Source organism: Oncorhynchus keta, chromosome 19 (assembly GCF_023373465.1).
Source record: "Oncorhynchus keta strain PuntledgeMale-10-30-2019 chromosome 19, Oket_V2, whole genome shotgun sequence".
NCBI lineage: Eukaryota > Metazoa > Chordata > Actinopteri > Salmoniformes > Salmonidae > Oncorhynchus > Oncorhynchus keta.
The window spans coordinates 65,431,509-65,502,143 of NC_068439.1; the positions used below are offsets into that span (position 1 = coordinate 65,431,509).

General features: G+C 43.5%; 2 protein-coding genes across 2 annotated transcripts; both read left to right on the forward strand.

Annotated features, from left to right (window-relative positions):
- The first annotated feature begins 3,833 nt into the window (after positions 1-3,833).
- On the forward strand, positions 3,834-7,462 carry LOC118398708 (hairy/enhancer-of-split related with YRPW motif protein 2). Its single transcript, XM_035794332.2, has 5 exons — positions 3,834-4,104; positions 4,502-4,580; positions 4,897-4,980; positions 5,111-5,192; positions 5,686-7,462. The coding sequence occupies exons 1-5, from the start codon at positions 4,022-4,024 to the stop codon at positions 6,363-6,365; spliced, it is 1,008 nt and encodes a 335-aa protein (XP_035650225.1). The 5' UTR covers positions 3,834-4,021; the 3' UTR covers positions 6,366-7,462.
- Positions 7,463-47,992: 40,530 nt separating this feature from the next.
- LOC118397815 (solute carrier family 35 member D3-like) lies at positions 47,993-50,944 on the forward strand. The gene is made up of 2 exons (XM_035792691.2): positions 47,993-49,012; positions 49,529-50,944. Exons 1-2 carry the CDS (start codon positions 48,577-48,579, stop codon positions 50,392-50,394), a joined length of 1,302 nt encoding a protein of 433 aa, XP_035648584.1. The 5' UTR covers positions 47,993-48,576; the 3' UTR covers positions 50,395-50,944.
- Positions 50,945-70,635: the final 19,691 nt, after the last annotated feature.

The following is a 70,635-nucleotide window of genomic DNA, read 5'->3' on the forward strand; positions in this document are numbered from 1 at the left end:
AGGAGGTGGGAGGGAGTAGAGATCATCCTCTCAGACCCAGGAAGTGGGGGAGTAGAGACCAGCCTCTCAGACCCAGGAGGTGGGGGGGAGTAGAGATCATCCTCTCAGACCCAGGAAGTGGGGGGAGTAGAGACCAGCCTCTCAGACCCAGGAAGTGGGGGAGGTGGAGTAGAGACCAGCCTCTCAGACCCAGGAAGTGGGGGGAGTAGAGACCAGCCTCTCAGACCCAGGAGGTTGGGGGAGTAGAGACCAGCCTCTCAGACCCAGGAGGTGGGGGGAGTAGAGACCAGCCTGTCAGACCCAGGATGTGGGGGAGGTGGAGTAGAGACCAGCCTCTCAGACCCAGGAAGTGGGGGGAGTAGAGACCAGCCTCTCAGACCCAGGAGGTGGGGGGAGTAGAGACCAGCCTCTCAGACCCAGGAAGTGGGGGAGGTGGAGTAGAGACCAGCCTCTCAGACCCAGGAAGTGGGGGGAGTAGAGACCAGCCTCTCAGACCCAGGAGGTGGGGGGAGTAGAGACCAGCCTCTCAGACCCAGGAGGTGGGGGGAGTAGAGACCAGCCTCTCAGACCCAGGAAGTGGGGGGAGTAGAAACCAGCCTCTCAGACCCAGGAGGTGGGGGGAGTAGAGACCAGCCTCTCAGACCCAGAAAGTGGGGGGAGTAGAGACCAGCCTCTCAGACCCAGGAGGTGGGGGGGAGTAGAGACCAGTCTCTTAGACCCAGGAGGTGGGGGGAGTAGAGACCAGCCTCTCAGACCCAGTAAGTGGGGGAGTAGAGACCAGCCTCTCAGACCCAGGATGTGGGGGAGTAGAGACCAGCCTCTCAGACCCAGGAAGTGGGGGAGTAGAGACCAGCCTCTCAGACCCAGGAAGTGGGGGAGGGGGAGTAGAGACCAGCCTCTCAGACCCAGGAGGTGGGGGGGAGTAGAGACCAGCCTCTCAGACGCAGGAGGTGGGAGGGAGTAGAGATCATCCTCTCAGACCCAGGAAGTGGGGGATTAGAGACCAGCCTCTTAGACCCAGGAGGTGGGGGGGAGTAGAGACCAGCCTCTCAGACCCAGGAAGGGGGGAGTAGAGACCAGCCTCTCAGACCCAGGAAGTGGGGGAGTAGAGACCAGCCTCTCAGACCCAGGAGGTGGGGGGGAGTAGAGACCAGCCTCTCAGACCCAGGAGGTGGGGGGGAGTAAAGACCAGCGTCTTAGTTATTTATGAACTGTTTTCACAAACAGGATTTTTTTTTAAATACCACCTCGCTGTTGAAACAAAGTTGTGAAAAAGAAATGAACGTGTGAAAGGTCAGAAGTTGCCCTGGCCCATTATGGAAGCAGTGCATTTCTAAGCTTTTATATCATGTTAGTTCAATTGGGCAAACAACAAACACAAACAATGTGAAGAATCAGGTTACGAGCAGTGGTGTCGGCAATGGGGTCGACGCTTGGCTAGCGGTAACCTCCCTGTCATACCAGCCCAGCCTGTGTTCCTGGCTGCCTCTCACACGGCGATTGGGTTTCACTGCAGTGCGGTGAGCTGTGGGAACGAGTCATCACACTGGCAAGCTGCCTGGGAGACTGTGCTACCCTCCACCAGGGGTAAGGCACATGACAGAGGGGGGGTGCACCAAACAATGCACTATCTTCACTGTTTTACCCAGGAAACGAACTACAGCTGGAGCCTCCAACTGGCAGGGGACCCAGTTCATATGTGCCCCTCTCTCTCTCTGTGTGTGTGTGTGTGTGTGTGTGTGTGTGTGTGTGTGTGTGTGTGTGTGTGTGTGTGTGTGTGTGTGTGTGTGTGTGTGTGTGTGTGTGTGTGTGTGTGTGTGTGTGTGTGTGTGTGTGTGTGTGTGTGTTCCTCTTAATTGCCTTGTGGTGAGCCACTCCTCTCACAGGAACTGCAATGTGTTTAAAACCAGAAGCAGCATTTGACTTTGGTTTAATATTTCCTTTCTTTTGGATCCTCAGTTATAATTACCTTTTTTCTGTGTTTTTATTTGATCTTTTTCCCAATTTCTTTACTTCAGTTCCAAACAGCACTCCCTATTTATTGCAAATCTGCTTTGGGTCCAAGGCTGTGTTTGCACAAGCAGCCTAATTCTGATCTTTTTTCCACTAATTGTTGTTTTGACCAATCAAATCCGATCTTTTCACCTCAGATCTTTTTCAGAGCTGACCGGATTGCTAATTAGTGAAAAAAATCAGAGACGCAGATCAGAGACGCAGCCATAGTGGCATATCTCTAAGCATATTATTCAGATGTGTGAAAATATATTTTACCAAGGCTCACGTCAGATGTTCTTGGCACCTCCATGTCTCCATCTACTCTTTTTATAGTCCTTTATGTTTAGTAGACATTCTCAGTTCAAGACCAGGTGTAGACTCTTGACATTCTCCATGCAAGTACATGTCATACAGTACACACTACACACTCCTTCCCCTCCCTGGGGGCAGATTAGGATGGCTTGTGGTCAGGATGTTCAGTTCCATCATTTTCAATTTTCCTTAGATTATGTAACTTCTCTTAAACACACCATCCCTTTGACAGCCATTTCATAATAGGCTAATGTGATAAAATATGAAAATGTATTTCTTCAGGTTATTCTGGCAAACTATTCCAACTATTCAACACATAATTCAAAAGTATATCACTAAATATCTGCATACTGCACTCTAAACTCCTCTGTAAACTGGTCATCTCTGTATACCCGCGTTTTGTGCTTCTACCATGTTGTGCCGCTGCCATGTTGTGTTGCTACCCTATTGTTGTCATGTTGTGTTGCTACCCTATTGTTGTCATGTTGTGTTGCTACCCTATTGTTGTCATGTTGTGTTGCTACCCTATTGTTGTCATGTTGTGTTGCTACCCTATTGTTGTCATGTTGTGTTGCTACCCTTTTGTTGTCATGTTGTGTTGCTACCCTATTGTTGTCATGTTGTGTTGCTACCCTATTGTTGTCATGTTGTGTTGCTACCCTATTGTTGTCATGTTGTGTTGCTACCCTATTGTTGTCATGTTGTGTTGCTACCCTTTTGTTGTCATGTTGTGTTGCTACCCTATTGTTGTCATGTTGTGTTGCGACCATGCTGTGTTGTCATGTGTTGCTACCATGCTATGTTGTTGTCATAGGTCTCCCTTTATGTAGTGTTGTGGTGTCTCTTTTGTCATCATGTGTGTTTTGTCCTATATTTTTAATCCCCGCCGGACGCCTTTTGCCTTTTGGTAGGCCTTCATTGTAAATAAGAAATTGTTCTTAACCGACTTGCCTAGTTAAATAAAGGTTAAATAAATAAAATACAAATATCAGACGGTGAATGATGTTGAATAAAGTTCTGGGGGGAAATAAAAATGTAGTAATAGTATATAATATGTCCTTGTCCCTATGTCCACTGCTGCTGGAAATACTCACTTGTCAAAAAAAACGGAAAAAAAGTTGTCCTAGCTGTGTAAAAATTATTTGGAGACATGGACATTTGCAGGAAGGGTTGCACAGAGGGATGCTTTTCTCACTAAAGGTGAATGATTTTAGCAACATAAAGTCTATATATTTATCAAGAATTATATATTTTAGATTTTGCTTTCTTTTTTCAAGTTCAGGTAACGGTTTGGCTACTATAATTGACTATTATCTGCCACACATATATGTTTTGTCATGGTTGAAGCAGTGTTATATGTCCTGTGTATGTTCTGTCACATTCCGAGTTCGTGTAAACAGTTCCTCACGCTTTTCGCGGCTCGCGGGTGTCTTAAACAGTACTAAAACGGTGCAGTCAATTATCTAGCGAACCCTGGTCCAGCGTTGGAGCACAAACCTCTCTCTCCTCATTGCTCAGTGGCTCGGGGCGTGTTTTTTCTGATGTGGGTGTTCCCAAGCAGGACGTTGGCAGCTACGCTCCCCTGCATCTGTGAGGTGAGGCTCCAACGGCTCGTTGGGAAAGCTGTACAAAGGGAATTGTACACGCACCAGTCAAGTCTACCTGGACGCGCACCCATCCACGGAACGTTAGTAGAGACAGCGAGTGTATCACCATGAAGAGGCCTTGTGAGGATAGTACTTCTGACAGCGACATGGATGAAACTATTGATGTCGGCAGTGAGAATAATTATTCTGGGTGAGTTCTTAAAGATGGAGATGTGGGGTAAATGTTGGGTAGATACAGAATCTCCCGCGTGTACACCAGGCAAAACGGATGAAACTTTTAACTTGAGTAAAGCTTGTCAAATTTGCATGCCAAAAAAGTTTCACTCTGGTGTAAACTTTTAGGTGACAAGTGCAAATCATCACCTTTATGGGTGATTCATGCACGATGCAGGAACATTTTGGAGAATTCTCTTTAAGGTATTATACATAGAGTGTTAGTGCAGGCTACATTAGTGTTATCAAAATATACATTGATGCATAAATTACACAATGTAAACGGTGTGGTTTTGGATACTTGCTCATCCATAACAAAAATAACACATTATGTTGAGTAAAATGAACTTATATCTTATGTTTGTCCCATGCAGGCACAGCAATGGATCATTTATTAGATGTGGCTCCCCAACAACAACAACCCAAGTTATGGCAAGAAAAAAACGAAGAGGGGTAATTATTTATTTAGTAGTTTATTATCATCACTATTATTATGTATAACTTATTATTTAATAATGAAGATTCGTTTATAGTTTATTAATTCGACTATTTTAAAAACGAACATACACACGTAAATCATCGCGGATAACACACACTAAAGTCGGGCATTACATTGTTGTCCTCTTGTTCCATTGTAGTTATCTTTATTGTGTATTACTTATTATTTAAACATGTATTTAATTATTGTTGCGTTATTGTTAAAAATATTATTATTAGGCCTTGTATTGTTATATTTCAAAGTATGCAATAAAATATTTGTCTATTGTAGATCATCGAGAAGCGAAGGAGGGATCGAATCAATAATAGTTTATCAGAGTTACGTCGACTTGTCCCAACTGCATTTGAAAAACAAGTGGGTTGAAATTAAATGGAACTTCCTCAAAAGTTTCATTTTCATCAAAACAGTTATGACATTTTGTGGATATTTTTTCATTGAAAGTTAGGAGAGTTCTAAGACTCATACATCCTGTTGCTCCTTGCAGGGTTCAGCCAAATTAGAGAAGGCAGAAATATTGCAGATGACAGTGGATCACCTAAAGATGCTGCAGGCCACTGGCGGTAAAGGTAAGGAGTTAATTGGCTGCTTCTCTCTGCCTTACTGTGTAGTGAAATCTGAGTGAGCGGTCCCCTTTGACAAGTGGAAATCAATGCTAATGGTAGGTTTGAACTCGTGGAAAAGTTCTGATGGGACTAAAGGAGCACTTGGCCCTTGGATTGTGTTTGCTTTCATAAATCTGTGGTAGGGGAGAAGGCTGCATTCACAGGTTGCCCTGTCAGGGGTTTGTTTGGGGTTTTCGGCAAGTGTAAAAACAGGTGAGACAAAACAAACATATAAACATCCCAGCACAATCCCAGACTGTTAAGGTTATGCCTGGAAGCACAGATGGAGCCCTAATGGTCAGCCTCGGAGACCAGCATGTATCCATCCCTCTCCATTTAGTAATCACTCCCATCAGTAGCTGGTGGCTACATTACAGATCAGTAGAGAGACCGGCAGTATTTATAGGTGTTTGTCATTCATAATTTCAATATCCCTCCTTTGTGTCTGTCTCTATAGGGTATTTTGATGCCCACTCCCTGGCCATGGACTTCATGAGTGTGGGCTTCAGGGAGTGTCTGACGGAGGTGGCCAGATACCTGAGCTCTGTGGAGGGATTAGACAGTAGCGACCCCCTGCGTGTGCGCCTGGTCTCCCACCTCAGCACCTGCGCCTCCCAGAGGGAGGCGGCTGCCATGACCTCATCTATGGCACACCACCAGCAGGCGCTCCACCCTCACCACTGGGCCGCCGCCTTCCACCCCTTCCCCACCACCTTCCTCCAGCAGAATGGACTGCCCTCCTCAGACAGTGCCGCCAGCAGACTGTCTGTGGAGGTGCCCCAGCGTGGCTCGGCCCTCCTAACGGCAACCTTCTCCCATACCGATTCCTCTCACAGGGCGCCCTCTAATGGCAGCGTCGCGCCCTGCGTCCCCCCGCTCTCCACCTCCCTCCTGTCGCTCTCGGCTACTGTTCACGCTGCGGCCGCTGCTGCTGCTGCGGCCCAGACTTTTCCCCTGTCATTCCCTGGAGGATTCCCCATCTTCACACCTCACAGTGTGAGCAGCACATCGTCTATGGTAGCTTCAGCTGTGAGCCCCTCCATATCCACCACATCCACCTCACAGCAAAGCAGAGACAGAGAGAGCAGCAGCAGCAAACCATACAGACCTTGGGGAACAGAAGTAGGAGCCTTTTAAGTGTTTGACTTTTCAAAGGTCTCATGGTGACTAGAGGACTTCCAAACTTTGAAGATAAAGGAACAAGACTGTTTTATTAACTATAGCTTGGATTTTTTGGTGTTCATGGACTTTTATTCAACCAGTTTATTTAATTTCTGATTGTGTGCAGATTCAGAGCAAATGCAAGTTATCTTATGGGAGCGAGAGCGACGATAATGAAATTCACTTAAAATGTACTAATGATTTATTTTTATTGAATAACAACACTCAAATTGGACCTATCTAGCTTCTGTCTTTTTCTCAATTTTCAGTGTCAGTTTGTTTTCATAATTTTCTTAACACTATCACTAGACCATTTGCTTCCCCAAAATTGGCTATATAATTCATATTATTATGACTATTATTTTCTGAATATGTGAAATAGAAACAAAATTCCTTAAAATATCCAGCAGAAGTTTTGTTTTGCTCTGACCTCTGACCTCAACTCAGTTGATTCTCTTGGTGGGGAAATAATGTGACAAACACTCACAAAGCACCCACTGGACTCAGACATCAGTTCAATGTCTACTTTTGATGTACATTTGGTTGAGTTGTCAACCAAAAATGTTACCATGTCATTGGATGTAGGTTAAAAGTTGGGTGAAAAATATACAAAATTCCCTTACGTAGATTACTTTTTCAAATCTAATCAGTTCTCCACTTTGATTCAACGTCATGACAGTGGGCAGTGTCTTTAGGAGTTGTTCTAATCAGTCAGATGAAGAACCAAAGGGTTTGGAGATAATCAGTCAATGAATGAATCGAAGCAGAGTGTTTCTAATCTCATCCATTCATTTTGTAAATATGAGATGAACTACAAGCTATATTGAAGATAGAAGAATACATATTTGATGGTGCACTTCAATTTGCTGCTGGAAAGAAGTGACAGGCGCTTGCTTTTTCCTTTAGAAAGTACAAAAACAACATATCAAATAGCCTAGTACTTCCAACTGCAGTTCAATGATACAACTGTAACTTGTTTGGCTTTTTTCTTTTGTAACAGTTGCCTATGCAAACAAGCCCTCTAGGCCTACTCTACAGATGTCACTGATTAAAAACGTTTTTATATAAATATATTTGGCCACTCAGAGAATATTCTTCTTTGTTTTCACCACAGCAGATCAATGGAGCCAGAGTATGTGCCAATGCTCTAACGCCATAATAAAATAAATCGTTTTTTGAAGACCACAAAGTATATGTTTAATCTATTTTGGTGAGGGAAAATATTCATCCTTCCTGTTATGTGTTATTGAGAGGATGGGTAAAACAAAACTCCTTAAGAGAGACACACATAATAACAATTGCATAACTGGCACTGTCTGTACACAGAGTTGTAAATCAGTCACCAACATTTCTACAGCCTTTCGAGACAACAACTCACCCTATTCTGTAATTATATCTACTGTAGGGACCTATAGACGTTTAAAAATATATAAATTTCCATGTGTCTGTTGTGACAATTTTGGACTGCACCTCTAGACAATTGTATGCTATAATGTTATTGGTTAGCCTATTGTTATGCAAGATGGTATTCAAAGGGGAAAAAGGGAATATGTACAGAGTCTGGTTCAGTTATTTTCTCCCTTGGAGAAAGAATATGTCAACGCGATTGCAGGGTATCAGCATCCCTGACGAACCGTTGGTTTGGAACTGGTCCCACAGGACACAGAGATCAGTTTAACATCTCATTTTGATTTACATTTGGTTGAGTTTTCAACTAACGTGAATTCAACGTGAAATCAACAACAAAAAAATGTGAAAATAAGACGAAATGCCCTTAAATTGATGACTTTTGCAAATCTAATCAGATTTCCACATTGATTCAACGTCATCAACACGTAGATTGTTTTGTGTTGAAATGACGTGGATTTTTTTTATTCAAACAGTTTTTGCCCAATGAGGTATAAAGGAAAAACAACTTTGGTCACTCCTCCCAAGATGGGTATTTACTGGCCTAGTGCACTCTCTTTATCACGTATCTGTTAGAAAGATTTACGTTAGTAAATCACTGTCAAACCATTCAATTCCTTAAGGGAAAAAGTATCAGCATTTCTGTCTACTGCCCACCGACAATCATGGGAACTGCGCTCGGTTATAAATCGGAGGGTTATCTGTTTTGATCTGGACTGGTTCTCACGCCGGGGTGAGCGCATTGAGGTGGCTGTCATAAATCACATGATCCACAGAAACATGAAATGGCCAATGCTGTGGGATGGCCTTACCCTTTGATCAGTTCTACTACATTGCACATACGAGTCATTGGACGAAGGCGTATTCTGATCCCCAACGCTCAAAGCGGTACGGTATTGGAAGCATAAGGACCTTATCTTTCAAAAAACTAAAGATTAAATTGATACATACCTTGGTAGGGTTAGGGTTCCCACATGGTCATATCTCCATGTTACAGCGCTTATTTACATGAAACAGACAGAAGACAAGATGCGACCACCTGTGCTAATTAGCCACTTAGCATGCTCAGAACACATTTGTGTAAGCGTAACTCGGGAAGTGTAGTTTTATTAGATGGAGGTGCCCATTGCTGTGTGTATCTGGAAAAACTGCTACTGTAAGTGTCTATTTTTAATTTGTAGGATTCTTTCTCACTGATGAAAGGTAAGGGCCATGTTTCGAAAGTCGTATCGCAAGCGATGATTCTAAACGTTAAAAGAGCGGTGGGATTGTAGTTCATATGAGGCAGTCATGGGCGAAGCTAATGGCTTGCGAAATGTATGGAGAAGGCCACCTAGAGTTTGAGAGCTAGGATGGCCTGTGCTGGTCTGTACACCTTGTAGTGTACATCATCGTTTATAATTGTTAAATCTAATGTTTATCGATTCCATATATTTTTTTATGGAACTGAGTCTACTATAAAGTTTCGAGATGCATCATCTCTTGGTTATCAATGTGCCTTTTTTGGCATGTACCCTAATATTTTTTCAATTTTATTACGTGCCAAATTTTTTATTCACATTGACAACAACGGATTTGATGTTCTTACATTAAGACTGATTCATTATCATCAATGAAGCTTCGTCAAGAAGGCCAAAATACCTAACTTTTTAACTTATACTTTTACTTATAATTGCCAAACTCAACAAGTTGATCTAAATCTTTAAATTATTTTAAACATTTGTGATCATGTTGCAACAAAGTGTTTATTTCTACTTCTTATAGGTTATAGGATAAGTTTCAGTAGGTTGTCCCACCATCTAAAGTTAGGCCTACCTAACGAAAAACTATATAAATAGTGCAGTAGCGGATTTAGGTACAGGCGACATGGACACCTACACCACCCGATGTCACAGGAAGGCCATAAAGATCATCAAGGACAACAACCACCCGAGCCACTGCCTGTTCACCCCGCTATCATCCAGAAGGCGAGGTCAGTACAGGTGCATCAAAGCAGGGACCGAGAGACTGAAAAACAGCTTCCATCACAAGGCCATCGGACTGTTAAACAGCCTCCACTAACATTGAGTGGCTGCTGCCAACATACTGACTCAACTCCAGCCACTTTAATAATGGAAAAATTGCCCTCATAAAAAAATGTGGAATGGTGACATTTGTGCGATCAGTTTTCTATAGCTCATTTGCACGTCACGTCAATGATATCATGTCACCGTGTGGGACTGTGGGTCAATTAACCTTGTTGGAGCGGGAACCCTGATTCTAGTTTGTGAGCTAGGCAGGCTACTTGATATTTATTAGTCTTTATTTTGTATATATTTTATATAGTTTTAAATGTAATGATTATTTATTTGTGTTCCAGATGTCTGAATAAAAATTAGTTAGTGCAGGGGGTTCACCCAGGGAGCCATACAAGCTAAAAATCAAATCAAATGTTATTTTTCACATACACATGGTTAGCAGATGTTGTGTAGCGAAATGCTTGTGCTTCTGGTTCCGACAATGCAGTAATAACCAACAAGTAATCTAACCTAACAATTTCACAACAACTACCTTATACACACAAGTGTAAAGGAATGAAGAATATGTACATAAAAATATATGAATGAGTTATGGTACAGAACGGCATAGGCCAGATGCAGTATATGGTATCGGGTACAGTATATACATATGAGATGAGTAATGTAGGGGATGTAAACATTATATGAAGTGGCATTGTTTAAAGTGGCTAGTGATACATTTTTCATGAATTTTGACATTATTAAAGTGGCTGGAGTTGAGTCAGTATGTTGGCAGCAGCCTCTCAATGTTAGTGGTGGCTGTTTAACAGTCTGATGGCCTTGTGATAGAAGCTGTTTTTCAGTCTCTCGGTCCCAGATGCACCTGTACTGAACTCGCCTTCTGGATGATAGCGGGGTGAACAGGCAGTGGCTCGAGTGGTTGTTGTCCTTGATGATCTTTATGGCCTTCCTGTGACATCGGGGAGTGTAGGTGTCCTGCAGGGCAGGTAGTTTGCCCCTGGTGATGCGTTGTGCAGACCTCACTACCCTCTGGAGAGCCTTACATTTCTGGGCGGAGCATTTGGACGTACCAGGCGGTGATACAGCCCAACAGGATGCTCTCGATTGTGCATCTGTAAAAGTTTGTGGGTGCTTTTGGTGACAAGCCAAATTTCTTCAGAGGCGCTGCTGCGCCTTCTTCACCACGCTGTCTGTGTGGGTGGACCAATTCAGTCTGTCCATGATGTGTACGCAGAGGAACTTAAAACTTACTACCCTCTCCACTACTGTCCGGTCGATTTGGATAGGGGGGTGCTACCTCTGCTGTTTCCTGAAGTCGACGATGATCTCGTTTTGTTGACGTTGAGTGTGAGGTTATTTTCCTGACACCACACTCCGAGGGCCCTCACCTTCTCCCTGTAGGCCGTCTCGTCGTTATTGGTAATCAAGCCTACCACTGTAATGTCGTCTGCATACTTGATGATTGAGTTGGAGGAGTGCATGGCCACGCAGTTGTGGGTGAACAGGGAGTACAGGAGAGGGCTCAGAACGCACCCTTGTGGGACCCCAGTGTTGAGGATCAGCGGGGTTGAGATGTTATTACCTACCCTCACCACCTGGGGGCGGCCCGTCAGGAAGTCCAGTACCCAGTTGCACAGGGCGGGGTCGAGACCCAGTGTTTCGAGCTTGATGACGAGTTTGGAGGGTACTATTCTCACATAGGTATTCCTCTTGTCCAGATGGGTTAGGGCAGTGTGGTTGCGATTGCGTCGTCTGTGGACCTATTGGGGCGGTAAGCAAATAGGAGTGGGTCTAGGGTGGAGGTGATATGGTCCTTGACTAGTCTCTCAAAGCACTTCATGATGACGGAAGTGAGTGCTACGGGGCGGTAGTCGTTTAGCTCAGTTACCTTAGCTTTCTTGGGAACAGGAACAGTGGTGGCCCTCTTGTAGCATGTGGGAACAGCAGAATGAGATAAGGGTTGATTGAATATGTCCGTAAACATACCAGCCAGCTGGTCTGCGCATGTTCTGAGGACGCGGCAGGGGATGCCGTTTGGGCCTGCAGCCATGCGAGGGTTAACACGTTTAAATGTTTTACCCACGTCGGCTGCAGTGAAGGAGAGTCCACAGGTTTATTTTGACTTTGTGGCTATGGTAACTAGTGGAAACCATGTCGCTGGGTGTCTGCTTCATAAAACAGAGAACCACTTGGTTGTTGTAAAACGCACACAGTTTTTTGAGAACACAATGTAACAAGGCTTTATTTATCAGCAAAGTAAATATATTTTGCTTATCAATCTTTAAACATGTCTCTCTGGGTTTTATGACGTTGTGGCTGTGGTAACTAGTGATGACCGTGACATAGTTAGTAGGCCTACTCACCAAACTACTCGAAAAGGTTAGGAATAGATTTCCTGCTCGACATGTCTATGCAGTGGAGATATCACCGTTTATCCCGACATGAGTGGTGTGTGAATAAACTGTGTATTTAATAAATCAGTCTCATGACGATTTATTAAAGTTGATAATCAACTTGTGCTAAAACTAATTTAAACCATAGATTACTACTAGCTAGTTAACTGGTAATCTCAACTCAATGACCCAATTGTTGCATGTAAAGGACCTACTCAGGGACCCTAATGCTAGTAGGCTACCAGAGGTCAATAGAGAGTCACATAACCGTCAGGGTATCCAGTAACCATTGAAAATGACACAAGTCATTCCACGTATGTCTTTGGAGAAGGTGTCTTCTGTATGAGTTTTGTTAAAGCCCCGGTGCTTGGTCTTAAAATTAACAGGCATCACTTGCGAGCATTAAGGACCTTTCATAAAGACCAAAAGGTTAAATTGATGTACACCTTTTATAGTGTTAGGGTTCCCACATGGCCATGTTACAGTGCTTGTTTACGGAAGACGAGATGCCCACTCCATCTTCCTTCTCCACCTGTGCTAATTAGCTATTTGTGTCTCCGAACACCTGTGTGTTGTAAACGTGTTGTCACTGAAAAATACCGTTGGTTGCAACTGTTAAAATTGGTTAAATCCGTTTTACAGTAAGTGTGTATTATGCTTAATAAAATAAAATAAATAACATAAAATAATATATGTACATTGTCATATTGATATCCACAAAGCAAATCTCCTCATATATATATTTACAACTGTTGATAATACACAGCAGTTCATTCATGGTCGCACTATTGGAGCTGTAGCAACCAGATTTTGGTGTTTTTTTTTTATGTATTAAAATGTTCCAGCAGTTTATAATTCTAATAAAATGTGTGAAATATTTTTTGGGTGATATGAAAGTAGAGGGATTTATGTTTCTAGAACCATAATGCAATTGAGAATCGATTCACGTTTAGATTGAGTATTTGGCTGTTTTGGTTTCCAGAGGCAATTCGCCTTTAAACAGAACATGTAAGGTCCTTGGACTATAAAGGGTTAACATTAGGCTACTTTAGTCCATTATTGGGCTAGGTAGCCAGCAGATTCCGACCCTACCGTTATGTTTGTTTACACTGAGCTCCATGGTGTCTGAATGTAATCATGTTTAGATTAAGGCACCGTGGAGCCGTGCGAGATACCTCAATGCAGGGATGGGATGTGCCACTCTACTCCAAATTTTACCAAACTGATACATCGAGAAGATTTAAATACTGCTAATTTTTACAGAAAACTGCCATTTTCATCCTCATGCTAATTAGCATTAGCTACCACTGCCATTTTGGAATGGCAGTGTCAGCCAATCAGCTCATTTGATGTTTAACACAAAGTGCCATTTATTTATTGTTTCATGATAGCCCTATGCTAATGAGTGGAGTGGTGTTCCAACAGTGGGATCCCAGCTGTGGCGGCCAGTCGCTCTGCACCCTCCAGGGTCATGGAGGGGTCATCTACAGCAGACTGTGGTCTCCACACCGAGTACAGTTATACTTCACTTGGTCATTCATGCTTCAGATATTAAATGAGTTAAAGTAGCATTTAAATTCTCTAGCTTGATCAGGTAAAGATGAATTGTAATGCCTCATCATCACCTCATGGTGTCAATAAAACTCTAGTTCTGATACACAGATCCTTGCTCTCTGCCTCGGGAAGCTTAGTGTACAGCTGCTGCTAATCAGTAGACATGTAGCCTTTCACAGTAAGTATTTTCATATTCTTCAATTCTGAATTCTAGTGTAGAGAATATAGTAACTTATGCTTCTAAAAAGGTTAAGTCCTAAACTCATTATTAAACAGAGTTGGGGAAATCGGCTTTTAGTTTATTTTCACCCAAAGTTCCCTGCCACTAGATGTACTGGTGCCTCTCAGGTAGTTAAAGTTGTTGATTGGGGACCACTTTGCAGAGGAATGTGATTGTTTCTCTTGATTGTGTCTTGTAAATTGTGTATATTCAGGGCTCCCTTGTAAAAGAGACCTTGGTCTCAATGGGACTGAAATAAAAAGGACTTACCTGCATTTATCGTGAGCGCTTATCTCGATCAGTTATCTGGACCATGTGACCTGCAGTGTTCTGGTTCTCTGTTTGCAGACAGCTGCCACACTGTGATCTTATCTAACATGAGGCGTTTTGCTTACAGTGTCCTCCCTCTCCCTCCCACAATCAATTCCCAGTCGCAGCACACTGGGGCCTGGTGCTAACATGGTTTGTCACCGCCGATAAGTCTTGGGCCCTGGATGCTACATTGAGGCCTGATGGGTATCAGAGCCTCTCTGTGGAGACCATATCAGAATTAACCAGGCTGGGTTTGCTCTGACATAACTGTATTTTATCTGGCTGTCTTATGATCGCCTACAGTCTGTGTGCCGGTGTTTAGACAGTGTTCAGCCAGGGAGTCATAAGTGAAGATGTGAAGACATGGTACTCTCCCAGCGGGCAAAAATTGGCATGTGGTTTCATAACCAAGACAGATTTTTTTCGGGTGTAAATCATGTGTCCTAGTTAAGGGCACATCCAATTTTTTTAAGTGTTCAAATGTTGTCCAAAAGATGCTCAGTGGGTTCATGTGTCAATGGTTACACATTTCACAGTTTCGCACACAGAAACACAACACAGAAAACGTTAAACCAGTGTGTTTATCGGTTTATGAATCTACTCTTGTTAATTAAAGGTTTAGACTTTTTTGAAGATGTATCAGAAAAATATGTAGGGTTATCAGGAAATGCTATAGGCCTATTACCAGTCAGATACCTGTCAAAGATCAGGAATAACAATGATTTGATAGAGGGGAAAGTTACCTTTTGTAAGAGCTGGGGAAATTATGTTGTTGAAATGATGAAGTGTGAACTGAAATCACATAATCACAACTGTTCTGGTATTCAGTGATCACCTCCACCGGTTTGATATCAAAATCTAATACATCTGGTACATCTGGTAATTTATCTGGTAATTTATTTGCAAATTATGGTGGAAAATAAGTATTTGGTCACCTACAAACAAGCAAGATTTCTGGCTCTCACAGACCTGTAACTTCTTCTTTAAGAGGCTCCTCTGTCCTCCACTCGTTACCTGTATTAATGGCACCTGTTTGAACTTGTTATCAGTATAAAAGACACCTGTCCACAACCTCAAACAGTCACACTCCAAACTCCACTATGGCCAAGACCAAAGAGCTGTCAAAGGACACCAGAAACAACATTGTAGACCTGCACCAGGCTGGGAAGACTGAATCTGCAATAGGTAAGCAGCTTTGTTTGAAGAAATCAACTGTGGGAGCAATTATTAGGAAATGGAAGACATACAAGACCACTGAAAATCTCCCTCGATCTGGGGCTCCACGCAAGATCTCACCCTGTGGGGTCAAAATGATCATAAGAACGGTGAGCAAAAATCCCAGAACCACACGGGGGTACCTAGTGAATGACCTGCAGAGAGCTTGGACCAAAGTAACAAAGCCTACCATCAGTAACACACTACGCCGCCAGGGACTCAAATACTGCAGTGCCAGACGTGTCCCCCTGCTTAAGCCAGTACATGTCCAGGCCGTCTGAAGTTTGCTAGAGAGCATTTGGATGATCCAGAAGAAGATTGGGAGAATGTCATATGGTCAGATGAAACCAAAATATTTTGGTAAAAACTCAACTCGTCGTGTTTGGAGGACAAAGAATGCTGAGTTGCATCCAAAGAACACCATACCTACTGTGAAGCATGGGGGTGGAAACAACATGCTTTGGGGCTGTTTTTCTGCAAAGGGACCAGGACGACTGATCCGTGTAAAGGAAAGAATGAATGGGGCCATGTATCGTGAGATTTTGAGTGAAAACCTCCTTCCATCAGCAAGGGCATTGAAGATGAAACGTGGCTGGGTCTTTCAGCATGACAATGATCCCAAACACACCACCCATGCAACGAAGGAGTAGCTTCGTAAGAAGCATTTCAAGGTCCTGGAGTGGCCTAGCCAGTCTCCAGATCCCAACCCCATAGAAAATCTTTGGAGGGAGTTGAAAGTCCATGTTGCCCAGCAACGGCCCCAAAACATCTACATGCTCTAGAGGAGATCTGCATGGAGGAATGGGCCAACATACCAGCTACAGTCTGTGAAAACCTTGTGAAGACTTACAGAAAACGTTTGACCTCTGTCATTGCCAACAAAGGGTATATATCAAAGTATTGAGATAAACTTTTGTTATTGACCAAATACTTATTTTCCACCAATAATTTGCAAATAAATTCATAAAAATGTGATTTTCTGGATATTTTTTCTAATTTTGTCTGTCATAGTTGAAGTGTACCTATGATGAAAATTACAGGCCTCTCTCATCTTTCTAAGTGGGAGAACTTGCACAATTGGTGGCTAACTAAATACTTTTTTGCCCCACTGTATACTTCACATGATCCCCCAATGGTCTGCCATGAGAGGGGTACTGTAGTTTTTCATAAGTTCAATTGCAATGACAATGGTTTAGTGTGTGATAAAAATATGACATAGCTTCAGGGGCTAGCCGGTGACGTGCACATCCACACATACACCCCCCCCCCCCCCACCCCCAATACCCCCCACCACACACACACACACAGACAGAGACCTAGGGAGGCTATATTATCCCTCACTCTCTGCATCTCACTCAGTGAGGCAGCCTACCCCGAGAGACATTAGCTATGATAACACAGCAAAGTGTTGAGGGAGGGTCACCATTTTCCTATTAAAACCATGACACTGACGACCTGTTAAAACCATGACACTGAAGACCTATTAAAACCATGGCACCGAAGGCCTATTAAAACCATGGCACTGAAGCACTATTAAAACCAATGCACTGAAGCCCTATTAAAACCAATGCACTGAAGCCTTATTAAAACCATGGCACTGAAGGCCTATTAAAACAATGCACTGAAGCCCTATTAAAACCAATGCACTGAATGCCTATTAAAACCAATGCACTGAAGGCCTATTAAAACCATGGCACTGAAGGCCTATTAAAACCATGGCACTAAATGCCTATTAAAACCATGGCACTGAATGCCTATTAAAACCAATGCACTGAAGGCCTATGAAAACCATGGCGCTGAAGGGGTCACCTTTTTGTGCACTCACCAGTTTGCATCCCTGCCACACACTCATAAGCCAAAAACAGCAGTTAGACACATGCCCCAGAATGGCGCATTGACAAAGCTGCCTTGTAGCCTTCCACAGTCAGTCCAAACTCAGTGAAGGGAACTCTATATTGGTTATGTTTTTGGGGGATATATTTGTGCCATATAAAATGGATGATTGCACCTTTGTAACGGCCATTGGTGGTGGAAGAAGGTGAGGACCAAAGCACAATGTTGTATGTGTTCATGATGTTAATATTTAATTAATCAAACTGAACACTGAAATAGAGAACAACAAAGTGAACAAACAAAACAGTTCTGTCTGGTGCAGAATACAAACGCTCAACAGAAAATAATCACCCACAAATCAAGGGTGAAAACAGGCTGCCTAAGTATGGTTCTCAATCAGGGACAATGATTGACAGCTGCCTCTGATTGAGAACCTGTCACGATCGTTGAATGGAGGAGACCAAAGCCCAGCGTGGTGTGAATGCATAGTTTAATGGATGACGAAAAAACACGAAGTACACTGAACGAACTAACAAAACAACAAATGAACATGACTGCTAATGAACACTGTGCTAACATGCAACATAACATAGACAATAACCCACGAAATACCCAAAGAAGATGGCTGCCTAAATATGGTTCCCAATCAGAGACAACGATAAACACCTGTCTCTAATTGAGAACCAATCTAGGCAACCATAGACCTACATAAACACCTAGATGGTAAACAACCCCATAATCCTACAAAACCCCTAGACAGTACAAAAACCCTAGATGAGACAAAAACACACATACCACCCTCGTCACACCCTGACCTAACCAAAATGTATAAAGAAAACAAAGAATACTCAGGTCAGGGCGTGACAGTACCCCCCCACCACCACAAAGGTGCAGACTCCGGATGCAAAAACCTAATCTAAAGGGGAGGGTCCGGGTGGGCCTCTTACACGGTGGCGGCTCGGGTGCGGGACGTAGACCCCACTCTACCATAGTCATTGCCCTCTTCAAGGGCCTCTTCAGAGGGACGACCCTCGCCTCCGACCTAGGGTCGAAGACCTTAATTAAAGACCCCACTGGACTGAGGGGCAGCTCCGGACTGAGGGGCGGCTCCGAACAGACGGGCGGCACAGAACAGAGGGGCGGCTCCGGACTGAGGGGCGGCTCCTGGCTGGCTAACGGCTCTGGCGGCTCCTGGCTGGCTGATGGCTCTGGCGGCTCCTGGCTCAGGACAAACTGGAGACTCTGGCAGCTCAGGACAGACGGGAAACTCTAGCGGCTCAGGACAGACGGGAACTCTGGCGGCTCAGGACAGACGGGAGACTCTAGAGGCTCAGGACAGACGAGGCGCACTGTAGGCCTGGTGCGTGGTGCCGGCACTGGTGGTACTGGGCCGAGGACACGCACCTCAGGGCGAGTGCGGGGAGGAGGAACGGGGAGCACTGGGCTCTGGAGGCGCACAGGAAGCCCGGGCTTCCACCGGAGGGCTGGTGCGTGGAGATGGCACCGGATAGACCAGACCAAGAAGGCCCCCCGGTCGAACCTGGGACACCATGCGTAAGGCTGGTGCCATATATGCCTAGCAGTTAGAGTGTTGTGCCAGTTGCCGAAAGGTGGTTAGAAGCTGACATGATGAAAAATCTGTCTGTGCCCTTGAGCAAGGCACTTAACCCTAATTGCTCCTGTAAATTGCTATGCTAAATTACAAATATACATTTCAAACATGTTATTTAATCATTAGATTTTGGACTAGATTAAATTCATTTGAATTTAATTTATTTAACTTGACAAGTAAATTCTTATTGACAATGATGGCCTACCCTGGCCAAACCTGGACGACGTTGGGACAATTGTGCACTGCCCTATGGGACTCCCAATCACAGCTGGTTGTGATACAGCCTGGAATTGAACCAAGGTCTATAGTGACACCTCTAGTACTGAGATGCAGTGCCTTAGGCCACTGCACCACTCTGGAGCCCCACCAAGATGGGCTCCCCCCTCAAAATAGAAATGTCAGCCTTAATTGTGCATTATTGTAGCTTGCAGTAGTGTAGTATTGTATAGGGTGAAATGTTGTTAAGTTGGCATTGGTCTGTGAAGCTGACACTGCAGGTTTCCATTGATACATGTAATAGACACTGAACTCCCTGCCGAGGTCATTCACTGCAGACTGCAGAGGGAGTGGCCTAAAAGCCCATTGTTAGAATCTCACTAGGAAGCCCCTTCCAGCTGGGGTCTGAGCCAGGATTTCCGTTAGTCTGCTTTTGGACATAAATGTGAATAAATAGAAAAGCCGATAAATACAATTGGCACCAGCCAATTGTCTGGGAGAAGAAAACAAATTCCATTGCAAAATAATGCTTTTTAGATGTAAAGGTCTATACATTTGACTGGCAATGTTTATTGGTCCATGGGTTCATTTGCATAATTCAGTGGAATTAAATTGGTGTGTGTGTATATTCGTTATGCATCTTATTTATCACACTCGTACAACATAAAGATCCAGAGCATCTGAGCAGACAATCTGTCACACAGCGCTTTTATAAACCCAGTCATTGCGCAACAATTCTAAATGCGATTGTGTGTTGAAAATAGTTTGGCCATAATTAAAAATAGCTACTATGTTTTTATTTCTTAACTGGTAATTGAAGGGTGCTTCCCATTTGCCATTCAAATGCATTAGCAATAGAAAGCAGGCTTCATCGTCGAGTCACTAACCATTTTGCAATGAGCTGGAGGTACTATGCATTTTGAAAATGCATAGCTACTTAATTGTTTGTGTCACGCCTTGGTCATTGTATTTTGTGTTTTCGTAATATATTTGGTCAGGCCAGGGTGTGACATGGGTTTATATATTGTATTTTCGTATTGGGGTTTGTAGTATTTGGGATTGCGGCTGAGTAGGGGTGTTGTATAGGCTTGGCTGCCTGAGGCGGTTCTCAATCAGAGTCAGGTGATTCTCGTTGTCTCTGATTGGGAACCATATTTAGGTAGCCTGGGTTTCACTGTGTATTTCGTGGGTGATTGTTCCTGTCTCTGTGTAGTTTCACCAGATAGGCTGTAATTAGGTTTCACATTCCGTTTGTTGTTTTGTATTTTGTATCGTTATTTCATGTGTCACTTTTTCTATTAAAGTCATGAGTAACCACTACGCTGCATTTCGGTTCGACTCTCTTTCGACAAACGAAGAACGCCGTTACAGAATCACCCACCACACACGGACCGAGTGGCGTGGAAACAGACAGCGACAGCTGGAGCAGCAAAAGGAGGATGAATTATTCGGAGAATGGACATGGCAAGACGTGTTGGATGGTAAAGGTTGTTACACTTGGGAGGAGATACTGGCCGGAAGAGATCGCCTCCCATGGGAACAGGTGGAGGCACGAAGGAGAGCAGAGGCAGCTGGAGATAGGAGCCGACGATACGAGGGAACACGGTTGGCAAGGAAGCCCGAAAAGCAGCCCAAAAAAATTATTGGGGGGGGGCTTAAAGAGAGTATGGCTATACCAGGTAGGAGACCTGCGCAAACTCCCTGTGCTTACCGGGGGGCTAGAGAGACCGGGCAGGCACCGTGTTATGCTATGGAGCACATGGTGTTTCCAGTGCGGGTGTATAGCCCGGTGCGGCACATACCAGCCCTTCGTATTGGCCGGGCTAGAGTGGGCATCGAGCCAGGTAAGGTTGGGCAGGCTCGGTGCTCAAGAACTCCAGTGCGCCTGCACGGTCCGGTCTATCCAGAGCCAACTCTCCTTGTTTATTGTGAGGAGCCAAGGAGGAGACCAGAACCAGAGCCGGTGTTAGAGGTGAGCGAAGCAGAGACTGTGAAGGAGTTAATGGGGAAAGTGGAGGAGAGAGTAATGAGGGAGTTGCTAGCATGGTGCTATAGGTACGATATTCGTCCGATGGAGCGTGTCGGGGATTTAATGGCACCTGGGTCAGCGCTCCATACTCGTCCTGAGGTGCGTGTTAGTAGGCTGGTGAAAAATGTGCCAGCCTCACGCACCAGGCCTCCTGTGTACCTACCTAGCCTTGCACTTCCTGTGCCAGTCCTGCTCTCAGGCTCTCCAGTACACCTTCACGGTCCAGTCCATCCTGTGCCACCTTCACACACCAGTCCTCCGGTAGCAGCTCCCCGCACCAGGCTTCCTGTGCATGTCCTCGATCCTGTAGCACCACTTCCAGCACCACGCACCAGGCCGTCAGTGCGCCTCGCCTATTCAGCACAGCCAGAGCCTTCCTTCCCTCCTGCGCTGTCGGAGTCTCCTGTCTGTTCAGCGCTATCAGAGCCTTCCTTCCCTCCTGCGCAGTCGGAGTCTCCCGCCTGTTCAACGCTTTCAGAGCCTTCCTCCTCTACAGCGCTGACGGAGCCTCCTGCCTGTTCGGAGCAGCCTGAGCTGCCAGTCTGCAGGCAGCTGTCAGTCTGCAAGGTGCTGTCAGTCTGCATGAAGCAGCCAGAGCTGTCAGTCTGCAAAGATCTGCCAGTCTGCAAGGAGCTGCCAGTCTGCAGGGTGCTGTCAGCCTGCATGGAGCAGTCAGAGCTGTCAGTCTGCAAGGAGCTGTCAGTCTGCAAGGAGCTGCCAGTCTGCAGGGTGCTGTCAGCCTGCATGGAGCAGTCAGAGCTGTCAGTCTGCATGAAGCAGCCAGAGCTGCCAGTCTGCAAGGAGCTGCCAGTCTGCAAGGAGCTGCCAGTCTGCAAGGAGCTGTCAGTCTGCAAGGAGCTGCCAGTCTGCAGGGTGCTGTCAGCCTGCATGGAGCAGTCAGAGCTGTCAGTCAACCAGTCTCTTCCAGATCTGCCAGTCAACCAGTCTCTTTCAGATCTGCCAGTCAACCAGTCTCTTCCAGATCTGCTAGTCAACCAGAATCTTCCAGATCCGCCAGCCAGCCAGGATCTACCGGAGCCTACTACCTACCTGAGCTTCATCTCAGTACTGGGCTTCCTCTCAGTACTGGGCTTCCTCTCAGTACTGGGCTTCCCCTCAGTTCCGGGCTGCCCCTCAGTTCCGGGCTGCCCCTCAGTCTCGAGCTGCCCCTCAGTCTCGAGCTGCCCCTCAGTCCCGAGCTGCCCCTCAGTGCCGAGCTGCCCCTCAGTCCCGAGCTGCCCCTCAGTCCCGAGCTGCCCCTAAGTCACGAGCTGCTCCTCAGTTCAGTGGGGTTCTGGGTGAGGACTATTAGGCCATGGTCGGCGGCGAGGGTGGATTATCCCAGGACGCGAAGGGGAGGAACTAAGACATTAATGGAGTGGGTTCCACGTCCCGAGCCGGAACCGCCACCATGGACAGACGCCCACCCGGACCCTCCCTATGGTTTTGAGGTGCGTCCGGGAGTCCGCACCTTGGGGGGGGGGGGTTCTGTCACGCCTTGGTCATTGTATTGTGTGTTTTCGTAATATATTTGGTCAGGCCAGGGTGTGACATGGGTTTATATATTGTATTTTCGTATTGGGGTTTGTAGTATTTGGGATTGCGGCTGAGTAGGGGTGTTGTATAGGCTTGGCTGCCTGAGGCGGTTCTCAATCAGAGTCAGGTGATTCTCGTTGTCTCTGATTGGGAACCATATTTAGGTAGCCTGGGTTTCACTGTGTATTTCGTGGGTGATTGTTCCTGTCTCTGTGTAGTTTCACCAGATAGGCTGTAATTAGGTTTCACGTTCCGTTTGTTGTTTTGTATTTTGTATCGTTATTTCATGTGTCACTTTTTCTATTAAAGTCATGAGTAACCACTACGCTGCATTTCGGTCCGACTCTCTTTCGACAAACGAAGAACGCGTTACAGTTTGAAACCTGATCATTTTACTACATATTATGATGCATGTTTTACTTGGCTTCAAAGTAGACTAGGCATATCCTTGGGAGAAATTATTTTATAAACACTTCCATATGCCATTGAAACCAGTAGCCTATTTCTCTCATGTGCTGTTGGTTTTCTACTTTCTTTCATTGTCCGGTAGCCAAATGCACATTCATGGGTAGCCTACTCCCTTGTGTGCTTTTCTGCACTAATAATGTTAAGAAATAATAGTTTATACACATTTTAAGCTAAACATTCTGATCTGTTGCATCAGATTCACAGCTTACAGACGGTAGGCAATTAAGGTCACAGTTATGAAAACTTAAGACACTAAAGAGGCCTTTCTACTGACTCTGACAAACACCAAAAGAAAGATGCTCAGGGTCCCTGCTCATCTGCGTGAACGTGCCTTAGGCTTGCTGCAAGTAGGCATGAGGACTGCAGATGTGGCCAGGGCAATAAATTGCAATGTCCGTACTGTGAGACGCCTAAGTCAGCGCTACAGGGAGACAGGACGGACAGCTGATCGTCCTCGCAGTGGCAGGCCACGTGTAACAACACCTGCACAGGATCGGTAGATCCTAACATCACACCTGCGAGATAGGTACAGGATGGCAACAACAACTGCCCGAGTTACACCAGGAACGCACAATCCCACCATCAGCGCTTAGACTGTCCGCATAAGGCTGAGAGAGGCTGGGCTGAGGGCTTGTAAGCCTGTTGTAGTGCTCTTCACTGACGATTCGTGGTTTTGTCTCATCAGGGTGATGGTCGGATTCGCGTTTATCGTCGAAGGAATGAGCGTTACACCGAGGTCTGTACTCTGGAGCGGGATCGATTTGGAGGTCGAGGGTCCGTCCTGGTCTGGGGCGGTGTGTCACAGAATCATCGGACTGAGCTTATTGTCATTGCAGGCAATCTCAACGCTGTGCATTATAGGGAAGACATCCTCCTCCTTCATGTGGTACCCTTCCTGCAGGCTCATCCTGACATGACCCTCCAGCATAACAATGCCACCAGCCATACTTCTCATACTGCTCAGTCCTGCAAGACAGGAATGTCAGTGTTCTACCATGGCCAGCGAAGAGCTCGGATCTCAATCCCATTGAGCACGTCTGGGACCTGTTGGATCGGAGGGTGAGGGCTAGGGCCATTCGCTCCAGAAATGTCCTGGAACTTGACTTGGTGGAAGAGTGGGTAACATGTTCAGCAAGAACTGCTAGATCTGGTGCAGTCCATGAGGAGGAGATGTACTGCAGTACTTAATGCAGATGGTGGCCACAACAGATACTGACTTTTGACCCCCCCTTTGTTCAGGGACACATTATTCAATTTATGTTAGTTTTACATGTCTGTGGAACTTGTTCAGTTTATGTCTCAGTTGTTCATCTTGTTATGTTCATACAAATATTTAGATGTTAAGTTTGCTGAAAATAAACGGTGGACAGTGAGAGGACGTTTCTTTTTTTGCTGAGTTTATGTCCACCCTGTTACGGACATGCACTTAACTGTCTTTAATCCCTTTTATTGGACTATTTCAATAATATTTACATTTTCATTCAGCTATTGTGTCCCCTTGTCAACCTTGTCCATTTGTTCTGGTCAAATTATAAATAAATAACAGATTTTGTATAAATGTGTGGTTTTATACAGAACTTCTGTCAAGGCACAAGGCGAGACCCAAATGCAGACACAGAAGGCCGATAGTTGGAGTCTTACAATGTTTATTAATCCAAAGGGGTAGGCAAGAGAATGGTCGTGGACAGGCAAAAAGGTCAAAACCAGATCCAGAGTCCAGGAGGTACAAGAGTGGCAGAAAGGCTCGTGGTCAAGGCAGGTAGAATCGTCAGGCAGGCGGGTACAACGTCCAGAAACAGGCAAGGGTCAAAACCAGGAGGACTAGAAAAAGGAGAATGCGAGAATGCAAAAAGCAGGAGAAGGGGAAACCACTGGTTGACTTGGAAACATACAAGACAAACTGCCACAGAAAGACAGGAAACACAGGGATAAATACACTGGGGGAAATAAGCGACACCTGGAGGAGGTGGAGACAATACCAGGAACATGTGAAACAGATCAGGGCGTGACAACTTCATCTAATTTACATCTTATCTTTCCAAATTGAGACATGTATTAATGATTTTTTATCCAAGTTTATAATTGTGTGATGTTGGTCATGTCTTACTCTTTAAAATACATTACACAAATGATTGATATTTGACAATGGAACTGAGTACCAACAAATGTCTTCCTTTGGACTTGGCCAGAAGAATTTGTTGATGCCATTCCGGTGTATGCACTTCACCTTAATGTGATGTTCCTCTACTCCACGATGATGCCAGGGTATCTTTCATGGTCATAATTGACAACACACCAGTCCCCTACATGATTAAGTTCAATGGTGCCAGGTCACCATGTGGTGTCAGCCTTGTCATGAGACACAAGGAGCTGGTTAGATGCTGCAGTGTCACCCAGAGTTGCCTCTTTGAGCTGAAAACAAGGACTGTCCTACATGCCACTATCCTTCTTTCACTGACAAGTAATGTCCCTGTATTTTATCTGGCCTGGTTAGACTCTGATAACCTGATGAATCTTCATTGTTCCTTTAATGGCATCTAAGGCAGGCATCTGAGGTGACAAGAGATATCATATGATAAGATAGAAAGAGTAACAAACACCTTATACATTTCAATACTCAACCAGCTACTGAACAGCTACTGTTCATCTATCACTCCAGTATCTAATTGCTAAATTGTAAATATTTTGCCACTATGGCCTATTTATTGCCTTACCTCCCTAATCATACTACATTTGCACACAGGCTTTTCTATTGTGTTATTGACTGTACGTTTGTTTACTCCATGTGTAACTTGTTTGTGTCTCACTGCTTTTCTTTATCTTGGCCAGGTCGCAGTTGTAAATGACAACTTGTTCTCAACTGGCCTACCTGGTTAAATAAAGGTTAAATAAAAAATAAAACCATGTGTATGGGGAGGAAGGAGGGTTACCTCTGCAGACTGCAGCAACGCACTAGCCTTGGCCCTGAGTATTCTTTTTTAATCTTTCCATTTCTTCCTTTCTGCAGGCTGCACTCTGTCACTGAGTTCAGCTCTTGCCTTCTTCCCTGTCTGTATCTTTCCTCCATTTCTCCCTCTCTTTCTGGGTCAGCATTACGTCATTCTCTGTATTGCCGCTGTCTTTTACCTGCACTAAGAGGTGCCATTCCTTCGGAAAGACCTGATTCAATTGATATTCATTTATTCTTAAATAACTATACATGCTATATATACTGTAATTATATAATACCATTTATGAACAAAAACACATATTTTGCAACACAATAATGCAAGATATCCATTTGTCCTCTCTGTTGAGTGCATGCCATTTTGAGCTAAAATTAGAAACTATGCTCCAAGTGATCGTGATGAAGCTAGGATAATGGCTGCCACTTGAAAAGGAATTTGCATTGCTTGACAAATATATTTTGAAATTATGAAATTCGATTAACGTCTTTTGTATTTTTGCTTACAGGGTGGATATGTTATGATTTCCACATCACATCAAGTCTATGTCATTACGCTTCTATTATCATGAAGGCATATACACATAAGGATCCTTTTAACATTTTATCCAGTGTATATTTTTTATATACTGTACAAGTTTGAATGATTTATCTTGAGGACAAAAAAATAACACTTTTAGTAATATTGATCCAACTATAAGTAGAGGCCCAGCTAAGCATATCAAAATATTTGTCACAATCGTCGTATGAGTGAGATCAAGGCGCAGCGTGGTATGCGTACATTCTCTTTTAATGAATGAAACACTGAACAAAAACAATATCAACGAACGAAACATGAAGCTATACAAATAGAGCAGACAGGCAACTAAACATAGACAAGATCCCACAACTAACAATGGGGAAAATGGCTACCTAAATAGGATCCCCAATCAGAGACAACTATAAACAGCTGTCTCTGATTGGGAACCATATTAGGCCAACATAGACATACAAACACCTAGATGACCCACCCTAGTCAGTATCACGCCCCAACCAACACAGAGAAAAAACAGCTTACAGGGTGTCAGGGTGTGACAATTTCAAAATTAAAATGTGTGAAAACATACTGTAATTTGGAAAGCAAATGGCTATTGCTATCTTTCAGTTATCAAAATTCTCAATTTAATTGAGCGAACAACAGTAGGCCATCTTGCTGGCACCAGCAGGGAGAGCATGTGTCGCGGCAGATTTCCTCCTCTGAAGAGGTGAAACAAGGATCGGATCAATACGCAGCATTGTAGGTGTCCATGGTTTTTAATAAGAAAAAACTAAACATGAACACAAATACAAAATAATAAAGTGAACTGGCAACGAAACAGTCCCGTGTGGCACTGACACAGGAAACAACCACCCACAAAATACCCAAAGAATATGGCTGCCTAAATATGGTTCCCAATCAGAGACGACGATAGACAGCTGCCTCTAATTGAGAACCAATCTAGGCAACCATAGACATACAATTTACCTAGACAGGATACAGCCCCATAAACATAAACCCCTAGACAAGACAAACACACAAAACCCCCATGTCACACCCTGAGCTAACAAAAATAATAAAGAAAACTAAGATAACTAAGGCCAGGGCGTGACAGCATGGGCCATATCCCTGGTGAGAGCGCGTTGCAAATATTCACTCTTAATCATTGTTGGGTCAGTGCCCAATAAGTTAGTTCTTGGACAATAATTGCCTCCTCCAGTTTAGATGGATATCATATTCTATTTGTGTCTCCCATTCTTTTAGGCCTATTATACGGACAATGTTGTTTTTAATGATCTGTTTGTCAGCAGAGTAGGCTACACTGTAATTTGTCGTATTAAAAAACATTATCCTAATCTCTCCAGTCATAATGTGTAGTTGAAATGCATGAAATGTGTTTTTCCTGTGCAAAAGAAGAAACATATCAGATATGGCCTATAGCCCAGGCCTCTACGCTATACGCGCTCAGCCCTCTATGCTATATGTGCTTATGTCACGGCCATCGTCGGAAGGAGACCAAGGTGCAGCGTGGTGAGCGTACATTTTCCTTTATTATTGTAAATGTCGCCAACAAAACAAGAAACGACCATGACGCTTAACAGGGCTATAGTGCCACTAACAAAGATAACTACCCACAACTCCCAAAAGGGAAAGGCTGCCTAAGTATGATTCCCAATCAGAGACAATGATAGACAGCTGTCCCTGATTGAGAACCATAACCGGCCAAAACATAGAAATATAACACATGGAATGCCCACCCTAATCACACCCTGGCCTAACCAAAATAAAGACTAAAAACCCTCTCTATGGACAGCTTAGCCATGCATTGAACAGTCTTTTTTGAAAACAGTGATTGAGTTATATTATTAGCCTAAATTATGACTATCCAATCTACTCATCACATTACACAAGTCTGCAAATGCGATGATTCATGGAATGCTTTATTATAAAGGTGAATTTTTATGGTGAAAATGTGCTTCCCCAAACACGAAACTCACACACCGCCTATGCATACGCTAGTGATTTTGCTGTTAATTACTCGTCTTTTTGGCTGAGGGAAAGTACATGTGGACAGTTATAGTGTGCGGTAAGGACACACGTCATTGCATCCTGGACTTGCATGTTCTGTTCAGATTAATTACCAAAATCTAAATGTGATTTCTATCCTTCTGAGCACCGTGGGTGGACGGCCTTAATCAGGTTATGCACCCAATGCATATGGGTCCGGTACATTGCTCCTGGACTTCCGAGATGTTAAAATGCTGCCGGTCAAATGTCTGGCGCTACATTTTCATAACGGAAACCTTGGTCTGAGTATGTGTTTTAGAAGAGGAAAGAGGAAGAGATGGAGGGTAGAGAGAGGGTGGGGGTAGGGAGAACAGGGGAGAGAGATAGAGAGGTTGGGGGAGCATCTTGTCCAGACCCTCTTAAAATGCTTCATCTGGCTGCTGTTGTGCTGATGAGTGTCGCAGTCCCTTGGCAGACAGGGTTACATCACCCTCTGGATCTCTGTTCCAGGTTCAAGTTGAGCCAGTGGGAATGGGGCTGGGGAAAAACATACGACATTAAAAATCCATGTACACAATAAGTGTGCGGTTAAAATTAGCAAAAAACACGCATTTCTTCCCACAGGGCCGTGGAGTGAGCCAAGGATGCAGCTTAAGCCCCACCCTATTCAACATATGTATCAACAAATTGGCAAGGGCACTAGAACAGTCAAATGTCTACTGTTTGCTGATGATCTGGTTCTTCTGTCCCTGACCAAGGAGGACCTACAGCAGCACCCAGATCTTCTGCACAGATTCTGCCAGACCTGGGCCCTGACAGTAAATCTCAGTAAGACCAAAATAATGGTGTTCCAAAAAAAGTCCAGTAGCCAGGACCACAAATACAAATTCCATCTAGACAGCATTAACCTAGAGCACACAAAACACAATACATTCCTTGGCCTACACATCAGAACCACAGGTAACTTCCACAAAGCTGTGAACGATCTGAGAGACAAGGCAAGAATAGCATTCTATGACATCAAAAGGAACATAAAATTCGACATACCAATTAGGATCTGGCTAAAAGTACTTGAATCAGTTATAGAACACATTGCCTTTATGGTTGTGAGGTTTGGGGTCCGCTCACCAACCAAGAATTCACAAAATGAGACAAACACCAAATTGAGACTATGCATGCAGAATTCTGCAAAAATATCCTCCGTCTGCAACGTAGAACACCAAATAACACATGCAGAGCAGAATTAGGCCGATACCCGTTAATGATCAAAATCAGAGATGTCAAATTCTACAACCACCTAAAAGGAAGTGATTCCCAAACCTTCCATAACAAAGCCATCACCTTCAGAGATAGATTAACCTGGAGAAGAGTCCCCTAAGCAAGATGGTACTGGGGATCTGTTCACAAACACAAACAGACCCCACAGAGCCCCAGGACAGCAACACAATTAGACCCAACCAAATCATGAGAGAAAAAAAAGATAATTACTTGACACATTGGAAAGATTTAACAAAAAGCAGAGCAAAAAAACTAGAATGCTATATGGCCTTAAACAGAGAGTACACAGTGGCAGAATACCTGACCACTGTGACTGACCCAAACTTAAGGAAAGCTTTGACTATGTACAGACTCAGTGAGCATAGCCTTTGCTATTGAGGAGGGCCGCCGTAGACAGACCTGGCTCTCAAGAGAAGACAGGCTATGTGCACACTGCCCACAAAATTAGGTTGAAACTGAGCTGCACTTCCTAACCTCCTGACAAATGTATGACCATATTAGAGACACATATTTCACTCAGATTACACAGATCTACAAAGAATTCAAAAACAATCCTAATTTTGATCAACTCCCATATCTACAGGGTGAAATACCAGTGTGCCATCACAGCAGCAAGATGTGTGACCTGTTACCACAAGAAAAGGGCAACCAGTGAAGAACAACTTTGTAAATACAACCCATATTTATGTTTATTTATTTTTCCTTTTGTACTTTAACCATTTGTACATCGTTACAACACTGTATATATACATAATATGACATTTGAAATGTCTATTCTTTTAGAACTTCTGTGATTGTAATGTTTACTGTTCATTTTTATTGTTTATTTCACTTTTGTATATTATCTACTTCATTTGCTTTGATAATGTTAACATATGTTTCCCATGTCAATAAAGCCATGCCAATAAATGGAATTGAATTAAGTAGCAGATCATCTCTGCACTTTGGTACAACTGAGGCAATTATTTTTGGGTCCAGACCTAAATTGTGTAGGTCCTCTGAATTCAGAGTGGATTTAGGGAGTGAGATCCTGACTATTAAAACCTCTGTTAGCTACCTGGGATGCATCATTGATGGAAGCTTGGTAGGTTAATGGTTAATGCTAGGACAAATTTTTTGTCTAGAAAGTCCAAGCTGTTTGATAAAGACTCCATGAGAGTTCTAGCCACTGCCCTCATTCAATTACATTTGACTACGCTAGTACTTCCTGGTTTGAGGGCTTATCTACCCTTCTGAAAGGGAAGCTCCAGATAGCCCAAAATACGCTGATCAAGATAGTATTGAAGGTGAGTCCACATACTTTCAGGTGCTCGAACGGCTGCCTTTTGAGGCTAGGGAGTTCCAGATTAGACTGGGGCTGGTTAATAGGATTATTTATGGTTCTGCACTCAGACACAACCACAGCACCAAATCAGGTGTTGCTAATGTGTGCTTATACAGGTTCATGAGTAATGCTGGAAAAGGTACTTGCTTGTATAGAGGTGCATCATGGTGGAATGAGCTGTGTCTGCCCATAAAAACAGCTTCAAGAAAAATACTGAAAACCTTTCTGATTTCTTGTCTGCACATATGAATGTCCCTTCCAATATTACTGCAATAATGAAATAGATGTTTTTCTTCTTTGTTTTTATGTTTTTTATGTATTTCGCAGCCATACTGTGTATAACCGTGTTGCCGATCTTGCCGAGCCATCTTGTCACAAGAGGACCACAATAGAAATGAGTGTGATGATTTTACTCATGTACATTTTTCAAGTTGTATGTGTGCTTGTTTTTAAAAAGGTTGAATGAATAACCTAAACTAAACAACATGCCTCCACCAACAGAGCCCACATCATCAGAGCAGGCCTCCCCAGGCCTCTATCTGGTGGCGTGCAGAGGGCAGATTAGCTGGTTGGCTGCTGAGGTTTGGACCAGCACCAGCCTGACTTATTGATCTGACCACTGATCAAGAGCATCCTGACTGGTTGCATCACTGCCTGGTATGGCAACTGCCAGGTATGGCAACTGCGCAGCCTCCCACTGCAAGGCACTACAAAGGGTAGTGCGTACGGCCCAGTACATCATGGGGCCAAGCTTCCTGCCATCCAGGACCTCTATACCAGGCGGTGTCAGAGGAAGGCCCTAAAAACTGTCAAAGACTCCAGCCACCCTAGTCATAGAATGTTCTCTCTGCTGCCGTATGGCAAGTGGTACCGGAGCGCCAAGTCTAGATCCAAGAGGCTTCTAAACAGCTTCTAGCCCCAAGCCATAAAACTCCTGAACATCTAACCACCCCCCCACATTGCTGCTACTCTCTGTTATTATCTATGCATAGTCGCGTCAATAACTCTACCTACATGTACTTGTTACCTTAATTACCTTGACATCTTTGCCCCCGCACATTGACTCTGTACCGGTACCACCTGTATATAGCCCTGCTATTTTTATTTTACTGCTGGTCTTTAATTATTTGTTATTATTATCTCTTACTTTTTGGGGTGTATTTTCTTAAGACTGCATTGTTGGTTAAGGGCTTGTAAGTAAGCATTTCACTGTAAGGTGGATGTGTTGTATGTGACAAATAAAAATGTATTTGATTGGGCTTACCAAAGAAAATCTTACCAAAGAAAAAACACTGAGGAATGAGTCCTTTTTGGGATGTTTTTCTTTGATATGCCCTATCACTGGATTACTGTCATACTGTAACTCTTAACACACATACCACACATGTGCTGCTATTCACTTTTCACGATCAGGCTTTTTGTTTCCACTGTCACATGTGAAAGTCAGTGGCTATGGGAAAGCACTTCTATATATTATAGTCATGGTGCTTTTTTTATAGCCTGGTGCTTTTGTGCTCCTGGGCACAGAGCAGGATCATGAGTCTCTCACACGCGGCACATGAACATTTTTTCCTCAAGGCTAACTTACAATATTGTGTTGTTCTGGCCTCAGTGACTTGTATTCGTGTGTAACATCATTCACATGTGTGTATGTGTACCTGATCGGGTATTGAACCAGGATTGTCAGTGTAAGTTGTAAGACCATGTGTGTATACAGATTTATATCCAAAGTACGGCCACTCTGGAAGCTACATAACCAAGTCCTGCAGCATTACTGTTTAGATCAGTGTGTTTTACCATTTAACATGTTGCTGTCTCATATTCATCTTAGACACCAGGTCATTATTGTCCAGTACCGTACTGCACTGCATTGATCACCTTCACTTTAAAGGTAATTAACGGAAGATCGTCATAGCGCTTTGTTTTCCTATAGATCCAAAAAGACGGCCTGTGCCTTGTGTGTCATGCCTGTACTGTCCATTCATTAGAGGCATGGGACTGGATTGAGGCGAAGGCATCGGTTGTAATACAGACCTCATCCATGTTGGGTGCCTTTGGAATTCTACCAGCTTCTGGTGTTTACATGACATTATGTGTCCTGTTTGATTCACAGTGCTAGGTGAGCTCTGTTCAATCAGGAGTGTTGGGACAGAAGGTAAACAATGCGCTGGCCGCTGCCTCCTGTTACTGGAGGGCTAATTATAGCAGGATATTGTCTCACCTGAATTAGCCTGAGCGCTGGCTGGGCATTGTGGCAGGAACGAGAGCAAGAGCCACCTACAGCGTCTGGGCCAGACCATGTCATCACTGGGCCTGGATGAGATTTATTGTTTGTTTCCACAGTAACTTAATGAGTGTAAGTCATGGAGATAGACTGTGTCGTCTTCTGAGTCCTACTGACAATACTCTCTTTAGAGTGAATTGGTTGTTATGTACTGCAGACTTAAAGGGGGAGCCTTGTTCTCTTTGTGGATCTGTTTCATTCTTCTGTTGAACACCGATCTATCATTTAGACTAGAGAACATGTATTCATCCTCTGCATTGTTCTTCCAAACCTCTTATTTCCTTTGATTCGAACTCGTTGTGCATTCTTTCTTGGTAGCCTACTGGTTAGAGCATTGGGACAGTAACCGAACGGTTGCTTGTTCGAGTCCCCAAGGTGGAAAAATCTGCCATTCTGCCCTTGAGCAAGACAGTTAACCCCCAACAATAACTGCTTCCCTGGCAGCCCCCCACACCCCTCTGATTCAGAGGGGAGACACATTTTGGTTAAATGCATTCAGTTGTCCAACTGACTAGGTCTCCCCTTTTCCAATCCCACTTGTTAACTTCCAATGGGCTCCAGTCCCACAGTGCAGTCATAGTATGGGAGAGGCCTAATGCTGATTAACAGCTTTCTATCTATAATATCACTCTAAATGACTGACTCCCCTGGCACACATAAAACACAGGCCTTGGCCGTGCTCTATGGCAGTGTTAGTATTATTGCTTCCCGAATGTATTTCAATAGGCGCAGAGTATTTTTTTTAAAAATGATTTAATTACCTTTGCAAAGTGGATCAGTCTGGCGCGGGCTGCATCAGGGCTTTTAGCCACCACCCCCACCGTCAGAAGGGAAGGGGGAAAGAGAAATGGCCTTTCAATTAGTTTGATTGCCTGGTGTTTTGTTGGGCTGTGTCTGCTTCCACAGGCTCTGGGATTGCTCCAGGACAGAGCAGGCGCTGCTGGAGATGCTGAAGCACCACTCAGAGTTTGTCTGTGACCTGGACATCAACCAGAACAACCTCAACCAGGTAACTAACAACAATCATTTCATGTCTCACTGTCCTCTAACTGCACATCCCCAACCAGTATCGTCTACCATCTCACTGGACCATAAATTAATCTCAGCCACAGGACTCAGTCATTGGACCTTGGAAAACAGTGCTGCAAGAGGTTCCGACATAGCGACACTTACCACTTCAATGGACACTTACCACTTCAATGGACACTTACCACTGCAATGGACACTTACCACTGCAATGGACACTTACCACTGCAATGGACACTTACCACTGCAATGGACACTTACCACTGCAATGGACACTTACCACTGCAGAGCCTTTTCCTGAGGGATACGTTGCACTGAAGAAAACTGTTGTATAGAGTAAAGACCTTTAAACATGTCAACGTTCACAAGGCCGCAGGGCCAGACGGATTACCAGGAAGTGTACTCCGAGCATGCGCTGACCAAATGACAAGTGTCTCCACTGACATTTTCAACCTCTCCCTGCCTCAGGTTGTAATGCCAACATGTTTCAAGCAGACCACTATAGTCCCTGTGCCCAAAAACACTAAGGTAACCTGCCTCAATGACTACTGACCCGTAGCACTCACATCTGTAGCCATAAAATGCTTTGAAAGGCTGGGCATAGCTCACATCAACGCCATTATCTCAGAAACCCTAGACCCACTCCAATTTGCATACAGCCCCAACATATCCACAGATGATGCAATCTATTTTGCACTCTACACTGCCCTTTCACACCTGGACAAAAGGAACACCTATGTGAGAATGCTATTCATTGAATACAGTGCAGTGTTCAACACCATAGTGCCCTCAAAGCTCATCACTAAGCTAATGACCCTAGGACTGAACGCCTCCCTCTGCAACTGGGTCCTGGACTTCCTGACGGGCCACCCCCAGATGATAAGGGTAGGTAACAACACATCCGTCACGCTGAGCCCTAACACGGGGGCCCCTCAGAGATGCATGCTCAGTTCCCTCCTGTACTCCCTGTTCACTCATGACTGCACGGCCCGGCACGACTCCAACACCATCATTAAGTTTGCCTGATGACACAACAGTGGTAGGCCTGATCACCAACAACAATGAGACAGCATATAGGGAGGAGGTCAGTGACCTGGCCGTGTGGTGCCTGGACAACAATCTCTCCCTCAACGTGATCAAAACAAAGGAGATGATTGTGGTCTACGGGAAAAGGAGGTGGTTGAAGATATCCCTCCAGTGGTTTGGGGGCTGTGCTTTGGAAAAGTGGGTGGGGTTATATCCTGCCTGTTTGGCCCTGTCCGGGGTATCATCGGATGGGGCCACAGTGTCTCCTGACCCCTCCTGTCTCAGCCTCCAGTATTTATGCTGCAGTAGTTTATGTATTTCTCCTGTCTTATCCGGTGTCCTGTGTGAATTTATGTATGCTCTCTCTAATTCTCTCTTTCGCTCTTTCGCTCCTTCTCTCTCTCAGAGGACCTGAGCCCTAGGACCATGCCTCAGGACTACCTGGCATGATGACTCCTTGCTGTCCCCAGTCCACCTGGCCGTGCTGCTGCTCCAGTTTCAACTGTTCTGCCTGCGGCTATGGAACCCTGACCTGTTCACCGGACGTGTTACCTGTCCCAGACCTGCTGTTATCAACTCTCTAGAGACAGCAGGAGCGGTAGAGATACTCTCAATGAACGGCAATGAAAAGCCAACTGACATTTACTCCTGATCTGGTGCTGACCTGTTGCACCCTCGACAACTACTGTGATTATTATTATTTGACCATGCTGGTCATTTATGAACATTTGAACATCTTGGCCATGTTCTGTTATAATCTTCACCCGGCACAGCCAGAAGAGGACTGGCCACCCCTCATAGCCTGGTTCCTTTCTAGGTTTCTTCCTAGGTTTTGGCCTTTCTAGGGAGTTTTTCCTAGCTACCGTGCTTCTACAACTGCATTGCTTGCTGTTGGGGTTTAAGGCTGGGTTTCTGTACAGAACTTTGTTATATCAGCTGATCTAAGAAGGGCTATAGAAATACATTTGATTTGAAATTTGATTTGTAGTGTGTGTGAGTGATAGGGTGTATACACTGAGTGTACAAAACATGATGAACTCTTTCCATGACATAGACTGACCAGGTGAATCCAGGTGAAAGCTAGGATCCCTTATTGATGTGACTTAAATCCACTTCAATCAGTGTAGATGTAGGGGAGAACACGTGTTAAAGAAGGATTTTTAAGCCTTGAGACAATTGAGACATGGATTGTGCATGTGTGCTATTCAGAGGGTGAAAGGATAAAACAAAATATTTAAGTGCCTTTGAGCGGGGTATGGTAGTAGGTGCCAGGCACAGCGGTTTGTGTCAAGAATTGCTACGCTGCTGTGTTTTAATGCTCAACAGTTTCCACCATCCAAAGGACATCCAGCCAGCTTGACACAACTGTGGGAAGCATTGGAGTCAGCATGGGCCGGCATCCCTGTGGAACGCTTTTGACACCTTGTAGAGTCCATTCCCTGATGAACTGAGGCTATCCTGAGGGCAAAAGGAGGGGTTGCAAGTACAACTCATTATTAGGAAGGTATTTTTTATGTTTTGTACACCCAGTGTACATCGTCTTGTGAATGTATACAGAATAGTCAGTGCAGGATAGGGTCAATGCAGATAGTCCGGGTAACCATTTAATGAACTATTGAGCGGCCTTATGGTTATTTAGCAGTCTTATGGCTTGGGGGTAGGTGCTGTCTCGGAGCTTGTTGGTCCGAAAGCCGGACACTCCGGTGCCGTTTGTTGGACGCTAGCAGAGTGAACAGTCTATGGCTTGGGTGGCTGAAGTCACAGTACCACACAGTATAGCACCACACAGTACCACACAGTACCACACAGTGCCACACCACACAGTGCCACATTTTCAGGTTAAACATCCCTCCCATTGTAAATACTTGGTGAAATACAATGCCGCCGATTTTATTTCAATATCAAATCATTTCTGGGTAACAATAAAGTACCTTACATGATTGTTTTAAATGGGTAAAAAAAAAAAAAATAGCCTCTTAGCAAAATGCAATTTCTCAAGAAAGTATTTTTCTCCCTCTCTGGGAGTGGTCAGGGAGGGGGCAAATTGTAGGAGCCTAATGGGAGGGATGTTTAACCTGAAAATGAGCTGGCAGAGAAGAGGGCAAACTCTCTTTGTAAATGGTCTATTAACTTGTAACGGTTGTCTTGGATGGAAGAAGGAGAGGACCAAAGCGCAGCGTGTTTAGTGTTCATCTTTTTAATAAACAACTGAACACTTCAAAAATACAAAACAACAAAGTGACAACCGAAACAGTTCTATCTGGAGCAGACACGCAAAGACTGAAAATAACCACCCACAAAACACAAAGGAAAACAGGATTCTTCCTGGGAAGGAGAGGCGGACCAAAATGCAACGTGGTTGAAGTTCATGTTTTTTAATAAGAAAATTGAAAAACATGAACATAATACAAAACAATAAATGTGGAAAAACCAAAACAGCCCTATCTTGTGCAACAAACACAAAGACAGGAAACAATCACCCACAAAACCCAACACCAAACAGGCTACCTAAATATGGTTCTCAATCAGGGACAACGATAGACAGCTGCCTCTGATTGAGAACCATATCAGGCCAAACACAGAAATAGAAAATATAGAAAAACTAACATAGACTGCCCACCTCAACTCACGCTCTGACCATACTAAATAAAGACAAAACAAAGGAATAAAGTTCAGAACGTGACATAACTTATAACCCACTCAGCCAAACAATCTGACATTTCTGTCTTTTCAAACAGCTCTTACACTAAAAGTGAATTATCATAATTTTCCCAATTTCACAGTATTATTCCAAACTCATAGTGTGAAAATATATGTAAAACACATGAAAATCACTATTTTAACTGCATCCCTTTTCAGGATATGCCTGCACTTGAACAGTAATCAAAATGATTCAGATGCACAAATTTGCCCTGATTCTAATTGATTTGAATGACGATGTACCCGTCATCTCCAGTTAGCCAAACTCAGTTAATCTGGGGGCTGAAAATCTCTCTCTGGCAGATGTGTGCCAGTTGCACGTCTCCGGCTGCCAATGGAAGTCATGCCTACCCAGCACAACTACACAAAAGCCTGCTTGGCGCTCCAAACAATTTGTTGGGATAAGTGTGTTTGAGCAAGCATGCATTTTGCCTAAATTGTTCTCTGTCAGGCCCAAATTTGCCTGTTGCCAGCCTGCGGGGGTGCTGGAGGGTTTGGTTAGCTGTGCCAGGAAGAGGGGGCATGCAGTATGGAGGAGGGGAGATACTCCTGCAGCAGTTCTTCTCTCCCTCTCCCCATCAATGGAGAGAATAAACCACAGGCTAAAGCATATAGCCTCCCAACCTCTATCTCATTACGGCAAGAAGATACAGCCTTTATACAGCCCACTACCCTCTTCAGTCTACACGTGACGGGTTGTCTCCTATAATACAGCCCCAAACACACAGCGCACCACTGCCCCCCAGACACTTACCCTCTCCCCAGCTAATCTGCAGAGCAGTTCCCTACCCCTCACCCTCTCCCAGGGCAATGCTGCATAAAATTCAGTGGTTCTCCCTTCCCCTGCTTCATCCACACGTGTCTGATTTATCACCTCTCTCTAGGTTGCGCTAGCCTTTGACCAGCGATATAGTCATTATGCTGTGAAGTGCAGCACACCACACAGCACCGCACCACACAGTATAGCACCACACAGCACCGCACCACACAGTATAGCACCACACAGTATAGCACCACACAGTACCGTACCACACAGTATAGCACCACACAGTACCGCACCACACAGTATAGCACCACACAGTACCGCACCACACAGTATAGCACCACACAGTACCACACAGTATAGCACCACACAGTACCACACAGTATAGCACCACACAGTATAGTACCACACAGTATAGCACCACACAGTACCACAAAGTATAGCACCACACAGTACCACACAGTATAGCACCACACAGTATAGCACCACACAGTATAGCACCACACAGTACCACACAGTATAGCACCACACAGTATAGTACCACACAGTATAGCACCACACAGTACCACAAAGTATAGCACCACACAGTACCACACAGTATAGCACCACACAGTACCACACAGTACCACACAGTATAGTACCACACAGTATAGCACCACACAGTATAGCACCACACAGTACCACACAGTATAGCACCACACAGTACCACACAGTACAGCACCACACAGTATAGCACCACACAGTATAGCACCACACAGTACCACACAGTATAGCACCACACAGTATAGCACCACACAGTACCACACAGTATAGCACCACACAGTATAGCACCACACAGTATAGCACCACACAGTATATAGCACCACACAGTATAGTACCAGCACCACACAGTACCACAAGTATAGCACCACACAGTACCACACAGTATAGCACCACACAGTATACACAGTGCCACACACACAGTACCACACAGTATAGCACCACACAGCACCACCACACAGTATAGCACCACACAGTATAGTACCACACAGTATAGCACCACATATAGCACCACACAGTATAGCACCACAGTACCACACAGTACAGCACCACACAGTACCACACACCACACAGTACCACACAGTAGCACCACACAGTACACCACACAGTACCACACAGTATAGCACCACACAGTATAGCACCACACAATATAGCACCACACAGTATAGCACCACACAGTACAGCACCACACAGTACCACACAGTATAGCACCACACAGTATAGCACCACACAATATAGCACCACACAGTATAGTACCACACAGTATAGCACCACACAGTATAGCACCACACAATATATAGCACCACACAGTATAGCACCACACAGTATAGCACCACACAATATAGCACCACACAGCACTGCACCACACAGTATAGCATCACACAGCGCCACACAGTATAGCACCACACAGTATAGCACCACACAGTATAGCACCACACAGCACTGCACCACACAGTATAGCATCACACAGCGCCACACAGTATAGCGCCACACAGTATAGCACCACACAGTACAGCAGCACACAGTACCACACAGTATAGCGCCACACAGTATAGCGCCACACAGTATAGCACCACACAGTACAGCAGCACACAGTACCACACAGTATAGCACCACACAGTATAGTACCACACAGTATAGCACCACACAGTACCACACAGTATAGCACCACACAGTACCACACAATATAGCACCACACAGAACAGTATCGCACCGTATAGCACCACACAGAACAGCACCGCACAGTACAGCACCACACAGTATAGCACCACACAGTATAGTACCACGCAGTATAGCACCACAGTACCACACAGTATACCACCACACAGAACAGCAACGCACAGCACAGCACCACACAGTATAGCACCACACAGAACAGCATAGCACCACACAGTATAGCACCACACAGAACAGCACCACACAGCACAGCACCACAAAACACCACACCACACCGAAGAGAAGCCTCTCCTCCCCTACAAAGACCCTCCAACCTTTAGCAATTACATGTTTACAGCTCCTTATGGAGCAGGAGTTTGAGCTGCTTTGAGGGCAGGCTGGGGTAATACATCACAGAGGGGGACATTCAGAGGAAGTCCACAAAGAGGCTCTCACACTTCAGCTGCAAGCGCAGTATTCAGAATTCCTAATTACGATTTTGGAGAAAGTTGACATTTGGGATTGGATCTCTCCGCTCTCGGCCACCCAGCAGGGACTGGGGATAGGTATACCCCTCAGGGGTCATTCCTCTTCCTACCCTCCTCCTCTTCCCAAGTTAACCCTCCAGACTGCTGCAGCGCTGGCCTCTATGTGGCTTTCACTTGATGTTTTACAGTAAAATAATTCATGGAGGCCATTTTTTCCTTCAATGGAAGTGTCACGGGCAGCGAGAAAGTCTCCTCTCTGTAGTACTCAGGAATAGTGAATCCCCCTCTCACTGAGATGCACAGGAGAGGAAATGAACTGTGGAGCTCAATGGAGACGTATTTCTTCCAGGCTAAATCATACTGGATGAATTATATACTGTAGGTCCCTGTTTGTTTTTATGACCGTCCATACTTCATTGTTCATAAAAGATAAATCATCTTAGCCTTTATTCAAATTATATGTGGATAGATAGGCCAATATATAATTTGTTGTATGTGAAAGACTTTTGACTGCCATGCCATGGAGCTTTTTTGTCTTTGGAGCTAAAAAAGCCTAGATCAATTTGCCATGCATACTATTGGATAGCATTGTCCATGTCTTTATGAAGACTAGATGAAAGTAGACAGTATGTAATTCACTTGACAACCATGACATGCTGTACGTCTGGTAGCTCAGTTGGTAGAGCATGGCGCTTGTAACGCCAGGGTAGTGGGTTCGATCCCCGGGACCACCCATACGTAGAATGTATGCACACATGACTGTAAGTCGCTTTGGATAAAAGCGTCTGCTAAATGGCATATATTATTATATATTATTATAGTTCAACATAATAATAAACCCCACGAAGGCTCAAAGACATTTTTGTCTCCACATTGTTGAAAAGGCACTTTAAGGCCTTTTTGAAGGTGCTTTAAAAGCAATGACTGCTTGAATTGTCCATTTTCTTTCAATCTCCACCCAGACACTCTACCCACAGCATGTAAAATAATACAGTTGTACTGTGTGCAAGTCTGATGATCAAAAATATTTACCCCAACACTAAGACACTATAAAACATCCGATGCTATTAAAGGAACACAGTACAACTGTGTACCGAAATTACACAACTCTCAAATCCCACCTATTGTATGAATGTGACCATACAAAACTCACATGCATCCTAATATATGAAATAAAATAAAATTGTATTGGTCACATACACGTGATTTGCGGATGTTATTGTGAGTGTAGCGAAATGCTTGTGCTTCTAGCTCCGACAGTGCAGTAATATCTAAAAAGTAATATCTAACAAATTACACAACATATTCCCAATACACACAAATCTAAGTAGGAATTAATTAAGACTATATACATATGGATGAGTGATGTCAGAGCGGAATGGACTAAGATACAGTAGAATAGTATAGAAACAGTATATACATATGAGATGAGTAATGCAAGATATATAAACATTATTAAGTGACATCATAGTCCTCTGTCTGACACCAGTTCGAATCCCAACAGAACTTAATTTCTCATCATATGAAATCACATGAGGTCATCGTCTCCATCCCTCAGATCACATGGAATCTCCTTTTGATGAGTGCAATCTGTCTGTGTGTTCACAGGTAGTGGACTGCTCCTAGGTCAAAATCTATACACCTCCATGCCTGGTTGCCCCTCCGCCCAGTGCACTGCAGAGAGCTCATAATTGGCCTGCCACAAGGAATGGAGGACTTTTAGGATGGCGGTGGGTTTGCCAAAGCTTCACTGCAGCTTTCATAGTGCTGCTATTAAGAGCCCCCACACACAACTGAGCCTGAATACAGATGGGAAAGCAGGGATTCCTCCTTAGCTCAACACACTCTATTAATTATATTTGTTAGACTGCCCATTGCATTACAATGTTCAAATCAAACTTTATTTGTCACATATGCCGAATACTTAGGAGGCGCCAAATACTCATTCTTAGGATATGAAAGTAAATGTCATGAATCTGACAGAAGGTTCTGTGATCCCTACAGGAACAGTTGAGTGGAGAGATCCCTAATTTAGCCCTCAGCGATCCCAGCTTTGTGGTGTTTAATGCATAAGAGTAACAATGCTGAGGCCTGATCCAAATGTTCTCCGCAGCCATTTTTTTTCTGTGAGTAATTATCATGATAAAAGTGACTGCACTCAGACTCTATGGGCATTCGCTCTTTGAAGGTCTTACATGAAGCAGAGTTGTAACGGGATTCTTCCTGGGAAGGAGAGGCGGACCAAAATGCAACGTGGTTGAAGTTCATGTTTTTTAATAAGAAAATTGAAAAACATGAACATAATACAAAACAATAAATGTGGAAAAACCAAAACAGCCCTATCTTGTGCAACAAACACAAAGACAGGAAACAATCACCCACAAAACCCAACACCAAACAGGCTACCTAAATATGGTTCCCAATCAGAGACAATGACTAACACCTGCCTCTGATTGAGAACCATATCAGGCCAAACACAGAAACAGACAAACTAGACACACAACATAGAATGCCCACTCAGATCACACCCTGACCAACCAAAACATAGAAACATACAAAGCAAACTATGGTCAGGGTGTGACAAGAGTCACTGCAAAGCTATCTGGCATGGCACAGAACTGATATAGGCACACATTTGCTATAACTCTCTTTAAATTAGTTATTTACATTATTTGCAATTGCTTTTTTTTCCAATTAATTGTCTTTCACCACTTTATTCTGTCGCCTATAGGCCTACTTTTATGTTAATGTTTATGTTAGTTTTTGTTGTTCATGTCTTATCAAGATTTGCTTAGAGCTATGGACTAAATTACTTAATGGCAATAACACTGGATGCATTCTTATCACTCGTACAGTAATTCCTCCTTGTCGATATGGGAAAACTAACGGGGAATATTAGAATTTGACTTTCTTGGCTCAAAATGAGATATCATCATAAAACATTCTAATTGAAATTGTTGTTAATATATTTTGTATGCCTATTGTATTTTAATTATCTGCCCGAATGTTGATTTTCCACACTGGAAGCTAAATTGGAGTGGTCAGAATGAATTTATAGATATAGTTAAGACATCAGAGGCAGTAATGAGTGGTTGAGATAACATAGTGAGGAATTGAGGATTCTCCTCAAAGTTGTGTGTCTTAAGGAAAATGAACTGGGTCCATGTGCCCGGCTCCCCGTTTATCATGGCACGACAGACAAAGACAAAAGATTTAAGTGCCTTTGAATGGGGTATGGTAGTAGGTGCCATGCACACCGGTTTGAGTGTGTCAAGAACTGCAACACTGCTGGGTTTTTCATGCTCAACAGTTTCCCGTGTGTATCAAGAATGGTCCACCACCCAAAGAACATCCAGCCAACTAGACAGAACTGTGGAAAGCATTGGATTCAACACGGGCCAGCATCCCTGTGGAACGCTTTCGACACCTTGTAGAATCCATTCGAACTGACGAATTGAGGCTGTTCTGAGGGAAAAAAGAAGTGAAACTAATTTAATGTAGGAAGGTGTTCCAAATGTTTTGTACATTCAGTGTAGGTCTTCACTGTATCTGAGCATATACCACAGCCCTGGACTTCCCCTTCCCTATATTTACATAATTTAGCAGACACTCTTAACCAGAGTGACTTACAGGAGCAGTTAAGGTTATGTGACTTGCTCAAGGGCACATAGACAGGTTTTTCACCTAGTGGCTTGGGGATTCGAACCAGCGACCTTTCTGTTACTGGCCCAACGCTCTTAACCGCTATAGGCTACCTGTCGCCCCATTGCATGGCAGTGGCGCAACAGTTGGCACCTTCTTGCTGAAACTGAAATGCTGTGCGTTGAAGCACTTGCAGTTGAGTTGCTTCTGTGTTGAGCACATGCAGATGACATCACAATATATCAGATGGCATATCCACATAAAGATTTAGACTGTGAAGATCTACACAGAAATGTTGATTGACAAGAATAGAATGCTCTCTCCAGTGACTTCACTCTAATACACATATACACATGGCCTATGGACTGCTGTATATATCACAGGAAGTTGGTGGCACCTTAACTGGGGAGGACAGGCCCGTGGTAATGGCTGGAGCGGAAATGAGTGGAATGGTATCAAATACATCAAACACATGGTTTCCATGTGTTTGATGCCATTTCATTTACCTTGTTCCAGCCATTATTATGAGCCGTCTTCCCCTCAGCAGCCTCTACTGGTATATATTCCTTAAGGTCACCTTTGGGAACGAAAAATTGTCCAACTCATACCAATGACCTGGTATGATGGTGCATTGATCAGTTATACAGTTTAAAGCCATCATTTTTTGTGTTTTTTGCCCAAAGTCAACCTATAACATTACAGTCAACATATGCATATGGTTATAAGAATAAACATAGACAATAATTAATTGGAATAATTGGAAAACTTCACAAACAAATCGACTAACTCAACCATGTCACAGTCTTACAACCCTGTTATGGTCAAACAAGTATTGGGGTTGAGTGTGGCTGGGTTGAGTTTTTTGGCTCAAAATGTGCTCCTCGTGTGGTGAAGAACAGGAGACGACATGGCATGCATGAAATTAAGAATTGGCTTATATTTTTGCAATAAAAGGTAATAGATTTCTACCTTTATTTCATGTAACAGAGTTGAGTTGTTGAGCATGAGGACGCCAATCTAACAATAAAAATACATTTAAAAAATATATATATAAAAAAATGCATGACGTGCTTGTCTTTGCACCATATTGTTCCGAAGACTTGTATGATGTCACTTCCAGTGATACAAGGATAAGTTCACTATTTTTATGGGTGTAATGATGGGGCAGTGAGCCGGAAGCAGATGCAGGTGACTCGTTTTAATAAAACAACAAAACCAAGAACACGACACTAACATAAAGCAGTACGCCGATACACAAGAACAATACCAACTGGTGAGTGAACATGGGAGAGTGACATATAAAGGGGAGGAAATGATTAAGGTAATGGAGTCCAGGTGTGAATCATAATGATTGATTAAAATCAATGCATAATAATGAGTGTCAGGTGTGCGTAAGGATGAATCCCAGGACCAGTGGTTAGTACTCTGGCGACATCGTATGCTGGAGGGGAGGAACAGGAGCAGACATGGCAGTACCCCCACAACCAGGGGGACGACCCCGAGGACGAGGAGCTTGTCGGCGAAGGTGGAAATCTGAGGATTAGGAAGAGCAGGAGACAATGGGGGATATTGGTTGATGCAATGGGGGATAGACTGAAGTATGCAACTTAATATTGTGATTTTAATCAATAATCATGCATTTATTTAAAAAAAATCCTCAACAAAAAAGCATAAATAGATGTTTACATCTACGGCAAAATCTATGACAAAATGCTTTCTGTCAGTTAATGTATGTGGACATCCCTTCAAATTAGTGGATTTGATTATTTCAGCCACACCCATTGCTGACAGGTGTATAAAATTGAGCACCCAGCCATGCAATCTTTATAGAAAAATATTGGCATTAGAATAAACTTACTGAAGAGTTCAGTGACATTCAACATGGCACTGTCATAGGAAGCCACCTTCCCAACAAGTCAGTTCATCTAATTTATACCCTGCTAGAGCTGCCCCGGTTAAATGTAAGTGCTGTTATTATGAAGTGGAAAAGTCTAGGAGCAACAATGGCTCAGCCTTGAAGTGGTGAGCCACACAAGCTCACAGAACGGAATCGCCGAGTGCTGAAACACGTAGCGCATAAAAATCGTCTGTCCTTGGTTGCAACACTCACTACAGAGTTCCAAACTGCCTCTGGAAGCAACGTCAGCACAAGAACTGTTCGTCGGGAGCTTCATGAAATGGGTTTCCCTGGCCGAACAGCCGCACACAAGTCTAAGATCAAAAATGCACACTGGGTGTAAAGCTTGTCGCCATTGAACTCTGGAACAGTGGAAACACATTCTCTGGAGTTATGAATCACGCTTCACCATCTGGCAGTCCGACAGACAAATCTGGGTTCAGCGGATGCCAGGAGAACGCTACCTGCCCCAATGCATAGAGCCAACTGTAAGGTTTGGAGGATAAATAATGGGCTGGGGCTGTTTTTATGGTTTGGGCTAGGCCCCTTAGTCCAGTAAAGGGAAATCTTAACGTTACAGCATACAATGACATTCTAGATGATTCTGTGATTCCAACTTTGTGGCAACAGTTTGTGGAAGGTCCTTTCCCATTTCAGCATGACAATGCTCCTGTGCACAAAGTGAGGTACATACAGAAATGATTTGTTGAGATTGGTCTGGAAGAACTTGACTGGCCTGCACAGAGCCCTGACCTCAACCCCATCAAACACCTTTGGAATTAATTGGAAGGCTGACTGCGAGCCAGGTCTAATCGCCCAACATCAATGCCCGACCTCACTAATGCTCTTGTTGCTGAATGTAAGAAAGTCCCCGCAGCAATGTTCTAACATCTAGTGGAAAGCCTTCCCAGAGGAGTGGAGGATGTTATAACATGTATATAATAGGCTGTTATATCCATATTAATGCCCATGATTTTGGAATGAGGTGTTTGATGAGCACGTGTCCACATACTTTTGGTCATGTAGTCATTGTAAATAAGAATTTGTCCTTAACTGACTTGCCTAGTTAAATAAAGGTTAAATAAAACAATAATACAAATATATTAACACATTTAATTTAAAAAAGCTTTATGACCCAAAACTTAAAATGTACATAAAAAGGTAAGAGTGACTCAAATCGTACCGGTTTCATGGAATGATCCCTTTATTGTGAGCAAAAAGTAACCGTTGTTGCGGCAAAAGTGTTATTCCACAAGGCAAATTCAGCGCTTAATTAAGTGTTGCGCTCATGCAGCTCTCTGGTGCTAGAGGGGATATACAGTACTGGTGGGCTTATCCATATGCACGTCGCACTGTAGTTTAGTTCTTTCCAAACAGCTCTTCCGGCAGTCTCTGGTCTCTCTCTGCTGTATCCAATAGCATGTGAAGCAAAAGAAAGAAAGCTAGAACTTCTCCAACATGAGGTAATTTAATTGATGAAAAACGCATGCTGTCTGGCTGCAAATTTAAACAGACGCGTCAGCATACCCACGTTTTTTTTCTCTTCAACGTTTTGGGTCCAGCCTCTATTTGCTTTTAAGGTCCTGCTTGTAGGTCCTGCTTGCAATTAAAACATTTGAACATCCTGACATTAACAACTTGGACATTTACAGCTGTGCGTTCAAGGAGGAAGACTGTACACTGTGTACACCACTTTATTCCAAGGGACTGAGTGAGTGCTCAATAAAGACTCATCAATATTTTCATTTTCTTGCTCTTGCGTAAAGGGAAATTCAAGGCAAGCATGGAAGTTTGTAAAGGTCGTTTACTTGGTATCTCAGTCGCTGTTGCTCATGGATTTTTCTCGGGATCGTTGAACATTTTACTAAAATTTCTCATCACGACTTATAACTTCAACTACCTCACTCTCATCCAGTGCCTCACCAGCACGCTGGCAGCGATTACACTGGAGATACTGAGGAGACTGGGCAAAGTAGACATACCTCCGTTCAGTCTTCAACTAGCCAAAGTCTTCGGAGGTGTTTGTATTCTGTCCACATTACAGTCCACTCTAACACTATGGTCTCTCAGAGGATTGAGTCTACCCATGTATGTCGTTTTTAAACGGTGTCTACCGTTGGTCACCCTAGGCATCGGCGTGTGCGTTCTGAAGAACGGTATCCCGTCAGTGGGGGTCATAACGGCGGTGCTCATCACTACTGGAGGAGCAGCTTTAGCTGGTAAAATTACACTTATTCAAATAACATTAACTTATACTTACACAGTAAAGTAGAAACGAAACATCATAATTGATTCTAAATAGCCTATGCATAGGGTGCATACTCCGCAGTAAGTTTTGATGATCAAACTGCATAACAGCAATAATCTATCCTAGAGTTAATAATATTACAAATACACGAATGGGGTTAGTGTAAAAATAAAAGAAAAAACAAGAGATTACCACCGTTTTTCTAGAAACGTCCTTTGGTAAAGTATCCTGATGCAACAGCTCTCAATGTTGCCTCTACGGTGAGGAAAGTTCAGCATCATGTTCTGTCCCCTTTAGACCACACATTAAACGCACATCCTATCCATATGGATAGAATGTGTGTTAAAGATGTGGCTCCACACTACTTTTTAATCATGTTCAGAGCATCAGGATACCTTACAATAGGTTTTACCCCCCAAAAAACTAATGTAATCATTTTTTTTTTTTTTTTTTTACTGTTCTCACCACTGTGTCTGTGTTTACTCAGGATCTGGTGACGTGACGGGTGACACGTTTGGCTACGTGACGGGCGTCCTGGCTGTGATCATCCACGCCTCCTATCTGGTCTTGATCCAGAAGACCAGCACAGACAGTGAATATGGCCCCCTCACGGCCCAGTACTCCATCGCCATCATGGCCTCCCCAGTTCTCTTAATCTGCTCCATTGTCAGCATGGACTCCATCAACATGTGGAGCTACACGGGCTGGAGTAACCCCTTCATCTCAGGCATCTTCTCCCTCTGCATAGTCATCGGCTGTGCCATGAACTTCACTACGCTGCAATGCACCTACATCAACTCGGCCGTCACCACCAGCTTTGTGGGAGTGGTGAAGAGCATCGCCACCATCACAGTGGGCATGGTAGCCTTCAGCGACGTGGAGCCCACCAGCCTGTTTGTTGCCGGTGTTGTGGTCAACACTGTGGGCTCCATCACCTACTGCATCGTCAAGTACTTTGAGACCAGGAGGAAGACCCTCTACCAGGACCTGGAGGAGCAAAGCAAGGACGAGAGTCTGCCTGGACAAACTTACATTGAGAAGAAGCCTCCCAACGGAGACCTGGAGCCCTTGCCCAATGGTCACGGATGGTCCGATGAAGGATCGATTGAACAGGTCCCCACACAGGACCACCTCCTCAATGATCAGAGCCTCAGTGACTACCCACTTCCAGACACCAGCAACAGCATGGAGTCTGTAGAACTCCAGAGAGAGGTCTTTCATAACGAGAATCGGGCCAACCAGGCCAACCAGTCTGTGAGTGACAGTTACCTAAGGGTGTGTAGGTCCATCCGTAACCTGCAGTTCTTGAACAAAGACACCTTAATAGATAATATGGAGGTGCAGAGCCCTTAATGGGGAATCACTCTAATTTCAAACGGTGCATGTTTTGTCAGTCTTTTCTGTTTGTATGTTTTTTCTGTTTATTTGTAAGACTGGTTGGACATTGGGCACTGATTTAATGTTTAGAGATCTGTATTTTTCTCATGAACATGCGCTTATGGAAGCAGCAAAGTATTTTTGAGAAGATGGAGTGTTTATATGAATTGGAAAAAATATACTGACTATTTATAAAATCATTTATGTTAAAATGTTTTATATGGATTTATCAGTCATATTAATAACAGGTGAATAGTTGATGGTAAATTGCTAAAACTAGGGGTCAAAGACATCTGATACCATAATAATGGAATACCTCCCAACCACTATTTTGCTGTATGGTAAACAAAATGAATTGTCTGTGTGACAGTGCATCGGGTATGGTTGATATGTATTTACATGTTATAAAAATATTAATACCAGTTTTTGTGTGAATCATTTTCTTTGCACAAAATGTTACTGCCTGTCCAGATTCTGTATAGTCCATGAATTGTGATATTTGGCAAGTGAAGAGCAATAGCAACTTCCATTTGCATGTACAATGCAAAGTACATTTAAATGTTTTTATGAAACTCTTCCACTGTGATGTTGGCCTCTTCTTTACGATAAATCCATTACATTGAAATCCATGGTAAATGTTTTAGCCAAATTGCCTTTCCATTGTGAAATCTTTTTGAATTACCAACAATAGATAACTGTTTTGGTACGGTTCACTTAACATCAACACAATATAGGCGTACTGAACATTTCTCCCTGGGGCAGATAGATATGAGGTATTTGTGAGGAGATCATTATCATTAGAGCATATAGATCCTTAATGTCAACATTAGATTGGAAAGAGACTAGAGAATGACTTCGATCCTACGGAACACATCACTTCTCTTACTGGGTCATTAGTCAAAGTACACCACAACAATTCCCTCAGAGAAAGTTTCAAAACAGCTATTTCACATCACACCCAAGGAGGATGCCTGTGTCATGATTAAAGTAATACTGCATACGTAGCTGTAAAGTAATGCATTCTCCAGTATGTCTTAGAACCCCTCCTTATCTAAACGTATGCAGTGAGAGTATGTCCTTCGAGAGTACCTGCAGGGAGAGGAGAGGGAGAAGTGTGAGCAATCGGTCCCCTCATCAACCAGAAAGAGAGAGGCCTGCAGTCAGCACATTAGTTGCAGGAAAATCCCAAAGTGCCTTTGAAATGCTCCATTGGGACTCTTGAAGCACAGATAAACCAGGAACTCTGAGTGCTGATAACAGAGGACTTCAAGAAACTGGAACAGAAAAAAAATCAACTTTGTAAAGGAAAAGGGGGGGTTCAGTCAAATGGCCAGGAAAGGAAACACCATGTCAAAATGGTTTTTAAATTAAACAATATTCAAGATTGGCTCTTATGCTGCATTCCAAAATTATATTTTCAATTATGCTTTTATCCGGGCATTCTCTCTGTAGACCACTGATTGTGGAATCACAAAGGGATATTTACACACCTCATTAAACCATATCTGCATGGATGCTCCTAACTCTGTACAATCCATACCATGCAGCTACACTTTCTCATTTTGGCCTGCCCATCAACACAGCCTCTTCCTAATCCTTATCTATGTGATAAGGAAACTACTTTAATGAAATGTAATCTGTTTTTCCATTTTCCATTTTTGCTACCACTTACAGATCCTTCAGAAAGTATTCACACCCTTTACTTATTCCACATTTTGATGTGTTACAGCCCGAATTCAAAAATTATTTTAAAAAATGTAACTTTTTTTGGTGATAATTTATTGAAAATGAAATACAGAAAAATCTCATTTCCATGACAATTCACACCCCTGAGTCATTACTTTGTAAAATCACCTTTGGCAGCGATTACAGCTGTGAGTCTTTCTGGGTGAGTCTCTAAGAGCTTTGCACACCTGGATTATACAACATTTGCAAGTTATTATTTTCAAAATTCTTCAAGCTCTGTCAAGTTGGTTCAAATTAAATCAAATCAAATCTGATTCGTCACATACACATGGTTAACATATGTTAATGCGAGTGTAGCGAAATGCTTGTGCGTCTAGTTCCAACAGTGCAGTAATATCTAACAAGGAATCTAACAATTCCACAACAACTACCAAATACACATACATCTAAGTAAAGGGATGGAATAAGAATATGTACATATAAATATATGGATTAGTGATGACCAAGCGACATAGGCAAGATGTAATAGATGGTATAGAATACAGTATATACATTTGAAGTCGGAAGTTTACATACACTTCGGTTGGAGTCATTAAAACTAATTTTTCAACCACTCTACAAATTTCTTGTTCACAAACTATAGTTTTGGCAAGTCGGTTAGGACATCTACTTTGTATAGGACACAAGTAATTTTTCCAACAATTGTTTACAGACAGAGTATTTCACTTATAATTCACTGTATCACCATTCCAGTGGGTCAGAAGATTACATACACCAAGTTGACTGTGCCTTTAAACAGCTTGGAAAATTCCAGAAAATTATGTCATGGCTTTAGAAGCTTCTGATAGGCTAATTGACATAATTTGAGTCAATTGGAGGTGTACCTGTGGATGTATTTCAAGGCCATACCTTCAAACTCAGTGTCTCTTTGCTTGACATCATGGGAAACTCAAAAGAAATCAGCCAAGACCTCCACAAGTCTGGTTCATCCTTCAGAGCAATTTCCAAATACCTGAAGGTGCCCCATTCATCTGTACAAACAATAGTACACAAGTATAAACACCATGGGACCACGCAGCCGTCATACTGCTTAGGAAGGAGACGCATTCTCTCTCCTAGAGATGAACGTACTTTGGTGCGAAAAGTGCAAATCAATCCCAGAACAACAGCAAAGGACCTTGTGAAGATGCTGGAGGAAACAGTTACAAAAGTATCTATAGCCACAGTAAAACGAGTCCTATATCGACATAACCTGAAAGGCCGCTCAGCAAGGAAGAAGCCACTGCTCCAGAACCGCCATAAAAAGAAGCCAGACTACGGTTTGCAACTGCACATGGGGACAAGGATCGTACTTTTTGGAGAAATGTCCTCTGACCTGATGAAACAAAAACAGCGTGTGCGAGCAAGGAGGCCTTTACAACCCTGACTCAGTTACACCAGCTCTGTCAGGGGGAATGGGACAAAATCCACCCAACTTACTGTGGGAAGCTTGTGGACGGCTTCTCAAAATGTTTGACCCAAGTTAAACAATTTAACGGCAATGCTATCAAATACTAATTGAGTGCATGTAAACTTCTGACCCACTAGGAATGTGCTGAAAGAAATTAAAGCTGAAATAAACCATTCTCTCTACTATTATTCTGACATTTCACATTCTTAAAATAAAGTGGCGATCCTAACTGACCTAGACATTTGAGGACCCCACGAAACAACATAAACCAACAGAGGGAAGCCATCCCCACCACCAATTGGACAGTGACTTCCCAAGTGACTCAGATCCCAATCAGAGCGGCTATTACCACCAAGACCTCGGACACCAGACGGGGCACAGGAAGATGAGGAGGGGCAAGAGGAAACCACGCTCCCAGGAACAGGCCCCGTACCCGCCAACCGGCTAGAATGCTGTAATTAATCTGATAAGGTATTTATCACACATCAGGTGTCCACCTTAAATAAACACCTCTATTTTGTCTCCACATATGAAACTAACTCTTTTGAACTAAAGACCAATATTTTTAGCTGAAAAAAAATCGAACTTACGGTTGAAGTCAGAAGTTTACATACACGTAGCCAAATACATTTAAACTCAGTTTTTCGTGACATTTAATCCTAGAAAAGTACAAATTCCCTGTTTTAGGTCAGATAGGATCAGCACTTTATTTTAAGAATGTGAAATCTCAGAATAATTGTAGAGAGAATGATTTATTTCAGCTTTTATTTCATTCAGCACATTCCCAGTGGGTCAGAAGTTTACATACACTCAATTAGTATTTGGTAGCATTGCCTTTAAATTGTTTAACTTGGGTCAAACATTTTGAGAAGCCTTCCACAAGCTTCCCACAATAAGTTGTGTGAATTTTGGCCCATTCCCCCTGACAGAGCTGGTGTAACTGAGTCAGGGTTGTAGGCCTCCTTGCTCGCACACGCTTTTTCAGTTCTGCCCACAAATCTTCTATAGGAGTGAGGTCAGGGCTTTGTGATGGCCACTCTAATACCTTGACTTTGTTGTCCTGAAGCCATTTTGCTTAACTTTGGAAGTATGCTTGGGGTCATTGACAATTTGGTAGATCCATTTGCGACCAAGCTTTAACTTCCTGACTGATATCTTGAGATGTTGCTTCAATATATCCACATATTTTTCTTTCTTCATGATGCCATTTATTTTGTGAAGTGCACCAGTCCCTCCTGCAGCAAGGCACCCCCACAATATAATGCTGCACACCCCCGTGTTTCACGGTTGGGATGGTGTTCTTCGGCTTGCAAGCCTCCCCTTTTTCCTCCAAACATAATAGTGGTCATTATTGCCAAACAGCTCTATTTTTGTTTCATCAGACCAGATGACATTTCTCCAAAAAGTATGATCCTTGTCCCCATGTGCCGTAGTCTGGCTTTTTTATGGAGGTTCTGTCTATTTAGGACTCGTTTTACTGTGGATATATACACGTTTGTACCTGTTTCCTCCAGCATCTTCACAAGGTCCTTTGCTGTTGTTCTGGGATTGATTTGCACTTTTCGCACCAAAGTATGTTCATCTCTAGGAGAGCGAACGCGTCTCCTTCCTTGACGGCTGCGTGGTCCCATGCTGTTTATACTTGCGTACTGTTGTTTGTACAGATGAACGTGGTAGCTTCAGATATTTGGAAATGTCTCCCAAGGATGAATCAGACTTGTGGAGGTCTACAATCTTTTTCTGAGGTCTTCACTGATTTCTTTTGATTTTCCCATGATGTCAAGCAAAGAGACACTGAGTTTGAAGGTATGGCCTTGAAATACATCCACAGGTACACCTCCAATTGACTCAAATTATGTCAATTAGCCTATCAGAAGCTTCTAAAGCCATGACATAATTTTCTGGAATTTTCCAAGCTGTTTAAAGGCACAGTCAACTTGGTGTATGTAATCTTCTGACCCACTGGAATGGTGATACAGTGAATTATAAGTGAAATACTCTGTCTGTAAACAATTGTTGGAAAAATTACTTGTGTCCTATACAAAGTAGATGTCCTAACCGACTTGCCAAAACTATAGTTTATTAACCAGAAATTTGTGGAGTGGTTGAATTTTTTTTTAAATGATTCCAACATCTCAAGACATCAGTCAGGAAGTTAATTATATCCTTTTTCTAAAATTGATTCAATAGTTTTTTCCCCTCTACACACAATACCCCATAATTACAAAGTAATAACAGTTTTTTAAGAAAAATATATATAATTCATAATTAACAAAAAACTGAAATATGACATTTACTTAGGCATTCAGACCCTTTACACACAGCCTTGCTTCTTCTTAGGTATAATGCTACAGGCTTGGCACACCTGTATTTGACGAGGTTCTCCCATTCTTCTCTGCAGATCCTCTCAAGCTCTGTCAGGCTTGATGGGGAGCATCGCTGCACAGCTATTTTCAGGTCTCTACAGAGATGTTTGATCGGGTTCAAGTCCGGGCTCCGGCTAGGCCACTCAAAGACATTCAGAAATTTGTCCCGAAACCACTCCAACTATTGTCTTGACTGTGTGCATAGGGTCATTGTCTTTCGCCCCAGTCTGAGGTCCGGAGCGCTCTGGAGCAGGTTTTCATTAAGGATCTCTCTGTACTTTTCCTTTTTCATCTTTCCCTCAATCCTGACTAGTCTCCCAGTCCCTGCCACTGAAAAATAATTCAGTCTCAAATAATCTTGTTTCTCATGGTCTGATTGTCCTTTAGGTGACTCTTGGCAAACTCCAAGCGGGCTGTCATGTGCCTTTTAGTGAGGAGTGGCTTCGATCTGGGCACTCTTCCATAAAGGCCTGATTGGTGGAGTGCTGCAGAGATTGTTGTCCTTCTGGAAGGTTATCCCATCTCCACAGAGGAACTCTGGAGCTCTGTCAGAGTGACCATCGGGATCTTGATCACCTCTCTGATCAAGGCCCTTCGTCCCAGATTGCTCTAGGAAGAGTCTGGGTGGTTCCAAACTTATTCCACTTAAGAATGATGGAGGCCACTGTGTTCTTGGGGACCTTCAATGCTGCAGAAATGTTTAGGTACTCTTTCCCAGATCTGTGCCTCGACACAATCCTGTCTCGGAGCTCTACGGACAATTCCTTCGACTTCATGGCTTGGTTTTTGCTCTGACATGCACTGTCAAATGTGGGACCTTATATAGACAGGCATGTATCTTTCCAAATCATGTCCAATCAATTGAATTTACCACAGGTGGACTCCAATCAAGATTTAGAAACATCTCAAGGATGATCAATGTTAACAAAATGCACCCAAGCTCAATTTTCGAGTCTCATAGCAAAGGGTCTCAATACTTATGTAAATAAGGTATTCTTTTTTATAATTTTTGTATTGGCAAAAATGTCTATAAACCTGTTTTGACTTTGTCATTATGGGGTATTGTTTGTAGATTAATGTGGAGCATTCTTTATTTAATCTATTTTAGAATAAGGCTGTAACAAAATGTGGAAAAAGGGAAGGACTCTGAAAACTTTCTGAATGCAATTTATGTATATTCTATTTTGAGCAGTTTATCTGTGATGAGACCAGGAACCCGTACTTCTCCAAAATTCTCAAATGGTTCAGGTTTATATTTATATTTCCTGTGTGTGTATTGGCCCTGAACAAGATCTCCATGAATTCACAACCTTTTTGAACAGTATGAACACTGACCTGAAGTTCTCTATTGAATGACCATAAATAAGCGGATCCATTTCTTGGACATGTGGATAGAGGTTGCTAATGGGGAACTTATCACCACTCTATATCAGAAAGAGACTAACAGAAACACTTTTCTCCTAGCAAGTAGCGCTCATCTTAGTGCCATAAAAAGAGGGTTTCCCAAGAGCCAGTTCTATAGGCTCAGACGTGTGTTATTCGACAGAGGACTTTATTGATAAAGATGTCAACATAAAACAATACTTTCTGGACAGGGGTTACTCCACCCAGTGTGTGGAAGAAGCATACCAAATTGTGCTCTCTAAACCTCGCCAGGATATACCATTTATTTTATGGTTGTTGAAAACTTCTAAGGAGTTCTCTGTTACTTGCATGACTACATTTACCCCCAAAGCCTTTATGATTAGAAACATAGCGATGAAGCACTGGCGTATGCTCACCTCAGACGCGGCACTCAGCCAGGAATTCAAGAAGCTCCCCTTATTCCTTTACAAATGGGGCCCCAATCTTCGCAGCAGACTAGTCTGAGCCAGCCTCAGCACAGATTCTAAACAAACCCTCCTTACTCCCCTGAGAGATAGAAACTAACCCTGTGACAATTGTGCTCAGTGCAATAACACCAACCAAAAACACCCTAGGTGTCGAAACAGATAGTGTTAAAGGCGTGATCACAAGCAACACCAAAACATTTGATTTGCATCTTATGCTGTGTTTGTGACAACATGTACATGGGCAAGACTAAATTAATGGTGAATAATGATGAGTGAGTTAGTTACAGACAAATGTTGTCTTGGGGGTATGATATTTGTGCGTCTGTAACCTTCTCACTCATCATTATTCCTGATTCATTCAGGACTATCCGTAATCATGGTAGCATCCACGTTGATGTAGAAGTGTTTTTGAAGCATATTCTATTCCTATTTACAATAAAAGTGACTCCAAAATGGCACAATACATTATTTAGCATTAATTTCTATTGGGCACAAAATAATATGAAATAACCGAAACAAACAGCAAAGGCATCCAACACGTTTGTAGAGTCACACGATTGATGTAATCATTGTGTGCTAGGAACATGGGACCAAATGCTAAACTTTTGACTACTTTAATACATATATAAGTACATTTGTCCCAATACTTTTGGTCCCCTAAAATGGGGGAACTATGTACAAAAAGTGCTAGAATTTCTAAACGGTTCACCCAATATGGAGCAGGAAAATACCCTCAAATTAAACCGGCAAGACGGCAAAGTTGGCTAAAAACAAAAGTGATGTAATTAAGCACGTGTTGTAATGAGTAGGATTCTATGTTTTTACATGCAAAAGTTATTGCTTTTGATAAAAACGCTTTATCTGCCTTCCCTCCCCACTTTTGAAGGATGATGTGAAGGACCATAGCCCGGTGTGCCCCAGGGCAGATTTTCTACTTACTTCAATTGTGTGCCATGCTGTGCACAGTCAAAATACAATTACATGCTTGCTAACTTAGTTAGCTATGTGACTAATTGGTAGTCGGTAGTCACTTAGGCAGGTTACCTTGGTTTTCTTGGGCACAGGGACTATGGTGGTCTGCTTGAAACATGTTGGTATTACAGACTCGGTCAGGGACAGGTTGAAAATGTCAGTGAAGACACTTGCCAGTTGGTTAGAGCATGCTCGGAGTACACATCCTGGTAAACCGTCTGGCCCTGTGGCCTTATGAATGTTGACCTGTTTAATTGGCTACGTAGAGCGTGATCACACAGTCGTCCGGAACAGCTGATGCTCTCATGCATCTCGTACTCTGCGTTGTGTATTTATCTTCTAAATATTCTTACTGTAATGTTCTCTAGTTGCGCCATGATTGGCTCAGTGTTGTTTCACTCATGGGGACGCTACGTCACAGCAAAATCTACATGGGAGAGCTAGAAAGGTCAAGCCCCATGGGTGCTGCCATAGATTTACACTAGAAGTGCCCATCCAAGAAGGCTCAAGGTCATTGGTCACAGATAAAATTACATCAAATCATGTCATATATACCACAGCTTTGATTGGACTGATCATGTCAACATCATACTTTCAAAATCTTGGCTAGCAATCTAGACAAACAGTCATCTTCATGAATTAAGTTTACAATATACTGGCAAATCATTTTTCAATCCTTGTCATATGAAGAGAAATTATAGATAGAAAGTATCGGCCCATCGGCCATTACAAATAACATACAGTGCCTTGCGAAAGTATTCGGCCCCCTTGAACTTTGCGACCTTTTGCCACATTTCAGGCTTCAAACATAAAGATATAAAACTGTATTTGTTTGTGAAGAATCAACAACAAGTGGGACACAATCATGAAGTGGAACCACATTTATTGGATATTTCAAACTTTTTTAACAAATCAAAAACTGAAAAATTGGGCGTGCAAAATTATTCAGCCCCCTTAAGTTAATACTTTGAAGCCCCACCTTTTGCTGCGATTACAACTGTAAGTCGCTTGGGGTATGTCTCTATCAGTTTTGCACATCGAGAGACTGAAACTTTTTCCCATTCCTCCTTGCAAAACAGCTTGAGCTCAGTGAGGTTGGATGGAGAGCATTTGTGAACAGCAGTTTTCAGTTCTTTCCACAGATTCTCGATTGGACTTGGCCATTCTAACACCTGGATATGTTTATTTTTGAACCATTCCATTGTAGATTTTGCTTTATGTTTTGGATCATTGTCTTGTTGGAAGACAAATCTCCATCCCAGTCTCAGGTCTTTTGCAGACTCCATCAGGTTTTCTTCCAGAATGGTCCTGTATTTGGCTCCATCCATCTTCCCATCAATTATAACCATCTTCCCTGTCCCTGCTGAAGAAAATCAGGCCCAAACCATGATGCTGCCACCATCATGTTTGACAGTGGGGATAGGGTGTTCAGGGTGATGAGCTGTGCTTTTACGCCAAACATAACGCTTTGCATTGTTGCCAAAAAGTTCAATTTTGGTTTCATCTGACCAGAGCACCTTCTTCCACATGTTTGATGTGTCTCCCAGGTGGCTTGTGGCAAACTTTAAACGACACTTTTTATGGATATCTTTAAGAAATGGCTTTCTTCTTGCCACCCTTCCATAAAGGCCAGATTTGTGCAATACACGACTGATTGTTGTCCTATGGACAGAGTCTCCCACCTCAGCTGTAGATCTCTGCAGTTCATCCAGAGTGATCATGGGCCTCTTGGCTGCATCTCTGATCAGTCTTCTCCTTGTATGAGCTGAAAGTTTAGAGGGACGGCCAGGTCTTGGTAGATTTGCAGTGGTCTGATACTCCTTCCATTTCAATATTATCGCTTGCACAGTGCTCCTTGGGATGTTTAAAGCTTGGGAAATCTTTTTGTATCCAAATCCGGCTTTAAACTTCTTCACAACAGTATCTCGGACATGCCTGGTGTGTTCCTTGTTCTTCATGATGTTCTCTGCGCTTTTAACGGACCTCTGAGACTATCACAGTGCATGTGATGATTGTGTCCCACTTGTTGTTGATTCTTCACAAAAAAATACAGTTTTATATCTGTATGTTTGAAGCCTGAAATGTGGCAAAAGGTCGCAAAGTTCAAGGGGGCCGAATACTTTCGCAAGGCACTGTAACAAGTTGGAAATGGCAATTTTAACAATGAGTGGTTGGGAAGGAATCCGTGGCTAACTGCAAGCATTGCAAAGCAATCACTAGCCTGCTATTCACTAGCCTGCTATATCTACTGCAGCCCTCATCCTCCACATACAACACCCGTTCTGCCCGTTCAGTTTTACCTCAATCTCTTCATTCAAAGACTCAATCATGGACACTCTTACTGACAGTTGTGGCTGCTTTGCGTGATGTATTGTTTTCTCTACCTTCTTGCCCTTTGTGTTGTTTTCTGTGTCCAATAATGTTTGTATCATGTTTTGTGCTGCTACCATGTTGTGTTGCTACCATGTTGTTGTCATGTTGTGTTGCTATCATGCTGTGTTGTCATGTGTTGTTGCCTTGCTACGTTGTTGTCTTTAGGTCTCTCTTTATGTAGTGTTGTGGTGTCTCTCTTGTCTTGATGTGTGTTTTGTCCTATATTTATATTTTATTTTGTTATTTTTAATCCCAGCCTCCATCCCGGCAGGAGGCCTTTTGCCTTTTGGTAGGCCGTCATTGTAAATAAGAATTTGTTCTTAACTAGTTAAATAACGGTTCAATAAAATAAATAAATAAATATTCAGTGGAGAGGATGTGTGGTCCAAGTCTGGGATTAAGGGTATCTTTCCCAAGCTTAAAAGGATAAACATTCACGTGCAACACCATGGGCCAGAAAAGGTTGCATTCATTGGCCATGCTGTCAATCCAGCATGACTTCTGCCTCTCTCAAAACAACTGGGAACTGGGAAATGGGACAACTCAGACTTCAGTGAGTTCAAGACAACTGAGAACTCTGAAAAAAATAGCTCTTACTGGGAAGATGCGTTTTGAATGGTCATCCAACTCAGAATTCCTAGGTGGAAACTCTGGCCTCTTTCTGGAGCTCTGACCTGAAGATCACTGACTTCATGATTCAACCTTGTTTTTTTTTCCGAATTCACAGTCGTCTTGAAAGCACCATAAATACAGAAAATGCCAGACTTTGATGACAAAATTTGTCCACAATAAGGACCGCTGCACCACCTTCCTGGTCAAGTGAGCACGACAAGGTGAGTCTAAGAATGTCTTGTATGTTGCTGCATAAATTATGTAATATGCCAGGAAGATATGTGTACTGTAGCAAAGAAAGTAATACTAAGTGTATGTTGTGTAGTAAGCTGATAATTGCCAATGTGCCTCACCCTAACAATTTGGTACCTTTCCCCCTCATAACTTAGCCTACTGTTCTGACTTGGTGGTGCACATGTAGCAAATAGTCTGTTTTAGATAAATGTCATCATCGAATATTGTAAGAGCTTCCATTGTCTACTTATATGCCCTCTTTAGTCATTCTATAGTTCTGATTTAGTGTACAGAGAGAATGCTGTAAGAATGGCCCATGTTCTGAATTCTGTCCATGTACATTTCAAAAGTGCTGAATGAATAGTCATATTATAGTCATATGAATAGTCATATTAATGTCATAATAGAAATGACAGATTGCCTCTTATCCACTCATCGTTCCTTTATGCCATAGTTTATACATCTCAAGTGTCAGTAGAAACCACATGTGTTAAAGCAAGTCAGCTGAATGAACTGTTTCGCTGCCAGACAAGGCTCCGTTGATAGCCAGGTGTAGCGGTGGAAAGGATTCACTCCATGGTGCTGAAAAGAAGGCTCTGCTGTTGGGACAGCTTTATGTAGGTCTTAATAGTTTGTGGGCATTGTTTGTCACTGTAATAGTACAAGTAATGTATTGTGTAGTGTTGAATTGTGTAGTGGCTTTGCTGGCATGCATCAAAAACAATGTCTTTTTACTTTGTCCCACCAAGATCTCCACTGGTGCTACCACACCTGATTCTACTACTCAGCTGTTCATCAAGACCTCAGCTGTTCATCAAGACCTCAGCTGTTCATCAAGACCATGAATAGTAGAATCAGGTGTTGTAGAACTGAGGTTGAACAAAAAAGCATGCATACAGTGGATGTGGAAAGTATTCAGACCCCTTCACCTTTTCCACATTTTGTTACGTTACAGCCTTATTCTAAAATGGATCAAATAAAAACATTTCCTCATCAATCTACACATAATACCCCATAATGACAAAGCAAAAACTGTTTTATTAATTTTTAATTTTTGCAAATAAGAATCTAAAAATGTAAATATCTTACTCACATTAGCATTCAGGCCTATGAGACTGGAAATTGAGCTCATTGAGATGTTTCGACAACTTATTAGGAATCCTCCAGTGGTAAATGCAATTGATTGGACATGATTTGTAAAGGCACACACCTGTCTATATAAGGCCCCAAAGTCGATTGTCAGGACCCGGTTACGAACCCGGGTCTCCGGAGTGAGAAACAGTCACTAAACCAACTGAGCCACGAATAGTCAGCAGAACCCAGAAGATGAGGCAGACACAGCAGTACTTGAGACGGTGTATTTAATGAAGTAAAATGTGAAGTTCTTCAGGAAAACATGTAACTCCACAACCTCAAAAGGAATTCCACAAGAACAAAGGCAATCCTCCAAGACAAAAAGGCAAATCCACAAGGTGGAAGGCACAGCACAAAAAGCCTCAAAAGATACTCAAAAATAAACAAACAAGAACAAAAAAAAAACAGAACTCCACAAGAGAGTCCACCGGGATCAACAAGAGCTCACAGAGTACTAGGGCTGGGTGCTAACATACAAACACAGAGCAAAGAACTGAGTAAAACAAAGGGTTTAAATACAATCATGGGAAACGAGGCACAGGTGCAAATAATAATGGGGATCAAGGGAAAACAAGGGAAAACAAAAGGTCAAAAGGCACAATGGGGGCATCTAGTGACCAAAAACCGGAACAACCCTGGCCAAATCCTGACAGAAAACAACAGGTTTTAATAAGGAAATGTGAAACGTGGGATTAATCTTAAGGGATCTGGGTAAGTGTAGGCGATAAGAAACAGGGTTAACTCTCCTGGCAACCTTAAAGGGACCGATGTATTTTTGGGACAGCTTGCGAGACTCCACCCGTAGTGGTAAGTCTCTTGTGGAGAGCCAGACTCTCTGGCCGGGGCGCAGGGTAGGCCCGGGACGGCGACGTCTGTTGGCTTGTTGTTGGTACCTCTGTGAGGAACGCATAAGATTAAGATGGGTCTTCCTCCACATAAGCCGACAGCGTCTGACGAACTTCAAGGCTGAAGGCACTCTGACTTCTGCCTCCTGGTCCGGGAACAATGGAGGGGCATAGCCAAACTGACACTCGTGCGGGGACATACCAGTGGAGGAGGAGCGCAAGGTGTTGTGCGCGTATTCGGCCCAAACAATGAAGGACGACCATGTGTACGGGTTGTTACGAGTCATACATCGGAGGGTGGTTTCCAGCTCTTGATTCATCCTCTCTGTTTGGCCGTTGGACTCCGGATGGTACCCTGAAGATAGACTGGCAGAAGCCCCCATGAGTTGGCAGAAGGCCTTCCAAAACCTTGAGGCGAACTGGGGACCTCTGTCAGAAACCATATCTTGAGGAATGCCGAAGAATCGGAACACATGATTAATTACCAACTCAGCTGTTTCCTTGGCAGAAGGTAACTTAGTCAGAGGGACGAACCTGGCCGCCTTTGAAAACCTGTCGATTATGACTAGGATAGTAGTATTGCCATGGGATGGAGGAAGGCCAGTAATGAAGTCCAACGAGATATGGGACCAGGGTCTGTGGGGAACAGGTAAAGGGTGAAGGAGTCCTTGCGGGCGGAGGTGAGAAGATTTGCCCTGGAAGCACATGGGGCAGGCATTGACGAAAGTGGCAACATCTTCTCTTATGGTAGGCCACCAGAACTTACGCTGGATGAACTCCAAGGTGCGACCTACGCCCGGGTGACAGGTGAGGCGAGAGGAGTGCCCCCACAGAAGGACCTGAGTCCTCACTGCCTTGGGGACAAACAACCGATTGGCAGGACCTCCTTTCGGGTCCGGTTCAATAGCTTGAGCTTGTCTCACGGTATCCTCAACTTGCCACGAGATCGGAGCCACGATCTTAGCAGCAGGAAGGACAGGCATGTCCGTGTCATCTCGAATGGCAGGAGCGTAGACTTGGGACAGGGCATCCGGTTTGAGATTCTTCGACCCGGGCCGATAGGTGAGGATAAACTGGAATCGATTGAAGAAAAGAGACCATCTAGCTTGTCTAGAGTTCAACCGCTTCGCCTGCTGGATATACTCCACATTTTTGTGGTCCGTAAGCACTTGAAACGGGTGAGAAGCCCCCTCGAGCCAGTGTCTCCATTCCTTCAATGCCATCTTAACCGCTAGGAGTTCACGATCCCCCACATCGTAGTTCCTCTCAGCCGGGGTAAGCCGGTGTGAGAAGAAAGCGCACGGATGAAGCTTCTTGTCTTCACCCCTCTGAGACAGGACAGCTCCAACACCAACCTCTGAGGCGTCTACCTCCACCACAAACGGTTCATCCGTAGTCGGTAGTATCAGGATGGGAGCAGAGAGGACGCGCTGCTTGAGTCCTTGGAAGGCCGTCTCAGCTTCTCTTCCCCACAAAAACCTTGCATTGCCACCCTTGGTTGAAGCTGAGAGAGGGGCTGCCACCAAGCTGAAGTTCTTGATGAACTTGCGGTAAAAGTTAGTGAAGCCCAGGAAACGCTGAACTTCCTTAACGGATTTGGGGGTGGGCCAATCCGCTACCGCCCCTACCTTCCTGGGGTCCATTTGGACTCGACCGGGTTCCACTACAAATCCCAGGAATTGTACTCGGGATGAATGGAATTCACATTTTTCCGGCTTAACGTACAGATGACTGTCTAGGAGGCGTTTGAGTACTTGTCTGACATGCTTTGTGTGTTCTTGAAGAAAGCTCGAAAAGATGAGGATGTCATCCAAGTAAACGAACACAAATATGTTAAGCATATCCCTAAGAACATCGTTTATGAGCGCTTGGAACACCGCTGGGGCGTTGGTCAGGCCGAAGAGCATCACCAAGTATTCATAGTGACCAGTAGGCGTGTTGAAAGCGGTCTTCCACTCGTCACCAGGTCTGATCCGCACAAGATGGTATGCGTTCCGCAGGTCAAGCTTAGTGAAAACAACTGCTTCCTGGAGCAGCTCGAAGGCTGTGGCCATAAGGGGTAGCGGGTAACGGTTACGGACGGTTATGGCATTGAGTCCCCGGTAGTCGATGCAAGGACGTAATCCACCGTCTTTCTTGGCCACAAAGAAAAACCCTGCTCCCGCCGGGGAGGTTATAATCTCCACCCGGCACAGCCAGAAGAGGACTGGCCACCCCACATAGCCTGGTTCCTCTCTAGGTATCTGCCTAGGTTTTGGCCTTTCTAGGGAGTTTTTCCTAGCCACCGTGCTTCTACACCTGCATTGCTTGCTGTTTGGGGTTTTAGGCTGGGTTTCTGTACAGCACTTTGAGATATCAGATGATGTACGAAGGGCTATATAAATTTGATTTGATTTGATTTGGAAATTAGCTGACCTCGTCATCTGTAAGGTAAGTAACTCCAATGTTGGGTTGGCAGGTAGCCTAGTGGTTACAGCATTGGGCAGTAATCAAAAGGTTGCTTGTTCAAATCCCCGAGCTGACAAGGTCAAATCTGTCGTTCTACCCCTGAACAATGTAGGTAACCCACTGTTCCCAGGTAGGCTGTCATTTTAAATAAGAATTTGTTCTTAACTGACTTGCCTAGTTTTAAAAAAGGGGGCCAAGCAGATTACATGATTTATTTGCCATTTTCTAAAAACATAGCAATGTTTAAGACATGGATTAAATATTGTAATGTTAACAAGGTAGTTCATGTTTTCATTTTATTAGCTAAATATAACATTTTTAAACAGTGAAATTGTTGCAGAAATCAGTCTTGTTGCAGAAATCAGTCTTGTTTGCAGTCTCCAAAATTCTAATTATCATCAATTCTAATCACAGCGTTGATATAGCAAAGGACGCTAGTAGTTTATAGAATCCCATTGTGACGTAGAGGAGGACACTATTTGGCCGGGAGACATTACTTGGGATGGGGGCCCCTCAGGGGAGCATGCTTAGTCCCCTCAAGTACTCCCTGTTCACCCACGACTGCGTGGCCAACCACGACTCCATTAAGTTTGCTGACGACAAACAGTGGTAGACCTGATCACCGACAACTATGAGACAGCCTATAGGGAGGAGGTCAGAGACCTGGCAGTGTGGTGCCAGGACAATAACCTCTCCCTCAACGTGAGAAAGACAAAGGAGCTGGTCGTGGACTACAGGAAAAGGAGGGCCGAAAACGCCCCCATTCACACCGACAGGGCTGTAGTGGAACGGGTCAAGAGTTTTAAGTTCCTTGGTGTCCACATCACCAACAAACTATCATGGTCCAAACACACGAAGACAGTCATGAAGAGGGCACGACAACACCTTTCCCCCCCTCAGGAGACTGAAAAGATTTGGCATGGGCCCCCAGATCCTTAAAAAGTTCTACATCTGTACCATCAAGAGCATCCGATGGTGCAGCTGGTTGGTTGCATCACCGGATGGTATGGCAACTGCTCGGCATCTGACTGTAAGGCGCTACAAAGGGCAGTGCGTACAGGCAAGTACATCACTGGGGCCAATCTTCCTGCCATCCAGGACCTATAAACTAACCTGTATCAGAGAAAGGCCCAAAAAATTGTCAAAGCCTCACCCACGTCATAGACTGTTCTCTCTGCTACCGCACAGCAATCGGTACTGGAGTGCCAAGTGTAAGTCCAAAAGGCGCCTTAACAGCTTCTACTCCCAAGCCATAAGAATGCTGAACAATTAATCAAATGGCCACCCAGACTATTTACATTGACACCAGTACCAGTACTCAGGACGAGTACGGAGAGCTGACTCAGGTGCCATCAAACAGATAACACGTTCCTTAGGGCGAATGTCGTGCATCATACACCAACACAACAACTCTCTCCGTTCACTCTCCTCCAATTTCTCCATCTTCACTCCCCGGCTCCGCTGACCACCCCTTGTGCCCCCATACATTTTGGCTGCTTTTTGGGCTTGCTATGTGACAAACCCCGGCGTCGTCGCTGTCCTCCCTTCTCTCCTTGCGTCTGTTTCCAAGGAAGGCATTCGTCTCCTGCCATAATTTCCTCACAAGTCCAGGATATCTTCTCCTCCTGGGCATGCTGCTTGGTCCTGTTGTGGTGGGATCTTCTGTCACGATCGTCATAAGCATACTCAGACCAAAGCACAGCACAATATGGGTTTCACATGTTTATTTAATGAAACGCACAGAAACAATAAAGAATAACTGAAGCGTGACGTTCTGGAGTGCTCACAGGCAACTACACAAAAACAAGATCCCACAAAACACAGTGGGGAAATGCTGCCTAAATATGATCCCCAATCAGAGACAACGATAAACAGCTGCCTCTGATTGGGAACCATACCAGGCCGACATAGAAATAAACAACCTAGATAGGAACACCCTCCTAGTCACACCCCGACCTAACCAAAATAGAGAAATAAAAGGCTCTCTATGATCAGGTTCGTGCCAACTAGGCAGTTTGAGAAGGTTTGAATCCTAAGCAACCTGCTTATACATAGTTTGAAGTACAATACCAACATAGCTACAGTAGTAGGTCAAAGTTGTGTGCTGGAAAATCTTGGTACAGCATGGGTGGAATAGGCATCCTGGTGATTGTGAATTTCCTTTATTTTTCTGCTTCAGACCAATGCCTATTCTCACTTAAAACATAATATTTTTGTTTTTAATATGTCCCAAGCTCTCGTCTTCTGGCCTATAGATAATCCATCAGCATTAAACTTTGCTTGGTCCATAGCTGTCTATTACCCAGTTCTGCTGCAAATATGGATTTCCTTTACAGATGAGCACAATCATGAATTTCTGATATGATCATTCACCAACCATAAAACCTACTTCCCAATAATGAAAAGGTTTTGGAGCGATAGTGTGATAGCTCCAGCTCAGAGCTGTATATTACCCCATGGCTCTGGCTGGGAGGATGACAGATTTTGAAGCTTGGAGTGGGAAGATTAGCTGAAGGCTTTCCTGGCCATTACCGCAGTTGTCTCCTCAGCTGTGCAAGGTAATTGAGCAGAATATATGTCTTGTCTCAGCACTGTGTTCAATATCACCCCACTCACCCCTCATTTGTGCAAAATAAGCAATATGACTTAAACAGGCAAACACTCCTTCGTCTTCCTCAAAAGAGTGAGGCTGGCTGTGAGAGGAGGGAGAGAACTCAGTGAGTGAGGGAGAGTGTGACAGAGTGTGAGGACTTTACTTTGATGGTGTTTGCAGTGCGTGACCCACATGGAAACACAGCTTACAGGTTTGAGCTGTCTTTACTCTGTGTAGTGCTGTCAGGGTTTTCCTGTGGTGAAGTAGAGGAGGACCAAAACGCAGCGTGGTTATATTGACTCATGTTTAATAAAAACGGATAAACATGAACACTACAAAACAATAAACGTGGAAAACCAAAAACAGCCCTATCTGGTGCAAAACACAGAGACAGGAACAATCACCCACAAAACCCAACACAAAACAGGCTACCTAAATATGGTTCCCAATCAGAGACAATGACTAACACCTGCTTCTGATTGAGAACCATATCAGGCCAAACATAGAAATAGACAAACCAGACACACAACATAGAATGCCCACCCAGCTCACATCCTGACCAACACTAAAACAAGGAAAACACATACGAACGATGGACAGAACGTGACAAGTGCTGCATATCCACATTTGCCAGGCTTACGAGATTTAAAAACAGCAGAGCTTTGCTAAATCAGCTAAATTGGAACTTCCTAGGTTTTTCTTTAAGAAGCATATGAATTATGTTTTTTGCCTAATTAAAAGGAATGCCTAAAGAGAAGTGAGATAAGCTTGCCTTGAGCTATCACATTTGTTCAGAGCAGGAAACTGTCTCTCAGAAGTGCACCTTCCAAATCCATATCTTCCAATTCACAGTCAGTACAGACAGATAGACTGCAGATGTGCTGTTATAGGAAAAGGGCCCCATCTAGTGTACCTATTATTCTGCTTTTATGAAATAAGTTATGAAGTTCTGGTTTCACTTGTGAGAAACAGATTGAGGTCACTGATGTGTACAGTAGGCCTGCATGTATTTTTTTATTTAAAAAACTATGTCTTGAAGTCTTGAACTGTTGTGCTTTATCTTGGCCAGGTCGCCAGTTGTAAATGAGAACTTATTCTCAACTAACCTACCTGGTTAAATAAAGGTGAAATAAAAATAAAAATAAATGTAAAACGTCTTGAGAGATCTTTCATATTTAATCTGTTCAATTTTCAAGAATGTCTGAATCATGAGAATAAAATACTAACATCCACTTAGCTCCTCTTTTCTGAATCCTGATTGGTGCATTTCCTTTTCTTCAGTTCCTCTTTTCAAAAGCTTTCATCATAAAAGAGAATAGCTTGCTTGTGTTATGCTTCACAATGAACCAACATTATGCTTCTGGCAGTCTGTTCTATGTTTTTTGATACTGTGTACAACACAGGTGGTTGGTTGCACTTTAATTGGGGAGGACGGGCTCGTGGTAATGGCTGGAGCGGAATCAGTGGAATGGTATCAAATACATCAAACACATGGTTTTCATGTGTTTGATGCCATTCCATTACTCCGTTCCAGCCATTATTATGAGCAGTCCTCCCCTCAGCAGCCTCCCCTGGTGTACTTTACAATATATTGTAGGCCTACATAATTGTTGATTTCTTAATTAAGAACAACAATTGCATTGCTTTTGTGCACACTCAGTGCTGTATGGTG

Excerpts from the sequence above, each read along its gene's own strand:
- LOC118398708 (XM_035794332.2), top strand. The coding sequence starts at position 4,022 with ATGAAGAGGCCTTGTGAGGATAGTACTTCTGACAGCGACATGGATGAA. Across the intron at positions 4,581-4,896 it reads CAAGAAAAAAACGAAGAGGG|ATCATCGAGAAGCGAAGGAG; the intron begins GTAATTATTTAT and ends TGTCTATTGTAG. Across the intron at positions 4,981-5,110 it reads CAACTGCATTTGAAAAACAA|GGTTCAGCCAAATTAGAGAA; the intron begins GTGGGTTGAAAT and ends TGCTCCTTGCAG.
- LOC118397815 (XM_035792691.2), top strand. The coding sequence starts at position 48,577 with ATGGAAGTTTGTAAAGGTCGTTTACTTGGTATCTCAGTCGCTGTTGCT. Across the intron at positions 49,013-49,528 it reads TGGAGGAGCAGCTTTAGCTG|GATCTGGTGACGTGACGGGT; the intron begins GTAAAATTACAC and ends GTGTTTACTCAG.